The 51,113-nt window shown below is 45.0% G+C and overlaps 2 protein-coding genes across 3 annotated transcripts; both read right to left on the bottom strand.

The window, feature by feature from the left end:
* Positions 1–425: 425 nt before the first annotated feature.
* Positions 426–37,831, bottom strand: si:ch73-335l21.1 (insulin receptor substrate 1-B). Its single transcript, XM_034557188.1, has 4 exons — positions 36,822–37,831; positions 26,778–27,079; positions 22,792–25,966; positions 426–1,758 (listed from the first exon to the last, which is right to left on the bottom strand). Exons 1-4 carry the CDS (start codon positions 37,186–37,188, stop codon positions 1,751–1,753), a joined length of 3,852 nt encoding a protein of 1,283 aa, XP_034413079.1. The 5' UTR covers positions 37,189–37,831; the 3' UTR covers positions 426–1,750.
* A 1,529-nt stretch (positions 37,832–39,360) lies between these two features.
* agfg2 (ArfGAP with FG repeats 2) lies at positions 39,361–50,068 on the bottom strand. 2 transcript variants are annotated; one of them, XM_034557132.1, is made up of 14 exons: positions 49,727–50,068; positions 48,748–48,841; positions 47,490–47,605; positions 46,330–46,474; positions 45,854–45,974; positions 45,651–45,755; positions 45,265–45,297; positions 43,765–44,004; positions 42,688–42,760; positions 42,491–42,534; positions 42,196–42,282; positions 41,375–41,494; positions 40,526–40,596; positions 39,361–40,392 (listed from the first exon to the last, which is right to left on the bottom strand). In XM_034557132.1, the coding sequence occupies exons 1-14, from the start codon at positions 49,891–49,893 to the stop codon at positions 40,345–40,347; spliced, it is 1,464 nt and encodes a 487-aa protein (XP_034413023.1). In that variant the 5' UTR covers positions 49,894–50,068; the 3' UTR covers positions 39,361–40,344. The 2 variants fall into 2 exon arrangements, with proteins under 2 accessions (XP_034413023.1, XP_034413024.1); XM_034557133.1 differs by lacking the exon at positions 45,265–45,297 and having other exon boundaries at positions 49,727–50,067.
* Positions 50,069–51,113: the final 1,045 nt, after the last annotated feature.

Genomic DNA, 51,113 nt, shown 5'->3' on the forward strand with positions numbered 1-51,113 from the left:
GTGCTGTTGGAGCTTTTTGTTGTTGTTGTTGTTGTTGTTGTGGTGTTTTGGCACTGATGGCCCTGCGACAATTAAATCCTCCATTACCGGCAAAGAGAAACAGTCCAAATCTCCTCCGATTAGGGCCATGGCTTTCAGTCAAGTCGTCTGACAGATCATTGTCACACCGAACAAACATAAACAAGTCATTTCATGAGAACTGTACAGCCAAAAGAGACAAAAATAGACACAAAAATAGACTTAATAATATATTCTGCTAGGACAGCCCTAATAGTACTAGCTGCTAAGAAGGTAGAGAGACAGACAGATAAAGGGACAGACAGGCACTTAAGTGCTGATGCATAGCGGAGATTAAAGAAAGAGCTAAGCAAAAGACAGAAAAGAGGGGGGAGAGAGTCTTAAAGAAGGATTTCCGGTCAGAGCACTTTCAATTCGACCAGTTTAAAAATGTAAAAGTGTATAATTTGAAACAGTTTGGTACCTTAATGTATAAAATAACTGAGAACAGAATTACGGACAGAATTGAAAAGACCCCTTTTCCTGTGCTAAAAGCTGTGTGCTGATCGCTACAGAGCTAGGATTAGCATGGCTATTGATAGGGTCTCTATCCTCCGCTGTTTGTACCTAAAGTTATTTCGCATCCTGAGACGAAGTGGATTAGATGAGACACAAGTGTCTGGAGCTAATAGCACTAATGGGATACCGTGGCTCTGTATCAGGGGTCTCAACCTGAGCTGTGCTCAGCAGGATGCTGAATCTTCGGCCTGGCACGATGCTTATGTTAATTTGACCTCGCTGGCTTAAGCTAACTAGCAAGCTACTACATCCCCTGCTACAAGTGGCCTTTGTTTCAATCCTGTGTGTTTAATACTTTAGGTGTATGGCTTTGTTAAAAAAAGTTAACAGAGAGATAAAAAGACAGAATCAGAGCAGCACAGGTCACAACGAGACGAATGCTAACACAGGCTACGCTAATATTTCTCACAGTAGACGGGAAGGCCAGCAGATCAGCTCGTACCTTTATCATTATTAATGTTAGCGGAAATGCTGCATTCATGTCGAATCAGTTTGATTGTCTTTTCCAGTTTCCAACTTCACCCAAGTCGTACTTATGAATGTTAAACCCACTGACACAGAGGTACATTTTTACGGATATAGTGTTGTATTGACCATGCACAGTAGTTTCAGCCCTCATAGGAACAACTCTTTAACTGTCGTTAGCAAGTTGTAAACACCAGAATCATACCATGACATGAACGCAGCAAAAGCTCACACCAACGCTTCCCCTCCTTTTAGCTTTATCTTCTGCTGCATTTTTTTGTAACTACATCAAATCAAGCACAAAAAACCCTCCCGAAAAACCTCAAAGTCAGTTAGTCTCAATAAGTTGAAGTTTTTTGTAAAATGGCTACAATCTGAAAATGAGGCACTTTTTGAGCAGATATATAATTCTATTAATTTTCTTATCCATAAACTAAATATCCACCGTAATTATTAGATTTTTACTCTTGAATGAGAGCAGCAAATAGCTTTTCAAGAATGTCATTTGGCACACATCTCTTGGTTCCCACAGCCAACAAGATAAAAGCAAAGAGCAAAGAAAGTTTTCCATCAGTCTGTCAAAGTGCTTCAGGGGCGTGTCCGATCCAGCCGCTCCCTCAATGTGATTGGTCGTCACAGAAGGAACAGGCAAAGCTTTGAAGCTCTCTGAGTGGCACAAGATTGTTTCCCAAAGGACGATGCACTGACATCAGCACTCTGAAGAAAGAAAAAAGGAGACACACACAGAAAGAGGGAATTGTTCGGTTAGATGCAGAATAAACAATAATCCAGATATGATGAAGATATAAATATTATGACATGTATATACAGTGTCTCTTGCTTATCAAGGTAATTATAATATTGAATGTAAGTTATCAATGTCTGCATATCATCCGAGGAACACAGTGACCCTAAAACAAACAACAGGAATAAACAATGAAGAAGAACGAGCTGGAAAAAGACTCAGATTTAGAAAGGAAGAAAGCAATAAAAAGGGAACAGCTGGGAAGGAGAAAGTGAGGACACCCATTGCTGCAGGCGCAGCGAAGGGAAACAGACCCAGAGATCCTGTCAGGTTTTTTTTGTGGCAATTTCAGCTCCTCACATCACATCAGACATGTGAGGTGTGTGACACAGGCGTGCATCGCCGGGATAATATCACTACTGTGTGCCAGCAGCAAATAAGGGTCTTTCCTGGCCTTGTTTGCACAGTTGATAGGATTAGCGGGAATGCAGACTTAATGATAATTCTGCTCCGGAGTAGCGAGAGCAGACGAATCACATGGCTGCCATCTGCTCCTTTCTTTAATGCGCGGCTTGATTTTGGGGCTGTCCCCGGCGAAAGTTAACAAATGTGAGAGAAAACCTGGTGAAATCTAAATGGTGGCACCGTGAGAGCCGACCAGCTGATTACAGAGCTCAACGTGCTTTAAACGCATTAGCAATTTGACCCGGCCGTGAAAGCCCCCCCCCCCCACCCATCAACTATTTTTGGTCTTCAATTTCAAAATAATGGCGCTAGATTGCATTGTGATCATATGACATAATATTTCCAGACATATTTACGCTATGTAGTGTGTCATGGAGGACAACCTCGTGATGTTTGTTGTTTTGCCTCGTCACATGTGGTTCAACAACTTGGACTTTAAGTGAGATCAACTAAGAGCATCTGTGCGCTTCTTCCATGCAGGACTATAAACATGCCAAAGCACAAGACCGATGTTAGTGTTGACACCTCCATCTCAAATCACCTATGACAAGCTCGGATTGGAGCAGCGTGCAGGGTGCCATGAGTCCCAACGAGGATTTATGATTCTGTGTTGCTACGACCCGACCGACCAATCAGAATACAAAATTAAATTATGCAGAATGAACTGGTTGATCCGACTTTGTGCAAAGTCTGACATGCCTTGATACTGATACCACACAGAGGGACACACATTTTATTAGACCTATTTTACCCGGTGTGACACGCAATTAACCTGCGAGATGGGTGGCCATTGATAATGGTGACGTTGTTGTTCTGGTTAGGCCATGGTTAATAATGATTATTGCACACAGTGTAATTGCTTTGTCTCGCCTGTTGAGTCATATTACAATGTTTAAATAAAAAAATGCAAAATAGTGGAGTTCATCTAGAGTTTGCGGGATCAAAAAAATAAAAAAATAACGAATGCATGAAAAGCTAGTAAAGAGAGCCGCTTGAGAGAGTTCCCGGTGTCTCCTGCCCCAAAATTTCCCAGCAGCGCTTGACTCTCTAATTGCATGAGGGTACTCTATATTTATGCCCCTCCCTCTCTCTCCAGTTGGTCCTCTTCCTGGTGCAGTGAGCTATATTTAGCCCCCCTCGGCACAGACGGTGCCCGCCAGCCAGCCAAGCCATGACGGCCCAAACCAGAGCGGAGCGGCTCACCCGTTCAGTCGAACGAGCGCTCGAAAAAACAGCAACACAAACAATCAAGCCAGCCAACCAGAGCCTGGACACGCACTGATGCACTGCCATGGACACACATGAAACCACACACGCACACAAAAGGACACAAAGAGCAAGAGACTATAATTATGCGGATGACATTCACTTAATGATGACCTTTCACCAAACACAGACATGGGAAATTATACAGGGAAACAACTCTCCAATGCCTCATCCTAATGCACATGCGCCCGCTTATATGCAACTACAAATGTTTCCACTCTAATCAAATAATGCTTTCTTATTTTCCCTGCTTCGCTTTCCACGAGTCTGACCCTCCCACAGGGGAGGGGGGGTTGCCTATCGATCTCGTTCATTTCCTTGCATCGTTTCTTCATCTGCGGGCCGATCGATGTAATGACGACCGTGGTGAGGATCTTGTACGTCCCTTTTCCCTGCCAGGCTGTTTAAATCAAGAGGTTAGGCAGGGCTGTGTCTAGCCAATAACTGTTCTCTAGCCGCCTGTGTGTGTGTGTGTGTGTGTGTGTGTGTGTGTGTGTGCGTGCGTGTGTGTAATTAGGAGAGTCTAGGTCTATGTGATGTCTCAATCGAGTAGTCTAAAATTGAAAGCCACCCTGTTCTCTGGTCGTAAATCGAGTGTCAGTCTGTCATTTTCATGCCGCCCCGGCTCCCACAAGACACGGAGTCGGTCTTTGCAACACGATGTGAGTCACTGAGTCCACTGCTCCCTCAGTTTAAAAGTTTAAATCATATTTTATTTTAAAAGGAGACACCGATGCTGGATTTATTAGATTCATCAGTTTCAGTAAATGGAAACAGAAGCCGCAGAGAGAACTGCAGAATACTCAATCAACCTCCGTGGTTTTACTTGACTTGACTTGACAGGAAAAAGATGAATGACTGGAAATCCTCACTGTGTTTATCACTACATCTCCTCTTTTCGCTACTCATTGGACTCATCAATCTGTGCTTTGCATTCAGGCACAAAGAAATGTGTGATTTGAGAGATTTCTCCTCAAGCTCCATGAGAGCCGCCGTCTAACCTGCAGAGAGACGTCTTTGTGCAAGATACCAAATTCCTGCCGGCGCCGAGGCTGCAGCTCTGACGCCAACCCTGACCTCTGACCTATAAGGACAGAAGGTGTCGTATGCTGCACTGATTATGAAGTTCCCCGATTTTGTGGTTTGTGATACAATCGACTTGACCATAAAAGAGACTTTTCACCAGAAAATAATCTGCAATGAAAAAAGAATGTATGAATCTGCAGCCTCCTCCCAAAAAAAAAGGAAGCTGCAACCTCTTTAAAATCTGCAGTGAATATGGGTTTGGTACTCAGATGACAGATTTTGGGGGGGGGGGGGGGGCAACTTTCACATTGTCTCTTTTCGACTATCAAGGACGCTGATTCAGACAGAATACATTCAACCAGTTTGATGGAGTTCCACTGATGCTATGACAGATCTGTAGACAGCTGTTACAATTCAGGAAGACATAGCAACTAAGTGGGCCATCCCACATTACGAATGCATGTTTTGTAGTTTCAATAACCGGCGACAAATTTGCAAATAACTCTTGTAGGCATGCGTCTCCACCGTCTACACCAATGCCTAGTCAACCTCTAATTAATTGAATCTGTGACACGCTGCCCTCAACAAACATGGATCAGACGCGTCTGTCCAGCAGCAGTTTGTTTGGACTATAAATAAATGCATTAACAGAAAATCAAAAAGGCAGAAGAGCTTTGCGGTACCGCCCACCATGCTGGACCGACAAGTGATTTTTATTGTTATGGCAACAACGAAGCATTCACAGTAGCTCCCATTCATATCGATACTTTTTTGTTTTAATTTGTAGTTTTTTCGTCTTCATTACGCAGCACTTACACTTGATAACTGACCGACCACTCAGCCAGACAAGGCCGGACTAAACGCCACTGAAAGCAGAGTGAAGAGGGAGGAGAGCTGAGCTGGAGACTTAAATAACCTACTAGGATCTATTCCACCACCCAGTCTGCTCCTGGCTAAAAATGGTGGCTCCATTGTTGCATTATTGTGCTCAAACATAGTCAAAGTTGATGGACAGTGCCAAATTGTTAATGCTAACATGTCGGCCATATTGCAGAGATAATAGTTGGGTTGTTTTCTAAGTAAAACAAAATGCACAGGACTGCACTACTGATTATTGTTTTGTTGTTCAACATGTTTTTACCCAGGTTGCATAATGACAATACATTATTCTTGAATCCTTGAACATGCTCGCTTTGATAATGTTATCCTCGACGGAGAAGTGTGGCAACAACAACCCCTTAATACCACCGACGAATTGTCCGACAGGAAGTTTCAAATGCCCCCATTATGAGAACCGTGAACGCAGCACTTTTCCCCCCTTTATGCCGAGCCGTTCCATACATTACTCTACGCAGTTGGCAGCGGAGAGCATGTAGTGTGGCGTTTGAAAGACGAGTGCTGTGTGTGCTTAATGCGTCTGCGCACACACACACACACACACACACACACACACACACACTCTATCCGTCTTAAACGCTGCTGCTGTCAATCAAACTCGCTGCAGCTACAACTGCTCCGCGACAACCTGTTATCCAGGTATGTGTGTGTGTGTGTGTGCGCGCGCACGTGCGAGTGTGTCATTTATTTAGACATACGACAGTGTGTTCAGGTGTGTGAGGTTGCAAAGGATACATAGTAGAGACGGTGACAAGGTGTTATGCAATCTCTAGAGAGGTGGAAAAAGTCAGGGAGTCCAAAAGAAAGTTTTGCACGACACATTAAACGCTATAACTCGTTAAATGATGTAATTTCTGTCTGTGTTTTGTCTGATTGTTTGACACGATGGTATAATTATTCCAAGTGTGTGTGTGTGTGTGTGTGTGTGTGTGTGTGTGTGTGGGGGGGGGGGGGGGGGGTGGGGGGGGGGGGGTGGAGTGGCACACAGAGCTGGAATGTGTGGGGACAGGAAGAGGCCGACACAGAGCAGCAGTGCTGAGTGGGGGAGAAAGAGCACATATGTGGGAGAACCACGTTCACGGCCCACGTGCAGCCTCACGTCGGAGGATTTTTAGACCACCCTCGGTTATGAACATGCCGTTTGCGTTCGTAATCCTGGCGACGCATGTTGGGCTTTACGTACCTGGCCATCGACAGCCAGAAGACTTTTTTGTAATTTTAAAGAACAATGACCCAAAGCTGAGTTTGCTGAACCCTACATTGGGCCCTCCGTCTGTCTGTGTGTGTGTGTGTGTGTGTGTGTGTGTGTGTGTGTGTGTGTGTGTGTGTGTGTGTGTGTGTGTGTGTGTGTGTGTGTGTGTGTGTGTGTGCGCTGTCTGCAGGTACAACCCTATTAATTAGACCTGAAACGATTAGTCAGCCGTCAGAAAATTAATTGCCAACTATTTGGATGAGAAGACAGTTCGGCAATAATAAAAAAATCTTCATATTATTTTTTAATGTAGTCCTCAGCCGTATTCCCATTTTTTCCCTTACCTGTATGAAAATGAATTTAGCACAGCATAGAAAACGTGTCACTTGCAATCAGGTTCATGAAACAACAGTGAGTCGCCTCGTGGCTGCATATTAACCTAAATATACCTCAGATAGGACGGCAGTTGGGTTTAAAGTGCCAGTAAAAACATTTAAAGTCCATCAAATTTCTGACTGAGTGTCTTGTAGGCAAAAGATTTCTAATCTCGGTCCAAAAGTCAAACAAGCACTTTGAGGTGGAAAACATCAAGGTGCTTATTTGACGTTTGAACAAAAAAAACAAAAACATTGCAATTGTGTAAAAGTTGAGCCTCGTTTGAGAAGAAACTTCCTTTGGTTGTTGTAAATATAGCGTATAAAACGAGGGTGACCTTGTGGAACAGAAACTGGCTACTGTACTGTAATCTGACATGGGACGTCCTGTCCCTAGACAGGACACATGGACCGAACGCCAAGAGGACTAAAGGATTTTGTGGAATGTCATCTCATTCAATCTCTGTCTCATGCACACATTGTCATTGTCTGCTGACTCAGACCACCGATTTCTCTTCGCCTCCCCGTGTGTTGTGTCGCTCCACCAGTTCTGCCACTTTCTCACACACACACACACACACACGGCGTCTCGAGTGCAAATCAAATGTGCTTAAAAAAAAAGGCTCCTTTCCTTAAGCACAACACGTTTTTCATAATCATCCAGTCAAAACGAAATCAACATAAATGGAAATAATTTGACTAAAGAGTAAAACAAGAATTGCACCTCATTCTCAATTTCCCCGAGCTCACAGAGCAAATTGATTCTGTCCTCTGGTGTGGAATTCAACCTCCCGGCCTCTGGGGCTAATGGCAATGTTCCCGAGCGTAACTGCACATAGGGATCTTCTAAAGTTATACTTAACATAAAGTTCTGCACTATAGTCAGAAAGTCACATTCCTCAAGATGTATGTATTTTTAAATCAAACTCTGGATCCCATTTACGGTCAACATGTCTTCTGAAGTAGCCGTACTTTGTATTTACGTTGTACTGTAATTAACTCTCTAAATAGCAGTTTTCATTGTAAGTGGCGGAGTCCGCCATTCACTTGTTACTGTTTTTACAGAAACCCATTGATATTCAATGCAATACTATATTATATTATACTATCAATGTAGTCGGTTATTAATTACTATGTGCTTGAAACGATCATTCAATATGATCACAGAATTTGTCAAATGATCACACAAACCGATATCATATTCATTTATTTTAATTGTAATGTAATGCAAAACATAAATGTTGCCATTTGATGTATCGTTTTAGAGTTAGCTCAAAGCTAATTTCCCCTTCATATTATTACGATCTGCTTCCCCCAAACAACATTATATATATATATATATATATATATATATATATATATATATATATATATATATATATATAACAATGTTTAATAATGCATTTCTTATGGTCCTGTTGTCGTTTCAGGGTCATTACTAATTCAAAACTCCACCAACTCTGAACAAAAGTAGATTTCAGTCACATCGGCTTCATGCTTGTATCGGCTCAGTCGTGGGTCTTAGAGTCTTTCACAAGATCAATTAAAAGCTTCCTTCTTTTTTCTTTGCTAAGACGTGACTGTAAATAATACATGTGGCCGTCACCTTACCTACTAAACCAAATGCAGCCTCAGAGGGTGCAAAGAGCAACTGGAGAACCTCTGGATCATTAGAACGAAGCGGGGCTGACGATGTGAAATCTAGTTTGCATTTGGAAATCTTTTCCCGTGTGTTTACAAACCGATGCCAATCTGCGTTTCACAGCGCCTCTGTGTGTGTGTGTGTGTGTGTGTGTCCTCGTGCCAGCTTCTGGCCTCTGCTCCAGTCTGATGATAAATTGTGTAATTATTAATAGAGACACCTCTGGCCCTTCATACCACAACCGCACATCACTGAATCTTCCCCAATCGTTTTAAGTTGCTACAGTAATTGTGACTGTATGTGTGCTCACACTGTATCTATCCATCTATCGACTACTATGAGTGGAGTAGTAGATGGGTGTCTGTATGTGTGTGTGTGCACAAGTCAATGTGTGGCTGACAGCCAGAGCCAACATGCCTCACTTCATCTCCACAGGAGGAACAAACATTTAACAAGAGTCTTCTCCTTCTTAGTCTTCATCTCCAACCTGTTTTTGGCCTCTTTGCCGTACTCGATCCCTCTTCTTCATTTACTAGATCGAGTTTGAAGTTGGCCCTAAACTGTATATTACAGGACTTTTCGGACCCGTGACAAATCTGTTGTCCTTTTTTTCTCCTTCTTTACTCTGGCAATACGAGAAGAAAAAAAACTATGGAGGGCCAAATGCTAAGTGTCATCCCACCAGCATGGCTTGCAGCAGGTGGGCTCCTTTAAGGACTGCTCTGTATGTGTGCTTGTAAGACGGCTGGAAACAAGAAAATAACGTCAGATTAAAAAAATAGGAGCAGTTAAAGCGACCTAAGTGGAGTATCAGATGGCACAATAACAGGACACGCGGCTCGGGTAACGACTGCACAAGCACATCCCGACGGCTTATGACTGGACAAGAGACACAAAAGCAAAACAGTCTCATGAACACACACGTGTTTCCCCTTTTTCCATCTAAGTAAGATCCCACGTAAATATGACGTCCCCACGGCACGTAAATGAGCAGCATGGTGACGCAGGGCCGTGTGTGTGTGTGTGTGTGTGTGTGTTTGTTGTTTTGGACAGGAGTCGATGATTCATATTCATATTCATATTCGGCTGGACTCCAAAAAGCCCTCATCATTATCATCATCAGCTCAGAGCGGAATACGCCATCCTAGAACGACCAACATGTGCTGAAGACAACTACACACCTACCAACCCCCCCCCCCCCCCCCCCCCCACACACACACACACACTGGGGAACATGTGCACGCAAAAACTCATGTTTCTTTCAACTCCTCTGGTCATGAATACAAACAATTTCATTAATGGCAAATGAAATTCAACGGGGACATGAACAGTTGACGCAGAGGGTGCATGCACAGATGCCACCCTCCCCCCCCCAAACCTCTTCCACATGTTATTTCCTACTTGTTTGTTATTGACCACGTACGACTAATGAGCAGGCAGGAGAGTCGGGCGCATTTCATTTCCTCTCTCCGTTGATTCGGGGCCTTTTAATGCTCTGGTTAGGTGCTGTGACGCCAGCAGCGGAGAAGAACATCGTGTTAACGGCTGTGGAGAGGTGCAGTGTGGGAGATGTAATTGTAGATTCCAGAGATGCTGTGTGTCAGACATCAGAAACAGAACATCCAGTTTCCGTGAAGCATAAAAAGAAAAAGGAAAAAGGAGGTACCATGTGCTCATGAACACCACACAAACACGCAGCCAAGTCTTCGCTGCTGGCAAACGCACGCACAGACCTGCAAACACAAGCTTGAGAACACTGTCGGCGATGCTCATGTGTAGCGGAATATGAAACACGTGTGTCGGGCGGGTGTGGTTTCCACATCATTTTCATTTTGGCCCATGAGTGGCAAGCGCAGAAATAAATCCTGGCACACATGGTAAAAGCTTAGCGCGGCTGCTGAATCCAAAAGATTATTTTGTTGTTGCCTTCTGAAAGTTGTTTTTAGATGGAGTTCAAGTTTGGCCTTAATAATGATAATAATGCAACAGGAGACAAGGGGTTAATTCATATGTTGCGGCTATTGGTATTTATTAGTCTCATCCGCCACAGATTCAGTCGCGCTACCTGAACGTGTTAATCGTAGCTGCCGGCACTCAGTATGAGCAGTTTAACTGGAACTAGCTGTAAAAGGTGTGTGTGGGTCTCTAATAAAAGTCTGTTTTAGGTCTTAGCAAAACACAAAAGAAAATGTAAATAGTGTATTAAACCACATATGTGTCTATTTTAACGTAAGCTATAAACGCTAGCATGCCTGGCTAACTACAAACTGCAGTGGCCTAGCTTTATTTCCCGAGACCAGGGGGTGTTATAAGATAGCTATAATATTTTGTTAGGTTAAGTTAGAAAAATACTTGTTCAACACTGGAACATGCCCCCTGCTAATATTTGGGGCATCAATAGCTGGAAACAACGTTTTCAATCGAGGGAAAAAGATTTAGCGTAAACATCGGCTAACATTAGCGTCACGTTTGCCGGTCAAATGCCAGAAATGAGAAGCCTGCTTTTGTTCACTTTTGTGAGAAATTGAAGAACAATTGTTTAAAATAAAATCACCACAAAATTACCAATAAGCGAACAACCAAATATCCTGTCAAGTATTTATTACGTATTCAGTCGCTACAAATGCTAAAGCAAACACGAATGAACTATTGACTAAATGTGCTACTGGTTCTGCAATACAAGGTACAAACGTGTCTCCTAATGCAATGAATCAATTAACTCCCAAGAAACCCATTTCCAGTCAGAAAACCTGTGTGCTTACGTGTAACCCACTCTACACAATGCGGCCAATTCAAGGAAAGCCCTGGTAAGCACAGGAAGCTGTTAGTTCTGCCACTGAGGCCCGGTGAAGGGTGCTGACGCCGAGGTGACGTAGAGGTGAGGCGGCACTCTAAAGGTTAACGACCGTTCTCGGGACAATAATGGCAGCAGTGAGCAAACATCGTGGCTCCTTCATCCGATGTGCACTGATGAGTACCATAAGGCGGGTCGAGGAGCTGTTTGTTCTTTCTCTCAGTCACCACGTAGACGATGTCAATGATCTTGACTTTGTCAATTTGGCTTCCTGATCACACTGAACAGAGCTGCAGAGAACGTGGACCCTGGTCGATGTGTCAGGATTAGGTAACTGAAATGTGGGCTGTGTGTGTTTAGTCTACAGTTTCCCCTCCAGGCAGTCAGAGTTGAGCAATCCATATGTAAAAAGATGTCCTCATGATCCGCAGGTTTTTTTGTTTTCTAAGTAGAAACACACAATTTATAAAGTCAACTTCTACTTTTGCAGAAAGTCCCCGTTTGCATTTGTACTTCTTACTTCACACTTGAACAAATAAGGGAACCGCATGTTGACACCAGATTATTGCCATCATAAACTCAAAACCTTTGACTCCAATTGACAACCATTATGACTGGTAATTATGAACATCTGCAAGCAAACTAAAGTGGTTCCAGAATCTGGTCTGATTGGTCAGCATTCATATTGGTTATAATACCATTTTAATAGGCTAAAGAGTTAATTTTGCGAGCCGCGACCTACAACTGTCAAATGTAATCGCCTGCAGCAAATTCTAATCTGGTTGGTGTTCTGTCTGCAAGCTGTATTAGTTACACTCGAGGAGAATTTGAAGCAGTAAACAAAGAAGAGATAGTACATATCAGAAGTAAATATTACAGTATTTTTTGTAGGTAAGATATGAAACTTGACAGTTCTTAGCTGGTCCAGTTGTTTAGTATTGGGGAGCGATGGGCTGTAGTATACTTGGGAGGAAGCCATGAATAATATACTAATAATTCATCAAAATAACACCAGTAATACTCAAAAACAAAACTAAGTAAAGCAGCAGATGACAATATCTGGAGCGTCGGCCCAAACTGACAACTTGGGAGTTTGACTTAAAAAAACAAAAGTACAGCTCGGCTATTTTGTGATCTTTCTTTATTTCATTCCAAAGTGCCACCCTCGTCCCAAAAAGCCAGGGGTTATTAAACAACAGTCATCTGGTCTAAAATTGCCTAATTGGACACAATTCATACAACCGAGTGAGATCATGGATTCACAGGCCAAAAGCACACGCGGGAAAGAAAGAGATTTGATGGCCGCTCCTCTGAAAATAACGTGACCTCTCTGCAGGAGTCTTAACTGGATTCTCACCCTGTTGTCGCCGTCAGCTCTGACACTGACCCCGGGATCAACTCTGACCTCCAGTCATCCCGTGAACCTCCTCTACCTGAACCATCCGGCTCAAGATGCAAGATGCAAGACACACACACACACACACACACACACACACACAAAGACGAGAGCGAGCATACAGACACACACACACACAAATACACACATGGCCTCCATGTGCGAAGTGGCTCGTTAGTAGACGGTAATCAGCTTAGTGCTCACCTACGGCAACCGCCGCTAAACTCTTTACAGACAAACCCAGTTAGAGAGCCCGAATCCAATGAAACACACACAGTCAGACGCACACAGATTACGGTGGAGACGTCGGGAGAAACATGTTGGCGGTGTCAACACAATCACCTGAGACAGAGCAGAGACGTGTGTACCAAGGGGGGGGGAACAAAGTCCATTTATAGGGGTGACAGAAGGAGAAGAACAAGAGGCCGGGAAACAAACACGGAGTGAGAAGAACAGAAAGCAATAAAGAGAAACTTGGTTGTTTTCCAGGGAGAGAGTGTGAGGAAGGAGGAGGGAAAGAAACGGACAAATAAGAAGGAGTGTGTGCGAAAAACTCCCTCCTGCTCCTCCTCTGTGGCCTCAGTAACCCCAGTAGGTTGGTGGGTGGCTGCTCAGTTCTTTTAGGCTCTCCAAACCCGGCATACATCCCATACCACAGCGCACAATCAGCGCTCTGTAGCCAGGATCACACTCGCACAGGGAGCTGGCACGCTGCCAAGCTAACACACACACACACACACACACACACACACACACACACACACACACACACACAGTACAAGTAACCTGTCGGCCCAGACTGAAACATCCTAACAACGGCTGAATGGATTGCCATGAAATTTTGCCCCGATATCCATGGTAACCGGAGGATGTTGCGACAACACGAGATTCGGTTTTGTGTTTTTTTTTTTTATGGATTAATCTTGAAAAAATGTTGGATGAATGAATATTCCCCTTCAGGATTGTAACAAGGTATGGTGGGTCGGTTGATGCGGGACCATTTCAGCCGTGAGAGTGGAATCAATCATTTCAAGTCTCGACAAGGAATTATTTGAGCCTATTTTCTAAAGAATTTCAAACTATTCCTTTGAGAGAGACTTCAAAAGTGACACAAAGGCATCCATCATTCAAACTGATAAGTACACAGCGTATTAATTATACAGAAATGAGAGCTGCATTCTCCTTAACCTGGATGCTGAAGGCACAGACCATGGAAGACGTCTGTAAATGCAGACATGTCCTGTGAGTTATCTTTCGGTTCACAGCGACCCAACAAGAGTTTCATTCATTTCAGTCAAGCAGAAAACCTCTTGTACACAAAAACCCGGCTCACACGACCAGCTGAAAGCTCCATAAATGTGTGGAACGTGATGATGAGAGAAAGAGAAAAGGTCTGGTGTGAAAGTAAAGAAGAGCGAACAAAAAGTCTGCAGAGAGAGAGAAAAGACAGGAAGAGGAGGAGAAGAAAGAGAGGTTTGGAGAGCGGAGGAGAGAGGCATGGCGGGGCAGAGGGGCTTTGTTTAAAACAGAAAGAGTATTGACAAAAGGGACAGGAGGTGTGTGTGTGTGTGTGTGTGTGTGTGTGTGTGTGTGTGTGTGTGTGTAGCCACGGTAGGCCAGAACCAGCTCAGTGAAGGTAACTTTGGCCATTAGTTAAGGGGCTTTTGGCTGATCCCTGCTTCCTGAAAGGTGATTGGCTTAGATGATCTGTCTCAGCTTTTCTTATTTAGAGCAGCACAGCTTCGAGGCTGTGGGTGTGTGTTAAGCGTTTGTTTGTGTGTGTGTGTGTGTGTGTTCATGCACACAAATCACTTTGTAATGCAAGTAAAGAGCTCAGACTTGAAACACAAGCGTGCACAGGTAATCAAATGCTTTTCTGTCACATCCAATGACAAGTCCAATGGTTACAGTCTCCAAGGCGCGCATACACACACACACACACACACACACACAGTCTGTCCGGCGCCACCTCTTTGCCTGACTAAGCTGCCAATACAGTTCATTCTGTGTGTGTGTGTGCGTGTGTGTGTGTGTGAGAGCCAAATGCATGTAAATAAGGCAGTAGTCAGTCAGTCAAAACATGACTAGAGTACTGAGTCATTAGCCGCGGTTTTACTACCTAATTATCATTCGCTCAGCCGGGCAGCTCACCAGAAACACACAGAGACACACACACAGCTCCTCTTGAGAAGCCCTTGAGCAAGGTGCTTAAACCCTTAATAGGCTCATGGGTAAGTGAGGGATTTATTGGTGAAAAAGAGCCATTAATCTGTGAATAAATTAAACAAAGATCATACCAAACTAATCTAACTACTTTTTATTTATTTTATAAAGCCAGAGAAAAAAAGAAGTAAATCTACAGCCGACAGGAATTTTGAAAATATGCAAAAAAATCCTTAAAGACTCGGGTACATTTTGCCTCGTGCTAGTCCATCTATTTACGAAAAGCAGCTCAAATGTCTTCACAATAACATTTTATTACAGTTCGCCTGCTTAAAATGCCCACAAATACATATAATCGTTTTAATAAATCTCAGTGTCAGACAGCTAGGATTATACTAGAGGAGGTACACTCTATATTTTACTGTGTAATATTATATAGTTCTATTTTCTATTAGTTTTATATGGTGTCTTTTTTACATGGAGTCTAATTGTTCCTCATCACAATTTAAGCTTATTTCTGTTGTTTGGGCTTTGTGATACTTATTTATCTTCCAGGGAAATGTACTGTTGCATTTGCTGCTCATGTTAATTGTGTTTATTTTTAATCTGTATAACGTCCCACTCAGTACGCACCTTAGTCTAATATTAAAATATAAGTGATCCTGTTTTTTTCCAGAATGTATTTTTGGGGTTTAGGACAAAACAAGCAATCTGAAGACGTCACCTTCAGAGACCAAACAACTACAAAGAACCGATAAAGTAATCAGCAGATGAACCTCTTAAACCTTTAAATACGTATATTGTTATCAGCCTTAACGATCCAATATGGGCTCAAAGAGCAGTGGTTATCTTTATCCTCGTGGTTCTTCGAAAGAAACTCCAGTTCGGATGACGCCTCAAATGCCTTGTTGTGTCCGTCGTTTTTAAGTTTTAGTTCGAACACAGCAAGTGATAAAACATTGATGGATCAGGTAAGTGTGTGTACGTGTGTGTGTGTGTGTGTGTGTGTGTGTACGTGTGTGTGTATGCATGTATGCGTCGTTCCAGTAATTCCACACACTTTAGTCGTCGCTTATTGTTTGTTCCAACTGCGGCAGAATTTTAGTTGACTCAGCTTTTGGACTGGTGATACAATAAATAGAGTCTAATGCCCAATACAGGCTCCAACTGCCAGCCATCAAGACTGTAAACATATGGGACTTTTCTTCTGAATTATGTTTAGTTATACCTTCATATTTAAACCTCCGCGTTTAACCTTTCATTCAGGCTTTTTCTTATACCACCTTAATTCAAATGAATCATTACCGACATCCTTATCTTCTCCACTTTACCTTCAAATTGACCTCACCTCGAGCCTCCGCGCTGCCCCAATGACTCGTCACTTTGCTGGATGAAAAGCAGTGAAAAGCATTCTCATCCCTTATCGATGCTTTCCGGCGTGTCCAGCTTCAAAGTTCAAGTGTCAACAAGGCTTTGTGAAAAAAGGCCCTTTGATGCAGCAAATATACACAGAAGGGACAGTAAATATTACGCAAAAGAGAGAAAGAGATAAACTGCTTAGTTCAACTGTTGATTACAGATGGTGTATGAAGGTTCAACAAGTATGAAAGACTGCATGAGAACACACACACAAGATGTAGTCTCTATTCATTGAGAAGAACAAAACCACTCATTTCCTGTTCCCCCTTAGTGAATGAAAGATTACAGTATGTCTGTGGCAGAGTGGACCTCAGGCAATATCTGAAACAAAAAACACAGATATTCACACACACACACACACACACACACACACAGTTACTACTTGACCCCACTGTTTGGTTGAGTTCTTGGAGTTTGGATTTCCCGAACAGAGTGAACGATAGTAATATTAAATATAACACTGGTCCATCTTAAAATATGCAGTTTCTGTCAGGAAACTGATATTCCCCCAAAGACGCATCCGATCGCGTTTTAAACTGCACGAATCGACGCAACCTTTTCATTCACTTCAAATGATGAGCTGATACAGAGAAAGGGCTCTGGGGAAATCAGGTTCGGGCACAAGCATGCAAGTGCACATTTCATAACGGCCGTAGATACGCTCTTCATCGGGGGAATGAATGCCATGGTAACACACACTCCCTCGTGATAACATAAACCGCCTCGTGGCCTCGGATAAATTCATTAACATAGTACTCAAACCAGTCCTCCTCGATCCTAATTCACCTGAAGTAACATGCCCACACCAATGCAACCGCTCGCGCTACAAGTCAAGATCAGCAACAGTCATGGGAAGCGGACGCATGCTTTCAGTATGAGCCTGAACATCCACGTCGGAATTCAACAGTGTGTTCAGTTTCCTGTCGTACAGCGAGTTAATTCCCAAGGCGAGGACGCACCAAAAGAAAAACTGTTCTGACACACCCCATAAAAAAAAAAAAAAAGGTACGGTAAGTCAGAGGACATGCTTTATGAAAGATTATGCTTTATAGGCTTTCGCTAAAAATCAAACGGTTCCTTAAAATGTTTAATAAAGAGTGAATCCAGTGAGAAACCAGGATCTTTCAATATTTAAGAGCCGCTCCGTGTGCCGTCCCGGAGCGGCGTGTGCGACGGCTCGATCATCCGTCACAAATCTGTGTGTGTGTGTCAGTGTTCAACTCTGATTACTCCTCTAGTCCTCAGTTTCGCATAATTGCACAGAGGCGAGGGCCGGTAATGAGTCCATACTGCCCGAGCGGCGCACGCAGATGACCTCATCACACGGCCTGTGCTTGAAGTCAGAGGGAAAAAACGTCTCAGCCTTCATGCCTAATAAAAGTGCGTGCCTGTGTGTGTCTGTGTTGTGGTGACGGACACACAACCTTCAACACTCCCGAAAAACCCAAACAGAGGAGAGTTGTTGCTATGTGCGGTGTGAGTTCGGTGACTCCCTGAACAGACCACCCAAACAAAGCAGACCGGACTTCAGAAAACTAAACGTCCTTGACGTGAACAGAAACAAACTAGCCCAAAAGAAATAAAAAAAAGGAGACCGTCCTCCATTTTGTGATATTTTCCAAAAGGAACCTATCTAAAATGTGAGGTGAAAATATTAAACAAACACAGAAATGCGTTTTTTATTTACTAAAGGAGGAACTGGATCCAGACTTCTCTGCTGTCCAAAAGTAAACTCCCAGGTTGTCCTGCATCTTCCCCTCGGGGGGGGGGGGGGGGGGGGGGGGGGGGGGGGGGGGGGGGAACGGTTTGGGTAACGCTTTAATTAGGCTATGAAGGAACGTTGCAATGCAGAGAAATTGGAGCTAATTTCCATCTTCATATTGGATTATGTAATCAGAAGGAAACGGAGTGTACCTCTCATCTTGTACTGTTTTTCATATCCATACAGTTGATTATACCAACAACCGAGTACAGAAGTCTGGGAGGCGAATAACTCGTTCAAATATGATATCATGAAGTTGCTTTTATCTAGCTTTACATGCATTGCATATAAGCATGAACATAAGCAGAGCTGTGTGTCGCTGTGCTGCCGTCAGGTTCCTGCACAAACCAAGTTAAAAGCAGCAGATGAACGCACATTCACACAATCTGCCCTGAGCCTCACCCTATTGGGGGTCATGTCCCATCCACGTGGGTGTGTTTTACATAACACTACTAGTGTTGTTAGTCTAACCTAGTGTTGCCCTAGATTACACACCCAGCAATAAAATAAAAGTCTGTCACCTGCATAAAGAAAACTGTGTTTTTTGTTGTTGAGGAATGCATGTGTGTGTGTGTTTTGTTACAACATGTACTCAGTCTATATATACATAGCTTGTTTAATGATTAAAATATCAAATACAAATCATTTCTATTGGTTATAATTAATTCATTGCTGAGATGTTGTAATGTTTTTCTTACTATCAGATAGAAACTTATTTGGAGGTAAAAAAAATAATAATAAAAAAGGTGAAGTCCATCTTTTAGCATTAACTATGAGTAGCATAGCTCATGAATGAAGTATCCAGTACACTCACTGTCAGTTTTCACACCAAATTCAGTGGTTTAGAGAGACAAGTTGGCCTCTTTACTGAGTCGGATCATCCGACTGCTTCTTTTGTTGGTAATCACTTTAGTTGAGTACTTTGGTGGGTACAATGTTAAGTGATACCAAGGCCCAGTTGTAATAAGCCTGAATTATCCTTTACATCCTTTTTTTTCCAAATCTTTATAATTCCATTTCCAACATTTACAGAGAAGCGCTCCCTCAGACAGACAGAGAGACGGAGCGAATGGGAGGGAATTACACGCCACTTTTAATGCCAATGGTGGACAGGACTCGGTTGCTAAAAAGGACTTGGCTGTGTGTGAGTTACACACTGAATGACTTTAAGTATGTTTACCTCTTCCTGGCACACATGACCCGGGACTTTGAGGAGGTAGCAGCCAGCTGCCAACCAGGCCAATAAAACTACATGCTGCTGGCAGGGTCAGCGTCAGTAAAGATCTTGTTCTATGTCGTTAAAGTTCAATTTCAGTTGTCATTTGGGTATTATTGGGAGTTCTTGTATTTTATATACATATATTTTGACAGGGCTTTGTAATTGTAATACAAATAATATATAATAGTTTAACCAATGCATATGTACAGTGTAGCTACTGTAGATCCATTTGGTCAGTTATGCATGACTTTTCCAATTAGCCAAGAGTAAACAAATGTCAACATTTCCACTTCTGTGAACAACAACAATGTTTCCAAATGGAGCGAGGCTAAATTTGACACAATGAATATTCATGGGTCTCCCCATTAGAAGCTCCTTCCTCGATGCAGTGTGTGTCCCAGGGAGGGAGTTTTAAAAAGAGCTACAGGTTATTTTGAGGGTGGCACACACATCCTCCTCCAGAAAAAGAGCGCAGGGGCAAGCTGGAAGCGTGGATAATAAACTGTTCTCACATGATTCCTCTGGGAGGAGTTTGTGGGAGTGGTGGCGGATTTAATCTAATTGACATTTTGTCCCCGAAAAAACCCTTTTTCTACTTCATAAACTAATGTTGCACTCCGTTCTGCTGAAGGTCACGACGACACACATTATGTGGGAAACACGCACACGCAAAGATCTACACAGCTAAGTGAAATGCTCACATCACAGTCCCTCATGCTTTGCCAGAGCTTCATAAAAAGTGGTCTCATCAAGACAGATATATATACAGATATTATATTTTCTTCACAAAAGGCTCAACATGTTCACCGCAGGGCAACAAAGCGCACACACGTCACACTTGTATTCATTTTGATTTTCTAAAAAGATGTTACTTAGAGTGAATCAGATCACCCTGTGTTTCCTCATTATCTAAATCATGTAAGGCTATTTTTACACATTACATAAGCATTGTCAAAGAGTGTTTTTGTTTATGTCCCACTACTGATGTTCAAATTTAGCCTTTGGCCCTCTTTGCCAAAAGTATGCAGACCTGAGACATGCACACACTCTTTTTCTATACAAGCTGGTTCATGTTGGTGGAAAAGATCCTTGTAGTTACAGCAGATCAGAACTCACAGGAGCCATGCAGACAAGAGAATTAATCGTTTCCAAATTTTATACAGTTCGTAGTAACGGATAGATTGGTCGCCATGTACCATCTCTGTATTTTTGCTTTTGGTTTCTCTGGTCGCTATCTGCTCTGCAGCAAAAGGAAAATGTCTCAGTGTGACACTAAAATCTATTTTTAAGTGTCTCTGCAAGCATTTAAAGGATGCAGTATAACGCAATGTGAAAAGGAAGGAGGACAAAAGGCATTTTGGTGAAGAGATGTTGAACAACAGTATGTGTAGTGAACAGAAGGAAGGGAAGGAATTTCAAAAGTCTGTCAAGAGTGGATGTCGGATGAGGACGCAGATTGTAGTACAATGACTAAGTGCGAGGTAAAGTAGACAAAAAACAAAGACAGCAATAAACAGCAGAGTAGGTTAAGAAAGGAATCACAAAAGCGAGATGGAAAGGCCACACATTCTGGACTACAGGGGAAAACTCTTTCAGGAGAGTCCACTAGTCTTGGGGCTGAGGCCTGCCAGCTCACCGCGGCAAAAACACTCGAACAAAAGGATCATTTATTGGAGGAGGAAAGAGGGGGAGAGGGAATGGAGGGATGAAAGGAGGGGGGGGGGCACTGTACTGAGGCATTTGAGAGCTGTGAGAGTGAAACACTGGCCCCATCTCAACATTCACAGCCAATGTGCAACATTGTCCCCCACGCTGTCCCGCTGACATACTCAGCAGCCAGAGCCCATATGATCCCACTATGGTAGCCTGCTCGCTCATATATTTAAAATACACCCAACAATACTGTCTGCATCCACCAACATGTACCTCCACTTCCCAATGAAACCAAAACGGGTACGTATGGATGCAGACTGATGGTTAATTTCCTTGTGTGGAATATAAAAAAACAACTGTTGAGCTCAGCCGTGCTGCACACACACCACAAGATCCCTCGATGAATTTTTGCTAATGCCTCAAATTCTTTATTAAATCTAACTCTGGAGCCGGCCTATGAAATGTTAACCACAGAACCCCATGAGGTTTAAGTCTGACACAACCGTCGGTACAAATCAAGTGGAAGCTAGCAGGGCTACATAAACAACAAGGCTTGGCAGGATGCATTCATCACAAGAGCCCCACTGTGGAAAGCTCAGTAAGACTATTTTGTGTGTTACTGATGCATATAAATCCACATCTCCATTTAAATGCCTCTCTATCTGCAGGCGTCTATTTCTTAACGGGCCAATTTAGTGCAGACAGTGGCTCAAAGAGAATGTTTTTCTATGAGGAAACGTCTCAGTGACCTAGTTGAGGCATTGTTTAGCTGTGGTGGAACCCCACCGCTAGAGAATTACCCCACACAGTAGGGAAAAAAAGACATACAATGAAAATTCATCATCTGGCCTTACTGACCTCCCTTCCTGACAATAAAGTAGATTTCTGTGAATGCTTTCTAATATGAGAACACAGAAAAAGAAAGCCCTGCAGGTGGTCAAACTGAACAATCACAGCCGTCTGCTTAAATTAAGCGATGTTCAAATCATGGAAAACTATTTTCCTATAGTCACGTCTATAAACCTGACTATCCCTCTTCAATGCTTACATACTATTCCATACCAGAGATTAAGGGTTCTTGGAACTCAAAATAACATGAAATCTGAATCATGGAACAATCATTTGTCTCCTCCATTGGTTTCCTATGCTCATGTCACAATGGAGGTTATCAGGTCAACTAAAATTTGGCCAGAGTTCAACTTTATTCAACATGAAGGAGAATGCTTCAATGGCAGGCCAAAATGGTTTCCTTTGAAAGTAATGGCTCTTATGGAGCAGAAGGATTCTGCCGCTTGTCAAATGTCTATAACGAACGCTTCTGAATCTGGCTCCAAACATCAGAAAGAAGCCTTGAGGGGATCAATAGTAATTTCCAGAAAATCCAGTTATTCCAATAAGTTGTGTGGCCTTTAGCACCGTACATAATCACATAAGGTAAAAAGTGTGAATATGCCTTTCAAAGAAATCTACTTATGAATTATCAGAGCAGACGATCTATATCTCATATTGTGGATCATGCAGTCATACAAATCAAATTTGTGTCTACATGGCGCCAGGTGAAGTTTGATAACAAGCATAGGTGGAAAGGGAAGCTGTGCCTCACTGGATGATCTTGCATGCATATTCTTCTTTTCTATCTGAATAATGCCACAGAGTGCAACTAGGAAAAGAAAGGAGAGAGAGACGAAACCTGATGTTAAACAAATGGGTTTTAAAAGAATAAATGGCAACTCGTACCTGTTCCCTCTTTGTTTCCATTCTGATGCGTCCGCAGTTCCTCTGATTTGTAGAAGTCGATGCTGGCGTAAGTGTTGAGAGTTGAGCTGCTGCTGCTGCTGCTGACGACTGCTGCGCCCACTCCCACGACCGCAGAACCTCCACCCAGTACAGTGAAGAGGCGAGAGGGGGCCTGGCTACCTGAGGGTCCATCCAGGCCCAAATGGGGGCCCTCTTTGTTGGCCAAGTCCAAGTCTATGTAGTTAAGGCCTTGCTCCGTGGAGTTTGTGGGAAGGGACTGCTGTCCAGGGAGGGCGAACTGAGTGGGGTTGTCAGTCACAGCACCGTTCCCCCACAGCATGCTTTCAAAGCCCAGCCGGCGAGCCACAGCTTGGGGGTGTTCTGGAAAGAGGGAGGCAGTGGAGGAAGAGGAAGTAGAGGTAGAGGTGGGGAGGGAAGGCGAGGCAAGGAAGGTTTCTGAGCAGTGCCGTCTGCGCCCTTGGGGGTCGGCCCGGATAACTTTAGCCCCGTGGTCTGGGTTGGGTCCAGGTTTGGCGAGGGGGAAATCTAAACCCCGTGATAGCACTGGAACAGAGGGATCAGTCCTGGTGGGGGAAGGAGCTTTGGGGGAGACACTGGATGATGACCTAGGCACGGTGGTGCTGTTCAAGCTGAAGACCATGTCTGTGTAGTCTCCACAGGATGATGGGGACCCAGACTCAGACACTGATGGGACACTTTCTCTGCTTTTCCTAAGTGGGGCTTCAACCACTTCGACCCCCTCTTCACGAGGGCCAGCAGTACCCTTATCGCAGGATTTGGGAGCATGAGCAAGAGTTGGTGGCGTTGGAGGGGTGTGGAAGGAGGGGAAAACTAGAGGAGTAAGGGAGAGGGGTGAGGGGGACGGAGAAGGGCCCAAGTCCATATTGACATACTCAGAGGCAGCTGGGGGGGTGATGGGGGCAGATGGGCTACGGGAAAGGGGGATAAAGTCCCCTAAGCAAGAAGTTGGCCTGTGTTGATTATGCTTGCTGCTTGAGCCATGAGGCAGTGATAAGCCATGTCTGAGACCACGGCCGCGCCATCCTCCAACCCCAGTCTGGCTGTTCTTCTCCCCCTTAAACTCAATGCTTACATACTCCCCAGGGCTCTTAGGTTCTGGGGGCAGGGGGTTCTCACGGACCCTTGGAAGGGTATTAGCCTTGGATACATCAACAAACAGGCTCACTGGTCTGTTCCTACTATGGCTACCCTGCTTGGACAATCCACCAGAGCCCTGTCTCTGCTTACTCCCATCTTTGGACTGAGTTCCCCCAGCCATAGGGCTAACTGTCTGGTTAGCTCGGTCCTCGCTCTCCCCGAGACTCTCGCTGCTGGCTGAGCTGGAGGAGTATGAGGATGAGGAGAGTGACAGGTGGCGTCCAACTGCTGAATTGACTGCTGCTGTTGGCTCCTGACGCCCTCCCACAGTCCTACCTCCACCCATTCCCCTAGTGAAACTCCCATTGGACCTTCTGCCTCGTCCGGGTCCATCGTCAAAGTGTCCAGGAGAGGGGTTATGTTTGTATGAGCGGGGAAGAGAATAGTAAGAATAGACCATCTTGGGGGCTTGCTGTTGAGAACTGGTCTCCAAATGACTGTTGTGTTCAGGTGGTGGTGGGCTGCCATTTACAGAACGTGCACTGATTGGAGACATGTTCATATAGTCACTGCCTGCCCTGCTGTCTGCACTACCACTGCCGACCCACACTCCTCCAGAGAGACCCCCACGCTGGTCAGGGGAGCAGCTGCTATTGGGGGACATTATCATATAGCCATCAGAAGCTGGTGGAGGTCGAATCTGCTGTGGCGGGGACACACTGTTGTTAGGGGTCATAGCCATGTAGTCGTCAGCAGGTTTGGAATCCGAGTCTGGGACAGAAACAGACAATGACGGGGACAGGGATACTGGAGGCTGAGTGACGCCAGGCAGCATGGACATGTACCCATTGTCCACACCTATATCTACACTACCACTTGCTCCTCCACCCACTTCACTTTTAAACTCTCCCGCCACATCCAAGTACCCTCCTCCTCCCCCTGCTGACCCAACACCTATGACCGATTCCCTCTGTGGGGTAGAGGAGGTGGAAGCAAAGGACTCACGGCTAGTGCTCCTGGACATGATGGCATAATCGGCTGAATCTTCATCTGCTGGCTCCTCAGCTCTGCGCTGACGTGGGGCCAGCCTCTCCAGGGCCATCGGAGGTAACGAAGCCCGCTTGCTCAGCAGCCTACGTTCAGCTTCACATTCACGACTGGAGGAGCGGCGCAGAACTCTTCTGGTCTGTGGCTGGGAGCCACAGGCTGGTGTTACTGGTGCTGGCAGTGAACTGGATGTCAAGCCACCTTGGTTGCCATTGCTACCACCACCACTACGTTGGCCCATCAGGATATAATTGGCTCCCTCCTCGCCAAGGGACTGGCTGCCAGCACTACCAACAGAGCTACAGGGGAGGCTCGGGGAGGGGAGGAGAGTGTGATCCCCAGGACTCGAGCAATACTCATCTGAGGAGCCATAGTCACTGGGTGAGCCCGAGACAGAGGCGCGATGGGAGGGGATATGACTGTAGGCATCAGACCCTGGACCAGCACCTGCAGATGTCACGACTCCAAACTCAGAGCCGTGCCCTGAGCTAGAGGAGAGGCTTGGGGCTGGGGAGGGTGCTGGAGAGGAGATGGAACGCATCAACCCAAGAGGAGTTTTAGCAGCTGTGGTGGGGACTGAACGGGCTGATTTTGACCTGAGGATCGGGGTGGTAGAGCACGAACCATTGGTGGAAGGGCTGGAACAAGTCCCTTGGAGGGGTGTGGTCCCTCCTGTCCCATCCTCACCTTTCCCCCCATCACTTGCAGTGCGAGACCTCGGAAAACTATGCCGTGGGGTGGGAGAAGCATTGGCACTGCTGACCCCTGCTCCACTGTTAGCTCCTCCTGGGGGCTCCGTTCGGGGCCGGCGGGTGAAGCCCACCTGGCTGGGAGGAGGGTTTGGGTGATGGCGGCGTGAGGGAACACTGATGGGGTTAGAAGCAGTAGCACCTCCTCCGGGGCCGGAGTTCGACTGAGACTTGCTGCGTTGGCGAAACTCTTCGCTCAGTGCCTTCATGGCCTCCAGCAAGGTTTCATGCATGTTCTGGGCCACCACAGAGTCATCCACCTAATCAGTGACACAAAAAAACTCTCAAACAGTGATTTCAAACCATAATTTTGGTAAAACCAGTTACAAACCTTGAGAGAATTTTAACTGAATATTCTTTCACATTTTTTATTCTCACGAGAAATTCTGTTTGGATTTCAATTAAATTTGTATTTAAGGGGTATCAGCTCAAATACTGCTTGCCCTCTTTCTTTCTTCTGAATGCCTTCTTTCACTTCCGTTTAGTGTTGTAAAGTTGGTTTAAGATTGAGTTTTTAGATCTAAAGGCTTTGTGTTTAAGTACGAAAACAATACCAGGGATGTAAACAGTTAACCACCAAGAATAAGGGTTGTTCACACATTCAGCAGTGAGCTTCGGTGTGTGTGACACAGCTGTGTGTGTGTGTGTGTGTCCAGCTGTGCCACACAACTACCCGAGCGAAACATTAACATTTTAGCACCTCTAATTAGATAGTGCTACGCAATTCGGCAGGAAAGAAAAGCGCATGTTGTATTTCAAGTGATTTTGCATTTTTGTCTTTAAAATTAACCGGTTAGTTACATTGTATTGGTGTTGGGCTATTAACCGAAAATTACATCCCTAAACAGTACAAAAGCATAATTTATCCACCGCTTTTATTTTCCACCTTAAGTTACGGTCAAGCAACAACCCTTATGAATTGGACCATAATGTGGGGTTACGTAGGCTTTAACCATAATCTTGTGTAACTTTATAGTTTCTCTGATTCTGTTGATTATAGGCTCTTTACATATAGATGGTATTGGAGGGTGCAACTCTCAACACTTTGGGGACTGCAGATTACAGGCTCACCTGCATCCAGAACTCGCCCGGGCCTGTCACGGCTGAGCGTCCCACCTCGACGAAGAAGAAGTTTTCTGAATGGCCGCAGCGTCGGACGTTCATCAGCTGCAGCACCACGGCAGCAGCATCAGAGTTGAGCTTGACAAAGTTGACCGTCTTGTCAGTCAGGCAAAGGCGATAGATGCCCACCAAGTTCTTGGCTTGACCCAGGCCTTTGGGCCACACCTTCACCTGCCACACCTCTTTGAACGCAGGCCCAGGATTGGGTATTCCATAGTCCCCCCCTTCCTCGATGTCAGTGAGGCTCTTACCTACAGGGACAGAACAGAACCAGAAGGATATTAAAACGTTGTTGGAGTAGAAAAGAGGAGGATTTGACTGGAAAGGAAAAAACAAAGAGGTAATTAAAGTGTGACGGAGGAGGATTTATGAAGAGCACTGTTACAACAACGCACTGACATGACCTTCAAGCCCACGTGAACAAAGGGAACACCAGATGAAACCACCACTATTTACTTGTGAGTAGAGGGCAAGTGCCTCTATTATGTAATATATGCTGATATAAGCTTTTCACAGATTTTAAAACAGATCTGAGTTGAAACGGAGCATGCAGGAGCATGTGAGACTGTACCTGCAAGCTTCATACCTGGGGTCTCATATGTCAACGGCACACAGAAATCCTGACACTCACACAAGCACACATACCAGTTTGGAATTGTGGAACCATTGACAACTGAAACCCCGCACAAGAATGATGACTTTGAAAGAAAAGCAACCGTTGTGGAAAAAACGTAAGTGAACCAAGTTGGAAAATGCTTAACAAGTGAATCTTCTCCAAAACCAAAGCAAACAATGCCAACAGTGGGTCAGAAACCCAAGAGCCAAGCACTTAATATGCTCTTTAAGAGACATTTTCTGGAGCTGCTCTACTGACAATAAACTGGCTTTGTAAACTAATATCATGGAGTGTCCATTCACCCGTTGTGTCTCTGTATTCAAACAGTAGAGAATTACTGAGGCAAACAAAAACGGAGAGAAAGTTCTTGTTGAGATTTGATCCTGGGCTGGTTTGGGCACACAAAAGGCCCGGGGACTTAATACAACAATTAGTTGGATGTTTGGTGTTTTAAGTCACCTTTTTGTTTACAGATCGGAAGCAGGAACCGAGAAAATTACCTTAATTCTATCATGCTGTGCAACTCATTGTCGGCAGCCATTGACACTGACTGAATATTCAACAGATTTACCTCTAAGCTCCTTAACTTGCAGGCACAATGGACCTCATATCTGTTGACTAAAAAGCCCAGGATTATAGAAATACCATATGACTCATGTTTTAGGGTGGATTCTTCTTCTTCTTCTTCTTCTTTGGGGAACCATCCTAAAATGTTCCCAATGGATCCTTTCCTCACATGCACCGTATTTGATGAGTTCTCTCTGTCAAACTGCCAGGTTGGTTAAGTCTGAGCATGCTAACTACAACAAACAAACCACCACAGGGATGCTCACCTGTTGTAGGAACAAGATGTTCTTTGTGCAACAATGAGCACCTGTCTTATTAAGACTATCACATCTGGAGCATTGAAGATCTTTTTGACAAGTCACTGAGTGACGCATCATATTTGCACAACGGTTGTGTGGTATTCTACTTTAAGCAATGATGTTGGCCGAGTTCCGGCTAATCACAGTGCACCCGGACCACAGAATTACAAATATATGATTGTATGTCTGCATGCGTTTGTTCTGCCTTTCCCATGACTCCGCTGCAACATCTACAATGACAACCATATGTAGACAAGAAGCTTCTGCGTGCACAGTGGACGCCATATTAGCCGAGTTTCCGTTATGACAAACATTTCCCCAAAGATCCTCTTCCCGAAACAACTATAAAAAAAAAAAAAAGAGGTGGAGAGGCAAAATTGGAGGATCGTGCGCAACTTGAAAGAGACTTAGAATAGCTGTTTTGTTGAAAGTCTTAGTGTCTGTGTCTGTGTGGAGGCCCCCCCCCCCCCCCACATTAGATGACTCACTCAAGGCCATGCATGGCTGTTTCATGCACTGCTTTTCTCTGTGTGCAAGAAGCCCTGTGTGCCTCCTCGATTTAGATTTACAACAGGAAGGGATGGTTAGGGGATTTTTTTCAGTTGGGACACAGCGAATTAGGGACTGCGGGAAACTGCAAAGACGGAAAAACTGCCTTTTACAAGAGCTCTATATTATATATATATATATATATATATATATATATATATATATATATATATATATATATATATATATATATATACAATATTTAAAAGGAGGAAATGTTTATACGTAGGATTGCTTGGAACACAAAATTCTTATCACACTTGCTATCCCGTTGCTTCTTGAGACTGCAGTGCAGCATGTTCTTCGAGGAGCATCGTTTCCTTCTCAAGAGTCGAATAACGTGTCTTTTAGGAGAGCACAAGTGTGTTGTTTGTTTTGAGTACAGTGCAGCCTTAAACCTCAGCTGTGCCCTCAACAGCACTCCCACACAAAAACACCCTTGATCTCAGGGCCACTCAGGCTGTGCGCACTTATCAACGCCTCTCAAAAGCACTGGAAACCTTTAAGAGGCTTTCCCAGACCCCTACAGGGATGCAGACGGACACGCCCCTATCGAACATCATAGACCGCCCTTCAGGGTTACATAAAGCTAGGGTTGATCCTACACAGAGCCGTATGAATTATAGATCGCCCGTGGCTGTCTTCCCGGGGACCCGGCAGTGTGGAGCTCGGCAGACACGGTTGTTGGGAACGTTGCACCTCCCCCCGCCACTTTGCATGAAGACGTTATCAGCCGGTCAGCTTCTGTCGCCCCTATACGACATAATAAGCCCTCAGAAAAACACACGCACATGACGGCCCCTAGCAGGAGATGAATCTTAAAGGCTAAAGGCGGATGCCCATGAAATCAAAACGCACCTGGAGGCAATAACGCTTTGACTTTTGCGCTTGCTGGTTGAATAACGGTTATGCGTGCGGAAAAAAACGTTCAGCCAACCCTGATGCGACCTTCATGGTGGGTGTGTATCGGGGTCAAAGGGTTCACACAAGGTAACTGTAACTTGTTTCAAAGCTTCAGCGCCGCGCTTCCTTTTTTTAGCAACCTGAAAACAACTTACACTGGCTTATTCACGCACCGGCTGTTTACTTCACTTTCGCCGCGACCACACATGAAACTTTCAGTCTTACATGGAGCTCGAGAGCGGCAACCTACGCGGCCAACACTGCCGTCTATTCATGACATGTGTTTGCTATGCTCGAGCGGCCTCCCCTGATACCATAGACGTAGATGTACATAATCTACCCTCATTTTCTCAAACTGGGTTTTTTAATTTGAGTTATTGGCTTTTAGGCGGCTCTGTGTCTCCCTTACTTTCTAACATGCAGTTGGAGTGAGTGTGTGTGTGTGTGTGTTTAGGGGGGGAATAGGGCTGTGATATTTACCCCCCGGGGCGGCCAGATGCCTGCTGTGATATCAACAGCTCCTCCCCTGAGTGGCTGATTATTGTTAGGGTTTATCAAACAAATCCTAAGGAAGTAGGTCTTCCATAGTAGATCGTATCAGTTCAGCAAGAACGGATGAGGGGTATTCTTATTGAAGAAAAGCCCCACTGGATGGGATTGTAGTAAGATTACATTTTGAAATCTAAAAAGGTTCATGTTTGGGGAAAAGAAAAACGCAAGTGAATTTTATAGCAAGATTCATAATAAAATCCCTCTTTTTAGTTAGGTAATGCGGCCTGTGAATCAGGGGAAACGACTGGCTCTGAACCGGCTGGCTCTCACTAGGTTCTGTTTCAAGTTTCTGATCTCATTGCCGTAGCACGCTGTGCTGCGTCACAGCACCACAAAACGCTGCACAGAACTTCTGAGGGCCAGACCCCATTTTCCAAGCCCGATCTCAGCCACTGTGCCCCCTCTACCACCCCCGCTGCCATACCAGGTTACCAGATAGGAGACAGCTGTGGACTTGTTGTCCTAGCATGTATTGCAGAGAAAAAAAGAGAGTGGGCTACTTGGCAGTGAAAACAGTTGGTCTAATCTCTTGCTCCCATGCGTGCCTCTTTTCCTCTCTTTTTCAACTCCTCCACTTCCCATCTCTTCATCTATCTCTACCATCTGTAATCCCCCTATCTGGGCCCACACTCATGGACACAATGCCTCCGCAACACCAGCATCTGTCTGAGGTTCATTTCACATGTGGTGTGTGTTAGTCACACACACACAGTAAATTATCGATGACGCCTACAAGGTTTACTGTCCCTTGACAAGACGCATGAAAAAAAAAAAAAAAAAAAAACTCCATGAAAATTATCTGAAGTTCTCTGAAAACCAGCTCAGAAGTTGTCACCAAACTGGCCGCCATCTTGGATGTTGCCGTGGAGCCTGGCTCAGAGTTAGTTAACACAATGTCTCAGAATCACCCCCAAGTGTTTTCTTTCTTCTCCAACAAAAGTCATATTTGGCTCCAGGATGAGTTTTGTTTTGCGCAACTTTTCCAAAGCAGATAAATCATATTTTGGAATTAAATCATCAGGAACTCGTTGTGGTCTTCTGGGCAAGCGGCCTCTCCAAGTTTTTTTTTTTTAACTCCAACTTTTCATACGCAAGTTCATAAAGAAAGCGCAGAGAATTAAATTAAAGGCTTAAACGTATGAAATCAGTTAGGGAATTTAACGTCTACATATTCTCAAGTATATTAAACAGTTGCACTTTGTGGACACTTTACCTACAAATTAAGTGTACACATGATGACCATGCAGCCATACGTCCTTCGTCACTTAAGGATAACTAGGGCCATTGTACTGCAAAACTAGTTCCACTTAAAAGAAAGCATGCTGTAGAAAGGGCTTCATAAAATTAGGGTAAAATACATCTATAAGCACTGTATGGAAGAGTAGGAGAGTGTGTGTGTGCGTCGAAAAGAAATAGGAAATTCTTCAATACATAATTCATTTCTTTGTGCTAAGATGTTCAGAACATGCGTTATTAACCACGTTCAACTCAATTTAAAATCGACAACTCCTGGGTTTAATTCCAAAAACATAAAGTTCCCTCCTTTTATATTTTGTATACGTATGTTTTTACTTTTGGCATTTATTTAAAAGACAAGAAAAAGACAAAGAAATGTTGACATTTACTGCGAGGATTGTGACAGGCGGGATTCATCCTTGGCCTGGAGCCGGGTGTTACAGTACATCCATTCAATGCAGCATCTCGTTGTATCCCAGAGGAGCAGCGCAGCCGCTAATGAGGAAGGCCTTCACTCGTGTCTCGTTCTAATGCATTCACCGTAAGGCGGACGAATCCCAACTCATGAACTTCCCGACCTCCACTAGAACAGTGGTAATGGGCCCGTTTCAACCCACAGCGATCAATACGACTCGCTATATAAGGTTACTATGCATTGAAAGCACCGCGGCTCCATCCTGCTCAACATATGCCCGCTCCTCGACTAAATGGATCTCGCTGTGCTTTGCCGTCGATCAAACCCGAACACCTACTTGACGGGCTGCCTCGGTGCCGGCAGGGTCCGACGAGGAGCAGCGCTCGACTATTTATGCAGAGGAAATAACTTGTGGCAGCTCTTGAGCCCGGAGCAGAAAAGACCCACTCAAAAAACAAAGACCACTGATCATTTTCTAACCTATAGTTTGTATGTTTTCCCCCTGAGACTCTCTCCTCTGTGACTCTATTAGCACTCAGCCTCTGTGCCACCAGCGGCTGGCCCTCGAGACAATAATTACTCCCTAATTAGGGAGATGAGCAGTGCTTAAGCGCGGCTTACCGTTTAATCGGCCGGCTCTGCGAGCCACTGGTGAGATCCAAATCTCATTGGTCAGAGCAGCCAAACGACCCTTCATGATAACAACCACACCAGAGACACACAGATAGTCGGACAGAGTCTTTCTATACACAATTCACTTAAAAACACATTTTTCACAAACTACATACTGATAATCCACCGAGCGAACTGAAGACACATCTACAGTGAAGGGAAAACTGCTCACATTGAGGTTAGTGGATTAGCATGAATAGTAACCATATCATTATCAGCTTTGAACATGGAAAACTAAATTCCACAGAGCTTTACTGTACTGCAGTGAAGTCAACAAACCTCCATCTGAAAAGAAAGGCGGAATGCGGCGAAAGACTCGTTTCATTATCGTTTGATCTGATGATCCATATTTCAAATCATCTTTTATTCACTTTTGATGTCCTGCGCGTCAATCGGAGATGAACAGATGGAGTTCGCTCCAAAAAAAAAGAAGATTGTTTTCGAGTTAAGATGTTTTTGTCAGAATGAAAGTTTAATGTCATGTTTCTTTTATGAACAGTCCCATAAAACTTGTTTGGGTTCATTTGAGTCGAGTCTCCGAAATGCCAAAAGATAATCACTATGGAGTGCTATAAGGATGACGTGAGACCAACCCCAGAAGTTAGCATTGCATTGGTTTCATCAACAACAAAAATACATTGGATTTTGGATTAATGCAGAAAAGACTTCGAGACATCCATCCATCCATTATCACCCGCTTATCCGGGGTCGGGTCGCGTTGGCAGCAGGCCGACCCAGGCTTCCCTCTCACCCGCAACACTTTCCAGCTCATTCTGGGGGATCCCGAGGCGTTCCAAGGCCAGCCGGGAGATATAATCCCTCCAGCGTGTCCTCGGTCTTCCCCGGGGCCTCCTACCAGTTGGACGTGCCCGGAAAACCTCTAATGGGAGGCGTCCAGGAGGCATCCTGACTAGATGCCCGAACCACCTCAGCTGACTCCTTTCGACACGAAGGAGCAGCGACTCGACTCCAAGCTCCCCCGTGATGTCCGAGCTCCTTACCCTATCTCTAAGGCTGAGCCCGGCCACCCTACGGAGGAAGCTCATTTTGGCCGCTTGTATCCGACTTCGAGACAAGAAAACCCAAAGTGCAACATTACTAACCCATTTCAGGGTTTTACAACTTATTATCTGCGTTCTCCGTTTCCCGCAACACGATGTGACGTCTTCTGAAGCTGTGAAACAGATGTTAAATGTTCTATCACGTAAAAAATGATTTAAAAAAATATGAAAAAAGCCACAAATAATAACCCTAAACTGTAACAGATTTTCGAAATCGTTGTGGACTAACTTTCTCCCAATTAATTCATAACTCCAGTACTAAATCAGAGACAATCCTGTCGGACTCCATCTGCTTCTTTTTTGGCCGGGCTTTTATTTTGCTGCTCTAATCCATGCAGCTTTCCTGCACGCGTGTACGTGTGGGTGTGTTTTCTCTCTCATTTAGTGCTGCTGGCGCCAAAGTTTGACTCGCGCCATATTGTTTTACTCAGGTCAACAACCATTCCTGAGGTGGTGCCTGAGCTGCGGGACAGTGTTCCTGGCAAACGGCAACTGTGGGCCGCACCTCCGCCCGTTTTGTCGAGGTTAAGCCTTTACACCCTCGACTGACTCCTAATAGTTGAGCAAATAGCTGCCCTCAAGCCTGATACTGTACTCGCTGCCCGAAAGGGTCTTACTGGACTCAGCTGAATAAATAACTGGGATCCTAATATCGCCCTGCACGGCAGCTGGCTCGTGTTTGTGTAATTACCGCCGGCTCGAGGGGAGGCTGTGCGATATTGGGACGGTTCGTGGGCCGTTTCAGGTGAGTTTCCCAGGCCAAGGCGCAGCAAACGGCAGCATGGACGCGTACAGTATTTATTGTACACGTTCACACATCCTGCACGCTGTGGAACCTCTCGCTGTGCCGACTCGAAGCAACCCCATTAATCCAAGCTTCAACCCATTGCTTTGATTCCAGCTCCAGCTGGGGAGGGGGCTGCTGCTGAGAACTCCACCCCCCCCCCCCGTAGCAACTGACGGCTTTCGACGAACAGCTACGCAGTTATCATATTGAGGGATGGGTCCTCTGGAAACTATGCAAGACTGCGGTGGAGCATCTCTCGGCACCGTGGCTTCAGCTTCGCCCTGCTCTCAATCCGCGGGCTGTGAATTCTTCTGTCTCCCCAACTGGGGCGAGGGAGGGACAGGCACTTGACTGTACCAACGACACTGGAGTGTGTGTGTGTGTGTGTGTGTGTGTAAACGAGGCCAGGGGGGAGGGGGGTGAGGAGGTTCAGTTCACACACAGACACTGAAGACCTGAAACTGTGTATGATCGGCACATACCAGAGGAGTGTTGTTACAGGGAGGAATCCTAACTGTGTTCTGCCTCTGTGCGTGTGCACGCGCATTAAGATATTTTCACACATACAGGTTTAGTCAGCAATTGTCCGTGACCCTGTGTGTGTGTGTGTGGGGGGGGGGGGGGGGGGGGCCTCGTGTTTGTGCATGGGCAGAAGCTGTGTGTGTGAACTGCAGCACATACCACAAGATAACGCCTGCCAACGTGCTGCTTTAAACAGCAGCTCAGCCGCAGCCCTTTGTCGCTGTCAGGGATGGTGGTTTACACGAGAAACCCAACACTTGAAGCAACAAGAGCGGGAGACGAGTAGCCGTCAGTGCATCACACCAGACTTTTCAAAGACAAGTCATGACAACTCGCCGGCATTATGATGCTCGGGCCTGCCGGTGGTCTGACTTCTTCGCAAAGGGGCCGAAGTGAAACACCCATTTCTGTACATCTGACCTTTGCACACTAAACACTTAGTGGCCGCAGATTAGAGCGCCTGCACATTTGGAGACGGTTTTCCTTTTGGTAGAAAAAGGTTGTTTCTCACGGTCCTTTAGGCTCCGACGTCTGTCTCGCGGGAACTCATCAAATACTTGGGAGAACGGGGGCGCACCCCCACAAACACAGTTATGGAAAAAGACGACAAGGGGGAGGCACCGTTTTGACACCAATTCCAAAATCCGCACAAGATTTCCCCTGACGCAGCTTCTCGGAGCTCCTAAATCAGCCACCTTTGAAACAACTTGCTCTCCGACGGGTTTTAAATGAAAGATAAGATTATTCTCTCTCCCTCTCCCTCTGAAGCCAAGTGCACCTTGAACCTGTATCTTTACTTTTGCCCAGATTACGTCACGAGTCCCTTGAGGTTGGTCTGTCACAACGAAGGCTGAACAGGTGATTTGAATTTGCCCTGCTCACCAGCTCTGCTCCCAACAGCTGTGTTGACACAAGCAGCTGATAGACAGTGTTGGAGAACAATCTACATGGGTGGGTTTTGGGGGGAGTTGAGGCCATTTTCACATTTGCAGCATTAGATAAATCCACTGCAGGAGAAGCGTGATGGGACAGCCTAAGCTGCTTAGCTATTTCCAGTCAAACCAGGAAATATGAATATTTAATGAATGAATGAACCTCTCCTCGGGTGCAAATGTGCCTCTCCCTCACTACTTGTTGGGACATTTTCCCCTTTTGTAGGACCAATGCTTGATGTAATATTGTAGTGTCAGCAGAAAAGCAGAGCAGGCCAAGTAAACAAGAGGGGGGGGGTTGAGTTGGGAAAGAGAGGCACAGCTTGCACACAGCTGAGGCCCACGGAGAGAAACCCAAAAAGTCTGGAGGACAACTGGGAGTAAATATCTCTAGCCTGACACCAGTGTGATAAGAACTGGCGGGGAGGATAAGCTCCACAGTGCGGCTTAAAGGCGTGTGTTTACAAACACACGCTCCCCTCGGAGGCCGTGAAGAACTGCGACCTGCTTTTTAAAAGTGAAAAGCACCACCCACCTTCAAATCTTTAAAAAAATAAAACATACATATGTATATAAACACACACACGGCAATGGGAGTGTACCCGCCACATAAACTAACTATGTAAACTTGGCTCGGCAGGCTGTAATGGGTTTTTAAACAACTCCCCACACGTTGTCCAAAACACCGGAATGAGACAAGTCCCGATCTGCAGTGCGCTTCTCTGCAGGCGTTGCCACGTTTCTCCTCACATGCGGAGCCTCGAAACACAGTTAAGCGTGCGCGCGCGCGCGTGCGTGCATTTGTGTGTGTGTACGCACTTGCATATAGGGAGCCTGCACGCGTTTGCGTGCGTGCGTGCGCGCGCGCCTCTTCCGACTTACTTTTGCACTGCAGGTCCACCATGGCCTGGTACCACTCGTCCTGGTCCGCCTCGTTCTCCGCGGCGATGGCGAAACTCTCGGCCCGCGTGTACAGCACGATCATGTGCTTGTTCTTGGAGTCGGCCCGCTTGTTGATGTTGAAGCAAGTCTCCAGCGCCACCGCTTTCTTCGGGATGGGGGCCTTGCCGCGGAATTTCTTCTCGCTCTCGTAGTACTCCAGGCGGGCCGGGCCGCGCTCCGAGGCGGCGCGGAGCACGAAGTACCGCCGGTGCATGGACTTCTGCTTGCGGAGGTAGCCGCTCTTCCGCACGTCCTCGCAGCTCTGGAGGTCGCCCGCTTGGCTCTCCATCACACCCGACAACTCCATGTATTCACCCCCCCCCCCTCCCAAACACACACACACACACACACACACAAACAAACAAAAACACACACACAAACTCTTTCTTTTTGTTTCTTCTTCTTCTTCTTCTCTTGTCGTATTTCTGCAAGTTGAGAGAGAAGAGTCAAACGTCCCCCGTCTGCGCTCCCCTCCCTCTCCCCCACATCAACGCAGGCATGTGAGAGGGGAGGCGGGGGTCGGTTTGGGGTTGCTGCTACCGCTGAGTCCGGCGGTTGAACCTGAACCAGGGTCTGTTGACGGCTGCAGCTGTCGTTAGTTTCGCTCCTCTTTGGCTCGTGTTTCTCTGTCCGACGGACGGGCCGGCGCAAGTTCTCCACACGGGCGAACACATGCGGCGGAGCTCGCGCTTCACTCTCCACTACTAACGTTACCACCACTGCTGCTGCTACTGCTGCGAGTGGCTCGAGCGCCGTCTGAGCGGGTTAATCCCATTTACTGCACGGAGCCCATCCTGCTGCAGCCTGTCTCACTCTCTGTCTGTCTGTCTGTCTGTCTGTCCCCTCAACCCTGCTCGGCTCGGCTCGGCTCGGGTCTCGTTGTTGCAGAGTGGAGAGGAGCGGAGCAGCTACCGTGGAGCGGGACTGTCACTCACCGCTGTACTAGTACTCTGGAGCATTGGTGCGTTCACGGACCGGCCCCGGGCTCCGACACAAGGGTACCCAAACACCCCGTGTGCATTTCAGTGCTCTCCGCACAGTACTTTATTAATGCAAATGGGAGACTGTAACAGGATAATTAAACATAACATGAACTACAAAATTAACTAAATGATGACAAAACTCTGCATTTGTAGAGACACATGTCAAACGTAGAAAATGGATGTACATTGTTGGAACTATACCACGATATAGATAATGGATAATGATAACAATAAACAAAACAAAAATCACATGTAATGAGCAATAATAAATAAGTACCATATGGAAAGATAAAACATATTGAATGAATAGAGATAAATGCAAAACTATGTAGTGAATGTGAAGTCATGAGGTTGTGCTTAAAGGGGAAGAGTCAGGTTTCATGACAAAAACTGCCCATAAGGTGATTTAGACAATTTAATTGGCTAAATTTACACAATTAATAAAATACTCAACTCAACTACTGGAAAACTTCTCTCCTAGTAGCTTTAATTACACAAAGCAGACTATACATTAACTGTAAGTTTCATTATTTGGACAAAGATAACACTAAACAGTGTGTGTTTCACACATCTATTTAATTTTCATTTGCTTTTTTTTTTGTACCTGTGCTGCTATGAGGTGAATTGTATTGCATCTTGGGAGTTTAACTCAAGTAACAATCGATATTTCCTACAGCACGTGAAGGTAGCAACACTTCCAGTGCGTGGAGTAAGATTTCAGTAGTGGCTCTGCCATGGGTCCATCCTGTTCTATTTATCGTTTAAAACAAATACAAAATAAAACCTCTATCCTGTATTTACACGTTTTATACATCAAACTTCTAAAGCCCTACAGAGTTGGAAATCGAAACATGTACTACATTAAATGCAGCAGGAGGTCGCATAAACATATTTAAAATATAGGTTAATAGTGAAACCGTCACATCATGTGGGAATACAGTCGTTTTGAAGTTATTGTTTACTAAATGCTACACAAATAGTACATCAAGCTGCTGCAATTTGATAAACGAGGCATTTGTAGACGCCATATTTTTCCCCACTCAGACTGTCTGAGTACAATGATTTTGATCTGGGTTTTTGTTTTTTTCGACTGTCTGGCTGAGCAGTGAAACCTCCATCTCTCACTGGTGCATGGCAGAGTAAAATACCATCGAATAACAATCGTATGTAATATTAATAACAGGCATGTTTAATCGGAATTGTATATGTCAATACGTCTATTAATAGTCATCCTGGCAGCTATAAAGTGTTTCTATCTTTGTCCTGCACGCTTATGCAGTATGTATGTTGTTATGCAATATTCATCCAAAAGTAACCTTGTGCACGAGGTCAGGGGAAAGTGGAGCTCACGCGCCCTCTGCTGTTTGAAGAAGTAATTACAGCATTTAGACAAATACATTTAAAAAAGAAGCCTCTATTATGCTCGAGAGAGTTTGTACAAGAGATTATAGATGAACCAGAAAAAACACATTTTGAAAAAACACCCGGAGCCAAACTTACTTAAGAAGCAACAAACTGATTTTATGAACATGAATACTTGTCATTACAAAGAAACATGAATCTCTCTGTTCTTTTTGGCAAAATAGGGGAAAAATGAACTTCGCCTCCATGTCAACCGAAAAGAAACAAAAAAAGAACGAGCGAGAAACATTTTGGTCCGGAACATGAAGCCATGAAGGTTGTTTTGGGGGTTTTGGAGGGTGGGGGGGGGGGTTACACACATTAAAGTTATTCTGAAATTGCTTTTTACATTCAGTAGTATCTCCTTTTAGCCCTCTATGCGCATGCAGCCTAGGAAGTGGAAAACATAGATTACCCTTCAAAAGGACGTAAGAAAAAAAATATATAAAAACAGTGACGAATACAAACATGTTCCACACGCTCATCTTATCTGTCGACGCTAATTCACATGCTGTTAAGGCTGTTTATGACCATCTGTGTAAACTCGGGATTCAGAGCCTCAACTGGCTCTTCCTTTGGACAACTCAGATACTTGGACATTTGTTTGTTGGTTTGTTTGTTTCACCAGCTGTTTTGTTGCACTTTTAAGCAGGAGATGAAAGCAAAGTAGCAGCAACGACATGTATGTGTGTGTGTTTCTGCAAAAAAAAAAGAAAAGTACAAAAATGGTTAACTAGTGACTCCCACAGAGCCCTGAGGTTGGCGTCTACCGGCACACAAACAACGTTTGACATAATGTCACGTGGTACAAACACGGCAGGCTCTCTCACACACACACACGAATTTCATAATTACATTCACACGTTTTTTGTTGTTGTTTTGTCTCCACAAACACGTAAACACAGACAGAGAGAGAGGAGGAGGGGGGCGGGGGGGATGGAGGACGGCAAACCCTCCCTCAGAGGGGTACAATACTCGAGAGGCCTTGAAATGGCAGCGACTCCTCAAGTTCACCTCTCCCTCGGGTTCCCAGAGGGAGAGGATTGGGTGGGTGAAGTAAGGAGGGGGGGTGGGGGTGTTCAGATGAAAGGGTTTCGCGACGTCCCTCGACCGGGGTAAACGTTCCCCTGAAAGACAAGAGAGGACTTTACTACACTTCCTGGAAAAGAGAGCCTTGCAAGAAATATAAATAAGCCCCCTCCTTTTTTGTTCCCCGCCAAGTGCACATGCGGCCACTTGCTTGCGAGGCGGTGGACTCACCGTGAACGGGTTCACCGACATCGGCCGGGGGACTTTGGGCTCAGAGTCGGGCGCAGGGAAGGAGGCGAACCCTGAACACACACACACAAGGAGGCAGATGCTGAGATACATGCTGAGAGGGTGAACGGGTCTTCCTGAGCTGTCGCTGGTGGGCCACTGTTGAAATGATGAAACATGGTGTGTGTGTGTGTGTGTGTGTGTGTGTGTGTGTGTGTGTTGGTTCCTCACAGCTTCTCAGTGTATAATCTGCAGCCGACTCACATATAAGTAGGTGTCACACTACACTGCGTGTGTTTGCATGTTTTTTTTAAATTTTCATAAATGTTAAATGTATGGCGGTCATTTAGCTCAACATACTATAACAGCAGCAGATTTTATTCTATTCTATTTATGGCTCAATGGGACGTTTTCTTCTTTTTTTCCTCTTATGGTTATTTCATATTTGTACTTTTAAACAATGAAATACACTTCACTGATCCGTTTACAATTTTGAATTAAAGTAATTAGTTAAAATCAAAACAGGGGGAGAACTGTGATGCATTAGGCTTTTAGTCTCCCTTACAGATTGCATTATTATAAAAAATGTTTGGTTTAATACTATTTTTCATGTGCTTTTAACGTTAGCATTTAGCTCACAGTTGTGCCAAAGTACAGCCTTCAATCGGACTATAATTGAGATACAAATTCAAAAACCTCAACAAAAACAAATAGTACATTGACACAATCCTCTCTGCAAATAAGAAGACTGTATTAAAACAATTGACGTTTACTTGTATTTGTTTATGTATATAGACACCAACTCTGCACGCAAAATATTAGACAAATAAAAAAACTATTAAAAAGCTTTACCATTGGCTTCCTGGTTGCTGGCTGACTCATGATGAAATGCATTGTGGGTGCTGGGTGCTGGGAAGGAGGCGGACGGAGGGAAGACGGAGGTGGGCGAGGTGACAAACGCACCGGCGTCATCTGGAGAAAAGAGGCACCCACATCAGGCACAGCCACGGGAAAAAGAGCGTCACAGAGAAATGATTTCCTTTTAACTTCTGCACTTCATATGAAGCATAATTAGTATGCAAACTGAATGAGACAACAAATCATATTGTTATATTTCAAAAAATAAAAAAAATAGCCGCAAGAAGAGTTCTAATATTGAAGCTGCAGTTCATATAATGACGTGCAATACATTATAATACATTTGGATTTCTGCATATGTCACTGATTTATTGTTTGAGTGTTTCTATTCCATTTGTCTATTTGTTAGTTGCAACAAGATATTAAATTTAAAATAATTGTCAAACACACAAAAGCTAATATTTAGCTCATTAGAAGACTGAAATAATGAATCTATTATCCAAATTCTGGCCATTTAATTTTCTGACAAGTTAAGAAAATAATAGTTTCAACTCTAAACTAAATATAAAACATTGTACTTTCCCTCCAACCGCCAGGTTGATAAATACAAATGAAAATCTTACAGACTTTCCACATACAGAATCTGGATGGTATCATTGTGCAAAGTAATCCCATAAACACAAAACCCTCAGATGATGAAGTCACTGTAGTCCCCTTTATCTTTTTGTCTAAACGACGGTATAACGCGGTGAGGGGTCGTGAAGAAAACATGTAACCCATCTCGATTGAAAAACAAATACAACTTTTAATCTTACGTCCTGATGCGTTGCTGAAGGGGTTACTCTGGGAGAGGGCAACGGGCTGCTGGGAAGCGGAGCTGGAGCTGAATGGGTTGGGGAAATCTGAGACGCGGGGACAGAAGAGACGGGGAGATCATTCCCAGTGTGTGAGGTTAACAGAGTGCATTCCTGTCTATTCAAAAACAACAGTCGCACAGACGCATCCTAATTAGGAGTGCCGCACCGGCTTTAAAGACGAGGGCGCCGAATGAAAATACAATGCAGTGTTAGCGGGAGGGAATCGATGCTCAGTTCGTGCTCGGGTACCTACTTGCAACGGTTTGGGAGCCGGACACGGTGTCGACACCGGGGGAACTGGGGATGGAAAAGCAGAAAAACAAAAAAGGATCAATCAGGATATGACCTTTAAAAAAAAAGAAGAAGAAAAAAGAAAAAAAAGGAGCTCCACACGCTGTCACGTTAAACAGAAGCTGATTTGACAGACTGTTTTTGTTGTTGTTTCTCTACCTGGCAGGAGTAGAGCTGGACGAGGGCCTGCTGCCGAAGAGGGCGTTGTACTGCGGCGGACCACCAGGGGGAGCTGCGAACAAGCGTTTTCACACAACACCATAACTCGAGTGAGATCAAGCTGTTATTATCTGGAAACATCTCAACAAAAAGAGCCCCAAACAGTTGATCCTCAGCGTGGAAGTCAATAAGAAGAACGGAAGCAATGCACATCTGCTGAAAGAGAATAGCGTCTCTGTGTTCTGCTTGATATGAATTTAAAAAAAGGGGGAAATCAATAACCTCCTCACTCTGCCAGGCTGTGATGAAGGAAAACAACAAAGCTTCTTGTGGGAAGCTCGAAGGCTCCTCCCGTGAAGCCTACGCATTAAAACCTGCGCCTTGGTTGTTAGAGTAATACAGCTGATTGTAAAATGCGCCAATAAGAAGATTTAAACAATCTGGAGCCAACACAATGAGCATAGTTCAGCTGCTTAAAGCCTCGGCATCTGGTGTGAGGATGTTACGCAACCTTGTTGAGCTGTCGGTGGCAATCTGCACCGCACGCACACTCCAACTCTCCCCTCTATCTGTGACCTAGTGGTGGAAGACGTGCTCGGTGAAAGTGCCGCTACAACGATGCAAAACAGGTACAAGTTCTTCAAAATCTAAATTTAAGTAAAAGTATTTAGGTATTAACAGCAGAATGTACTCGTCACGCAGACAAATGGGCCTTAAAAAAAGAATAAAACGCAAGCTTCTGCTACAAATATTTGCTTTTTTTGTGAAATATTGGACTTTTTTAAAAAACTTTTTGGGGATTCATACAGTTATTCAAATGAAACCATCTCCAGAGTTTCGGGCCGAACTGCTAAAAACTCAAGAACATCTGGGAAATAGGCTGCGAGACACTGTTTATTCTTTAACAATGCGTTATATTTCATAAGCGTATCATGCGTTTTCCGTATCTTACAGTTTAAACGTGCCTATACCTGACACTATGGAGTAGAAGTACCAAGTGCATTCTGCCTCTACTCGCTCAATTCCAACAAATCAACACACAGATGTGGCAGAGAACACACTCAAATGTTTTCCTACCCGCGACCGCCGGCGGTTCAGAGAAGCAGCTGTCCAGATGTGACACGGCAGCGTATCGGTCCTGGTGGCTGGAGGCACCGACCCGCGGGTTCGCCTGTCCCGCGCTTCCGGTCTGCTGCTGGGACAGAGAGTGGGGCAGAGGGTGCTGATGGGGATGACTCAGACCCCCGAAGTCCACGCTGAGAGACTTGGGGAAGGCCCTGAACGGCCCCGTGGTCCCCGAGGCCGATACCGTGCGACCTGAGAGGAAGTGAGCCGAGCTTCAGTGCAAAGACGAGAGGAGGAGCGCTGGTGTTTACACACAACGAGTTCTACAGGTTTTTAGAAAGTTGAAGTACCTCTCGAGCCAAAAGACTTAATCCTTGGTAAAACAATTCAAATACATTTTTATTACCTCAGTATTTAAAACCACATGGATGAAAAGCCCTTGAAGTGCAAACTCCACCTGCTCAGGAAGATCATGCGATTCGATGGAAAGCTGCTAAATGGACCTTGGAGGTGAGATTGCGAATTAGGAAATACCATTTCTTATGTCATGCTTGATCCAGATCAATTCATGGCCTTTAAAATCTGATTACGCTGTCATATACCGACGTGGAAATGGAATTATCATTCATATGGACACGAATAAATGAAAAGAAAGTCATCAAACAAAGTTCCTCATGCCATTGTGACATTCCCATGCTACGAGGCTTAAGTCAAACGCAGGATTAGCATGAACTAACACGAGAACTGAAAAGGCACAGCAACAGGTTCTGGGATAGTCTTCAAAGCGCCAACCTCAAAAATACATTTGTTAGATGGTAACAACGGCAGGAAATTAGCGTTTCGTAGGTAGCAAGCTTTCCACAAACATGAGCCACAAAGCATGCAGGTATCAGCCAAAATTGTATTCGCACGGAGGGGGGGGATACACATAAAAAAGGTTTAGTTCTTTTCTAAATCCAGCTCGTCCGTGACAGAAACCAGACCGGACTTGACTTGATAAAGCGCGCTAACGTCGGCTGCATGTTTTTGGGGATGTGGTCATGCTCGGGCAGATTGGACCCATCTCTGCAGACATACCTGAACTTCCTGGAATACTTTGGGGGGGTGTTAATGTGCCCCGTGGGATTACAGCTGTGTCCTACATAGTCTTTGAGTGCTTCAACGCCAGCGCGGTGCGAAATATATCAGCGGCAGCTAAAAATAGTGCGCGTGCGTGCATACGTGTGTGTGTGTGTGTGCGTGCACGTGTGTGTGTGTGTGTGTGTGTGTCTTTCACCATCCCAGCCTTCAGGTCTGGCTTTGAAGTGGGTAAACATGACCGATGGAGAAATATATATTGACTCCCTGATTGCAGCACGTGATAATTGACGAGAGAGTGCCGCTAACACGAAGCACCGGCGCGACCAGCAGGTCGGCCGCTTAGCATTGAGCGACACACTTAGCAAGAGCCTATTGACCTCAGCCATTCAGCACACATTCACAATGCATCGCGTTGGCGCCGCCGCGTCTTACCTAAAGTGAAGTGTTTTTTGAAAGAGCTACTGACTACGAGGTCGGGGAGAAGAGATAAGAGAGACAGAACAAAAAGAGAGAGGGGATGAGTTCAGGGAGAAGAGGAGAAAAGACCGGTCACCCCCACCCCACTGTGCTAAGATGATGGACATGGAGCGGGTTTCAACCCGCACGATGTCGTACAAAGAATAAAACACTGTCAAGGTGCAACAGCAGGAGGAATAATGGGACTATTTTAATGTGGCGGATTAATAGAAATGATGCAATCTCTCTCCTTTAGTGTTTTTCCCCTTTTTACTACAGTGACTATGACATGATATCCATGGACTCGTGTGGAATTTGTCACGCGTTTGCATGATGTGTGATGGTGTCGGTGGAGGACACACCTGAGGGCCGCGGGAGAGCGGGGAACGAGGGCACGTGGCTCTGGGCTCCCGGCGCCGACGACAGCGAGCCCGGCCGCTGTCTTTCGATCCCGCACAGGGTGGGATCTACGTTGGAGACGGGCAGAGACAAAACAGGGTGAAGGGATCGATCGTTGCGTTCGGTCCGGAAATAGCCGGTCCTCTGACGAAGATCGACCTCCGACCTTTCAGAGTGGGGTCTCTGAAGCTTTGGGAGCGCAGCGACCGAGCGGTGAACACGTCCGCCCGCATGTCGGCGGGCGAGATGGCGGGAGCTCGATCCCATGACGGCAGCTGGGACTGAGACTGGTCGGGCAAGAGATGAGAGGACAGAGAAAAAAGCAGATGGGGGGGGGGGACACGACAAAGGCAGAAGAAGTGAGTCTCTTTCATGCTTTCTCAATAATTCATAAGCAGCGGCTTTGATGCGTAGGCTCTCTGGGTGTCTCGCTGTCCGGCCCATCAGTCTCTGTCTCTGGAAGCACATTTTCAATTGTTTCCTCACCTTCTATTCTCTCTTCTTTTTTTTCACCGCCTTGTCTTCTTTCACTTCCTCTTTTTCTACCTCCCCCACCCACTTTCTCTCTTGAATGTCTCCCCTTCGTCTTCACTACTCTCTCAACCCCCATTACGCACAATCAGCACACATTAAGCCTCTCACCAGCGGCCTCGTGGACCTGGCGTTGGGGGGCAGGTTATGGGAGGGCGCCTGGCTGGTTAAGGGACCATGGGAAGGGGGCACTGCCTGGACCCCCGGGCTCCAAGGACCCTCGACGTCCCTTCGGTTCTTACTTTTGGAAAAGTGCCTGAAAGAGACAGGTTATTTGGTACCTAGCTGGACATTTAGTCAGTTATCAAATCGCGATTGGGAATATTTGTAAAGCTTGAAGCTAAACCCCAAAACAATGACTGTTCTTTTATCCCGAGCATGAAAGCAGCTCTTATCCGTCAGCTAATTCTTTCTGAGAGGGCGTCCCCACCTCATTCAGGGAAATGCCTAAATTTGGAACCAACATGATCAGTTGTTGCTCGGGTCTAATTTGCCCTGGTATGCCCTTTCCCTTTTAGAGCTGAAACAACTGACAGAACAATTAAATCATTAAGTCACCATTTAAAAAAAGAAAATTGCTTTCAGGAGCACTCACAGAGGTCTTATGAGTTAAATGCACATGTCAGCATGCTCACATTCTCACAAAAACCATAATAAACGTAGCTTCGTGGTTAAATGACCGCGGTGGAGTTCGTTCTCTATCGTGAGCTTTTCACTCAAAAATCCTAAAAGTGTTGTTTATTTGTGACGTTTAACAAGTGCCAAAGACACAGAGATTTTTTCCTGCAATAATCCAAAATCCAAAAGGAAACATCCCATTTTGTTGAGGAAACCAGTGCCATGCTCACTTCCTGTTGGCCTACAAAAACGCATCATGTACCTGCAGCAATCTGTTCGGTCATTATTATTATTATTATAATAAAGATTAAGATTTGGACACATTTAAAAATGCTACATAACATTCTTACAATGATAATGTTTACATGCTGATGTCACCATGTTGCCATTGTTGGCATCTTAGTTTATTGTGTACGCATGCTCCCGTTTGCCAGTTAGCACTGAAGTAAGAGCTGAGGCTGATGGGAAGGTCATTACTTTGAGATTTGGATGTTTATCATGACACATTCCTGCGATATGCAATTTTTGAAGACGTTTACCGGGGATTCTTCGCTATTTCCTGATATGTTACACACCAATCTACTCATAGATAATCAAAATAAACCTTTGCTACTGCTAGCATGTCGTGCAGCGAACACAAACTACACGCTCACCACTTCTTCTTCTCGTATTTGTCCTGCAGGAACTCTTTGAACTTCTGAGAGTCCTTCATGTCGGAGCAGCCGTCCGTCTTTGGGTCAAACACGCACAGCCAAGTCCTCCTCCCGACCTGGACACACACACACACACACACACACGTTCGGCACAAGAAACAGTTGCAATCAGTGTTGCAGGTCATGCGTTTTCTCATCGGCCATTCGCGTCCAGTTACAGTGTGTCGCAACAATGACGAATCATAACTGGCCGATCCCTCTTCAGAGGATGATGTGGAGAAAAACCTCTGCCTCTCCTCACATTATACTTAACACACACACACACACACACACACACTTTCTAGCCATAAAAACGGCCAGCACTCATCTTGATAAGCCCGGAAACCCTTGAGCGTTTATTTAGTGTGATAAGAGCTCAGCACTGAGTGCTGCCCACACCGGTTGTTCCCAAAGGGGGAAAAAAAAAGCTTCACCACATAAGAGATAAACAGGTGATATTAACTAGATTTTGATATTAATGTTGTTCAACGTGTCAAAGTGGAAGAAATAACCGACAAACATCAACAATGTCATATTAACTTTTCCAATTAATTTTCTTTTCTTATTATTTCTTTTTTGCAAACAGTTGACTATTATATTGCTGATATGGTGTACTACAAAAGCGTATAAATAAATACATTTGCTAAAGAGGTAAAACAATTACTATTATGATATATTTTTCAGGGACATTATTTTCTATTATATGCGAGAGTCATTTGGGTTTTTATTTTTTTGCAGCCCTAATCTGCTGATAATCTTTTGATTGCATTGATATAAACACATCAAAAACTAAATCTTATTACTATCACTTTTTTTACATTTAAATTATACTTGACCAAGATATGGCCGCGGACTTTTTACAGTTGATGAAGGGGTGACCTGGTTTAGAAAAGAAACACACACACACACACACACACACACACACACACACACACACGCACACACACAGGAAATCGATCATGGTTTGGGTGGGACCAGAGAGTGCTGGTCCTTTTGTTTCTTGGCAGTAGCGTTCTTCCCAAAAAGAAAAAGAGAAACTGCCCGACCACAAAGACGGGTCCATAAGGGACCTTTCATATTTCAGAGAATCAGAACGTGAGTTTGAAAACTGAACTTGAATCAAAAACTAGGAACCGGTCATTGGATTGATGGTCTGAATAATAAAAGGAAAAAACACATTAAAATGCGTTCCCGTCCCAGATTTATGAATATTACTCACCTCGTTGCCATGGTTTTGGAGGAATTCCACTTCCTGTTGGGAGAAGGTTGTCATGGAGATGGACTTGACTCTATGGGGAGGGTTGAGGCCTCTCCTGGGAGAGATGGACAGAAGGAATTAAAAGGATAAAACTAAGGAAGCAAAATGAGAGGAGACAAGGAGACAGGGCAGGTGGCTGAGGAAACACTTGGTCAAGTGACTGTGAATTTAAGGGGCGGAACCGGTGTGAAGGAGGTGCCTTGTGACAGAAGCATGTGGTTTCAGTAACCACACGCCTCGTATAGGATCTCCATGCCAGGGTGTGACAACGGCTGTGCATGTGTAGGATTGCGCAATTACGCGCTTGGAAGTGCTGAAACCATCTTCCTATGAGTACGAGTGTGTGTGTGGGGGGGGGGACTACTAGGCCGAACATGCAGAAAAAAATTTGACAGCATACACACACACACACCCACACTGGAGAAGAGCCTAGAGAGAGAGAGAGAGAGAGAGAGAGAAGGAGGGAGGGAGACAGAAGGGGGGGGGGGGGGGGGGGGGGGTAATGTCAAACATGCACCATAACGAAATGAAACGTAACTGAGAGCTGGAAAATGACCAACTAGCGGTCTGTCGTTTATGAAGCTGCTGGAAGACACGCACGAGAGAGAGAGAGAGAGAGAGAGAGAGAGAGAGAGAGAGAGAGAGAGAGAGAGAGAGAGAGAGAGAGAGACTGCGTAAATTAATTTGAGCACACCACCCCGGCTGTTGCACCACACCAACACTCCCTGATTAACGCTGAAAAATAGAACATAACACTGTTAATCTGGCTCCGGGTAGTGCATGGTGCATTCTCCGGCCTGGTACTTTCCTTTCTTTTTTCTTTTTTTTTTTTTTACTCTCTCTCAGTATCTTGCTGTCCTCACACTGATGCTTAACGTAAATGATCCCCGGGAGGAGGCGCGGCTGGGGTGTTTTTTTGTTGTTTTTTTTTCCCACTCACAGCATTCCGGAGCACGACGTGCAGACGAAGCTGCCCGCCGTGATGTCGGTGTAAGTCACCCCGGGCTGGCTGCACTCGAAGCAGTGTTTGTTTACTCCGGACTGGGCCAGCTCGCGGACCTTGCGGGCGCAGATCTCCTGGTTGTCCCGGTGCTTTCGGTTCGACATTGTATTCCTCCGGTGCCCCGGCGGCCAGGCTCGGTGTGAAGCCGGTAAGCCTGCGCCCCTGGATCCCCTACATGAAGCGCTTCACGCCCGCATTACGGAGACGCTGTTAATGCGGCTTCCCCCGGACGCAAGGCAACACCGAGAGGAGAGGGAGGCGCGTCAAGTCCCACGCGATGAGCCGCACACGCACCGGAAATACTGCGGATATATTTCAAAATAAGAGCAGACAAAACTACTAATAATAAACAGGTGACGCGTTAGGTAACGGTCAATTTGACTTTTATGGTTGCCTGTTTCTTTAAATAAAAAATAAAAAATTCCAATACAACCACTGGTTATCTAATCAAACTGTTGTAGGGCAAAGTGTTTCCCAGTATCTCTGTGTGTTCTGGGAATCAGCTGTTTTTCACATCACGTTGACATAATGACATTGAGAAAGAAATGACAAATGTCACCGTTTTTGGAACATAACTAATGTCTTAAAGATTGAAAATTGTCATTGGAGATCATCCATGTTGGCTTAAAAGGTTAATCTCAAACTGTCTTGAACCTCATCTGATGAGGAAGATGATGTTAAACAATTAAAAGCTTATTGTATATCATATGTATTTTTATTTGTTTGTTAATAAAAAAAATAGGCCTGCCTAAATTGATTGAATATGCCTATTTATCACCAGAAAAGGCTGCTTTATGTAATAACAATGCTGGATTTTAAACCAGACCCTCAAGGGCCCTGAAGGCCTCGGGTTGTCTGTGCATTGTGTACTATCTGTGTAAGCGTATACGTTGTGGTCACCTAACCAATGAGCTCATTTGTCTGGTAATATGCACCACTAAAACACAACAGTGTCTTAAAGGGGCTCCAGCATGTTTACCTCAACGTGACATCCGGTCTTGTAGAGGGATGCAGTTACAATCTAGTTTTGGAGCATCTTTTTATTTGAAATCTGACATTGAAAGTGTGACAGGAAATGAGGGGAGAGAGCAATGGTGAATGACATGCAACAAAGGTCCTTGACCGGACGTGAACCCGAGGATGTTGGTCAGCGTGTTATGTTCAGTGCCTTAACCCATAACTCACCAGGATGTTCCCAAAATCTAACTTTAGTAGATTTAAAAAATCTAATTTATATTACAGGTTGCTTACACAGTGCATATTCTGAACCACCCCTGTGCAGGTTAATGAAGATGTGATAGGCCTACAGTTGATATTCAGTCAC

Source organism: Cyclopterus lumpus, chromosome 18 (genome assembly GCF_009769545.1).
Source record: "Cyclopterus lumpus isolate fCycLum1 chromosome 18, fCycLum1.pri, whole genome shotgun sequence".
Lineage (NCBI taxonomy): Eukaryota > Metazoa > Chordata > Actinopteri > Perciformes > Cyclopteridae > Cyclopterus > Cyclopterus lumpus.

Coding starts and splice junctions, on each gene's coding strand:
- si:ch73-335l21.1 (XM_034557188.1), bottom strand. CDS start 37,188: ATGGAGTTGTCGGGTGTGATGGAGAGCCAAGCGGGCGACCTCCAGAGC. Junction 27,080..36,821: donor GGTGGACCTGCAGTGCAAAA/GTAAGTCGGAAG, acceptor CTGTCCCTGTAG/GTAAGAGCCTCACTGACATC. Junction 25,967..26,777: donor CGGGCGAGTTCTGGATGCAG/GTGAGCCTGTAA, acceptor GTCACTGATTAG/GTGGATGACTCTGTGGTGGC.
- agfg2 (XM_034557132.1), bottom strand. CDS start 49,893: ATGTCGAACCGAAAGCACCGGGACAACCAGGAGATCTGCGCCCGCAAG. Junction 44,005..45,264: donor CAAAAAACACTTCACTTTAG/GTAAGACGCGGC, acceptor ACTTCCTCTCAG/GTCGCACGGTATCGGCCTCG. Junction 40,393..40,525: donor TGTCGGTGAACCCGTTCACG/GTGAGTCCACCG, acceptor CTTGTCTTTCAG/GGGAACGTTTACCCCGGTCG.